The 60,948-nt window shown below is 34.3% G+C and overlaps 5 protein-coding genes across 10 annotated transcripts in view; 3 read left to right on the top strand and 2 right to left on the bottom strand.

The window, feature by feature from the left end:
- The first annotated feature begins 1,809 nt into the window (after positions 1-1,809).
- On the top strand, positions 1,810-9,480 carry mrpl48 (mitochondrial ribosomal protein L48). The gene is given in 8 exon segments (NM_001013281.1): positions 1,810-1,936; positions 2,093-2,145; positions 3,449-3,480; positions 3,571-3,644; positions 5,007-5,176; positions 7,394-7,496; positions 7,588-7,677; positions 9,321-9,480. Coding segments are annotated over 8 exon segments (624 nt in total). The 5' UTR covers positions 1,810-1,915; the 3' UTR covers positions 9,402-9,480.
- A 1,499-nt stretch (positions 9,481-10,979) lies between these two features.
- dnajb13 (DnaJ heat shock protein family (Hsp40) member B13) lies at positions 10,980-20,095 on the top strand. Of its 2 annotated transcripts, NM_001017606.1 has the most exon segments (8): positions 10,983-11,134; positions 11,256-11,359; positions 12,663-12,824; positions 13,580-13,737; positions 13,821-13,934; positions 14,025-14,138; positions 15,877-15,953; positions 19,873-20,084. In NM_001017606.1, coding segments are annotated over 8 exon segments (969 nt in total). In that variant the 5' UTR covers positions 10,983-11,066; the 3' UTR covers positions 20,045-20,084.
- Positions 20,096-20,104: 9 nt separating this feature from the next.
- Positions 20,105-30,782, bottom strand: ucp2 (uncoupling protein 2). The gene is given in 8 exon segments (NM_131176.1): positions 20,105-20,398; positions 23,054-23,234; positions 23,315-23,416; positions 24,445-24,639; positions 24,716-24,929; positions 27,577-27,800; positions 30,412-30,552; positions 30,682-30,782. Coding segments are annotated over 6 exon segments (933 nt in total). The 5' UTR covers positions 27,703-27,800; positions 30,412-30,552; positions 30,682-30,782; the 3' UTR covers positions 20,105-20,283.
- Positions 30,783-36,780: 5,998 nt separating this feature from the next.
- Positions 36,781-43,241, bottom strand: ucp3 (uncoupling protein 3). The gene is given in 8 exon segments (NM_200353.3): positions 36,781-37,332; positions 39,170-39,350; positions 39,426-39,527; positions 41,538-41,735; positions 41,812-42,019; positions 42,545-42,737; positions 42,837-42,958; positions 43,132-43,241. Coding segments are annotated over 6 exon segments (930 nt in total). The 5' UTR covers positions 42,671-42,737; positions 42,837-42,958; positions 43,132-43,241; the 3' UTR covers positions 36,781-37,217.
- A 16,271-nt stretch (positions 43,242-59,512) lies between these two features.
- Positions 59,513-60,948, top strand: part of rsf1b.1 (remodeling and spacing factor 1b, tandem duplicate 1) — a 22,834-nt gene continuing 21,398 nt past the window's right edge. For all 5 annotated transcript variants that reach the window (XM_087271156.1, XM_087271155.1, XM_087271154.1 and 2 more), the window contains exon 1: positions 59,513-59,722. In XM_087271156.1, the coding sequence (XP_087127282.1) occupies positions 59,569-59,722 (154 nt within the window). In that variant the 5' untranslated portion in view covers positions 59,513-59,568. The remainder of the gene's footprint in view (positions 59,723-60,948) is intronic.

Raw genomic sequence — 60,948 nt, 5'->3', positions numbered from 1 at the left:
TTTTTCTATCTATAAATGTACATATATGTAAACCCTTTTTTAGCATATTCAAACAAGAAGTATTAGCCTAAAGGTTGATGTTTAACTCCTAGAATTTATGCTTATTGCTTTGTATTTAATAGACCTGTTCGTTTTTATGTTTATATTAACCTCTCATTTCCTCTTATTTCTCTCATGCATTTGTTATGTCTTTTATTCATAATTCTCTCTTATTGTTTAAAAAGGAACTACAGTTTGTAGAAACTGTATTCTGTTTTATTTGTAAATGTTTTGTTGTTATAAATAAAAATAACAAAAAAATATGATGACGCCATGTAATCGGTCATCATGACTGCAGCAACTTTGAGTCCCGAAGTGTCCAGCTGTCCGTCTTGACGGCTCCGTTTTCAACTCCGCCCCGCCTGCGCTCGGCTAATCTCGTTGATCACCGGCTGCAGCTGAGCTTCATGTCGAACGCACCTTAAGTGTTTCGAATCACTGCACCGAAGCATGATCCGAAGCACCCAAGTCACGTGACTAAAGTGTTTCGAAACACCTAGTCACGTGACTAAAGCGATTCAAAGCATCGATCAGCTTAGAAACGTTTCGAGACCTGGTGAATCCTAATTTGACTGCCAAGGTCTCCAAATTATCTCTGTCTCAAATGGCATAGAGCACTGTGGGTTTGCTTATTGATTCTATGCTTACCATGATGTTTTGGGTTCGAATCCCGACTTCGAAATCATGGTTTTATGTATTTTAATCATGTTTCTGTTTTGTGTAGCCTAAATAGGATACAGCTACAGTTACGCCATCAATTTAGCATCATTTTTGTAACACTGTAAAACAATAATAAATATTTTTACAGTATGGTTGGGTTTAGGGTTTGGGTAGACATTAATAAAATACAATAAATGGGAAATTTAATGAATAATATAAATAATTCTTGATAACTTCAGGCCACCGTTTTTGATCTAGCAACAACCCTGTTTTAAGACAAAAACAAGACATATTTATTCACAAATTGTTTATTCGGATATCAGACCAATGTTGAAACAAAACTATACAAGAGCAAAGCATTACCAACTGGTATTAAAGCATTTCAAAACAACTGCTACTGACTGGCTTCGAAACCTACTACTCCTGCATGGATGTCTGACACTATAACCACTGTACAATGTTACTTGAAGGATTCCATTTTCACAAAGTGGGGTTTAATCCCTCAATCTGTTCAATCGTTCTTTGCTGAAGCTGTTTCAGTGCAATATATATAAAAAATGACCACTAAATGTCACTGTAGAGTGAGGTTTCGAAACGTTTCGAAGCTTCGACACATTTGCTTCGACTGTTTCAGTGTTTCACGAAGCCTCGCTTTGCCCACCACTAGCGACAGCACTTCCTACTACGCCACCGCTTCGCCCCATAACAGTACACATTAAGTATCAGCAAGTGACATTGTCGAAAAGTACAGTACAGTATGAAACAATAGAGAAAATAATACCAATATAAGAAATAAAGAGAAGAGAGAGAGGGGGAAGAAAAAACATTAAAGGTTATTGCAAATACAAGGGTCAAATTAAGATTACGTATATAAATATCTTAAAAGCAGAGCATATTTTTTAAAGCTTTCTTATTAGTCGATCTTGAAATCAACTTTATATAATTCTCCATATCTTTAATGAAGACCACAAAGGCAGGTTTACTATTTGAGATTAAGATTGTGAATGCAAATGGATTTGTTTTTCAGTCTTTCGTGTAATTCTAAAAGTATTATCTGTCGCCTCCAACAGGGGGAAACAGTTTGCTGAATGATCGTAAAATCACCTCCTCGCATCAGCGAAGAAGATCAGGAGCTGTACATGCGCTTCTCGGACTGATATTTACAGATTCTGGCTGCTTATTTGAAGTTTTACTGCAGCATTGTCGACACGAAACCATGAACTCTTTATTGAATAAGGTGCAGTATTACAGTTTGGCGTTTTAGTCTTGGTGGTTTTCAGTAGTATGTGTTGTTAATATGTCCCAAGGTCAAAGTGTAAGAGCTGTACGTTTTAATTATTGTTTGCAATATTACAAAATCATAATTGTTTGTGTGTGTTATTGTTTTCATAAGGTGTTGCGGCTTCAGAACGCGCGGGCGCTAGTGTGTGTCGCTTCATCCGTACAGTAAGTGTCAGTTTATATTGTATTGTTATAATTTTTTTAATAAATGTATTAGATTATTTTATGAAATATTATTATTAAGTGATAATATTTTAAAACGTAATCTTTGCAGTCTTTCTTTAAACATTATTATGCTGATTTCCTGCTCTATTGTTATTATTAATGTTCATCTGTCAGTAGTAATCGTTATAGTATAATAGTCATTAAAAACATTCATTCATTATAAATTAATTGATTAATGAAATGTGTTAATTATTTTAATTTAATGGTAATATATCAAAACTGATACAGAAATATGAAAAGTTTCCAACATTAATGCTTTTCCAAAATATTTTGAGCAACAAATCAGCATATTTGCTTGATTAAAAGGAATAAAATACACCTGTAATACATTAAAGTGGAAAACAGTTACTCTAAATTGAGCTAATGCTTACAGTACACCCCCTGACAAAAGTCTTGTCACCTATCCAAGTTTCAAGAACTACAAATAATAACTTGACTTCTAGTTGATCAATTGGTATCAGAAGTGGCTTATATGAAAGGCAAACGCCTCAAGATTACACTTATTTTACCACAATAAAATATGATCATGCCTTAATTTTTAATTATTTATTTGGACGGTAAGGTCTGACTTTGCTTAGACAAACGTCTCGTCACCTAATAGAAATAATGTACAGTATAGAATATAAAGTCATGGCAGGACTCCAAGATCTCATCAAGATTCTTTGGATTCATCTTCAATGCCTCCTCCTTCATCTTACCTCAGACTTGCTCAATAATGTTCATATCTGGTGACTGGGCTGGCCAATCCTGGAGCACCTTGACCTTCTTTGCTGTCAGGAACTTTGATGTGGAGGCTGAAGTATGAGAAGGAGCACTATCCCGCTGAAGAATTTGTCCTTTCCTGTGGTTTGTAATGTAATGGGCAGCACAAATGTCTTGATAACTATTGATAAGGCTATTGATGTTACCATTCACTCTGCAGATCTCTTGCATGCCTCCATACTGAAAGTAATCCCAAACAATGATTTTTCCTTCACCAAACTTGACTGATTTCTATGAGAATCTTGGGTCCGTGTGGGATCCAATAGGTCTTCTGCAGTATTTATGATGAGTGGGATGCAGTTCAACAGATGATTCATCAGAAAAATCTATCTTTTGCCACTTTTCATATGATCAACTAGAAGTCAAGTTATTATTTGTTGCTCTTACAACTGGGATTAATGACAAGACTTTTGTCAGGAAGTGTATAGTAAACATAAAATGAATCACCAAACTTGATCAATGTTTTTTTCCAATATCACAGAAGTCAAGTGTTGACTCCACAAATGCCTTTGGGTAAGAGCAACGATACTGTATATTCTGTAATTTCACATATATGTGTGCGTTCATATATAATTAACTGAATGGTGTTTTTGTGTCTAACAGGTCTTCTACACAGACAGTATAGGTCAATGCCCACACATGGTATCGGAAGATATAAGCGATTTCTTCCAAAACTAGTAAGACGAAAGTTTTATACACACACAAACACACAGACTATGCAGTTGGGTTGTCATGACAATGGAATTCGGTACCAATCATACCTGTCAACATTGGGATGTGCAAATACGGAATATGCCCACCATAATAAGGTTATTATCAAAAAATTCCTACTAATTACTAAATATGTTAATTTGGAGCTGTTTTATTGTAAATAAACAGTTAAATGGTCAGAAATATGTTTTATTATTAATATTTACAAAAGAAAAAATAAATAGTGTACATTAGCAGCAAATACATTAGCAAACAGTTCAGTTTATTAAAATTAATAGCTGTTATAATTAAATAGAATCAAGCTATCAAATCTCATTAGCCGTATCCTTACTCCATAACTTACACATTCTGATTAAAGAGCAATAAATGAATCTCTTATTTATTTAGATTGTTTTTTCGTTTGATTACATTAAATAACAGGCGTCACTTTAAAAATGCACACATCTAACATTATAATGAAAGCATTCGATTGCTTTCCTAACTTGATGCTCATTTAGGATGAAATTAGTTGTTTTTGAAAAAAAAAACCACCAAGATCGACATCTTTAGATGTTATTATTATTAATTATGTGTACATGTCTGTTTAAACAATCACCCAAAACTCAGACTGTCGCTCCGTGTCAAATCGCACATACAGAATTCGTTTGGGAAACAGCATCTATTTATCACTATGGAGCGCGTCAGCTGACAGTCACACACTGCTATATTACTGTTTTGCATATGAAGTGGAGACGGCACCTGTAATGAAAAGGAAAGGGATTCCTGAGGTTTTAATTTTTATTTCAAAGTGTTTTCATGCCTAAACAAAGTGAAAGAACAGAACAGACTCACGTTTAAGAGCAAGGAGCAGCCCCTGATGGTTCAGGGTATGGGTTGCGTAAAGGGAGGATCAGCTCTTTAATGTTTATTGCCACCCTGAACACCCTGAGAAATATGGGAAAATAACTTTACGGGATGATAACGGGATAGAACTGTAAAATATGAGAGAGTCCCGGAAAAAACAGGAGGGTTGAAAGGTATGGTACCAATCGATACTGAAATTTTAAAAACTTCCATTTCCCGCTAACATTTGAGCGCTGTTGAGCACGTTCTTAAACGGCACTGATTTGCCATTGTGTTCACGTGCTCAACAGAAATGACTGTGCTCGGCCATGAAGGTCATCAGTTCACCCAACTCACCGCTGTTCACTGCGTGTAACCGCAGACAGATAGTAAACTGATGAGCTTTTCAGTATCAATTGGTAACAAATTCCAGTATCGTGACAACCCTACTATGCAGTGTTTTTTTACAGCCTGTCAATTATATATGCTGAATTACATTTATCCAGCAAAAGAAGAAGAAGGAAAAAGTGCAGATGAAGGAGATCATAGAAGCAACAAGCACAAAGTTTGGTGTGATTAATGTGTGTGTTTCTGGATATGACATGACCCTAGTGGAACATTATTCCCAATACATACACAATCTCTGCAAACGTTTGGACATCAAGGTCGACGAAAGGTGGGAGACATTTTTTTCCATTCGAATTTCTATTCAAAATTCAATTATAAGGTTAAAACTGTTGTCATAACATTATTTATTAATATGTGGACCTTTTCAGATTTTCGAATGCTTTGGAAATTAAAAATGTAAATTGTTTGCATTCCTCAATACAGTCTATAATGCATGAATCAGTCGTCAAATGCTGTGAGTTTGTGTCAGAAAGAATAACGGCTGGTAAAACCTATACTTTTGGGGGTTTTTATGTTTAAACTTCAATCCAAACTTACGATTTTAAGCTGTGTTTCAACAGATTTTCTGCTGTACCATTTCAAAAGGTTTAAATCCCATCTGCCATAAGACATTTGTTAGTAAATCATAGTTGATATTTTGTGGCTTTTTGTAGACGTCATAATTTTGAGCGTTTATAGACCTTTTTCTTGGAACGCAAAATTACCCATTATGCTTTGCGTGTATGCGCAAGGAGAATGCGAAGAACTTCCGGTCGGCAGCTGATGCGTGTAAACAGTCACAATTGGACAGCTTTGAAACGATAGTTTTAATCTATTTTACCTGCTTTTATCCTCTTTGAACTAATACTGTTGTCCATCAGCACCATCTCCTGGACTGATCATTTAAAGAAATGCGATCTAATAGGATGGAAAACTGCTGCTGTGAGGCATTTCCCCCTCGTTGTCAGAGGGCATCTTCTGCAGTTTAAATGAAGCCTTGTCATCGCTAAAGTCAACATTTTCTCTTTATTTCAAATATATAACCAGCCCAGACAAATGTAATTCACCAAAATGTTTGACACACACACGTAGCCTGTACTGTGCCACTGACACACTGATTTAATAACTGTGACAAGGTGAAAATATAGGTGTGTCATTTCAAAATGACAGAAAAACACAAATCGTGGTAAAAGCAACACACGAAATAAAACACAAACGGCTCGCGATTAGAATGAACAGCAAATCAGCCAGCAGAGGATCAATAACAGACTTTTATTGGTCATTTTTGTAAATTGCACGACTTTCATACCTGTTAAGTTTCATGCCAGTACTCTGGTTTGCTCTCTTTCTCTCTGTGTCTCTGTGTGTGAGTGTTAAAGAGCCGCTGAGCTAACAGCTGACAGGCCGGGAACGCATACACACACTGTATTTCTGACGGCAGACACATGAACTAGGAGAATGTTTTTCTCGTATTTCTGACGCGCTTGAACCACATGTGACAGATTAAAACGGCTTTAACAGACATATTTCTAAGTTGTGTGTCACAAAAACACTCTGTTATCCATTAAAAACGTTATTAAAACCCATTTTCGGAGCGCAAATTACCAGTTGTACACGCTGTAAACGGAAGTTTTTAGCATTCTACCGGAAGACGCTGGTCGCTATGGCGCCCTCCATGCAGCAGCCATGAAAAAGGTCTATACCAGAAAGCAATTCAGACAAATGTGTTTTCGACTACCTCTGGTTGAATGTGGACAAAATCAAAACATCTCAAAAGCTTCATTTACAGCATCCTCCGCTTGTGATCAGATTGATAAAATCCTTATTAAGTTATAGTTCACCCACAAATGAAAATGTACAAACTATTTACTCTCCCTCAAGTGGATCCAAACTTTGAGTTTATTTTTCAGTGGAACACAAAAGAAGATATTTTGAAGAATGTTGCGAACCTGTAACCATCGATAGTAGGAAAAACAAGTCAGTGGTTACCCGTTTTCCAACATTTTACAAAATATCTTCTTTTGTGCTCAACAGAAAGAAACTCAAACAAGCTTGGAACAAGTGAAGGGCTTAGTAAATAATGACAGAATTTTCAATTTGGGATGAACTGTCCCTTTAAGAACAGATACAAACACATCCCAAAATTCAAAACATAATCTCAAAGTCATATTAAAGATGAAGGTGTAGTTATATGCCGATATAAATAACATTTATTCATCACCCTCCTTAAATACTGACCAATAGTGTCAGTTTGGGGCGTGGCTACTGTAACGATCAGGCTGACACTATTGGTCAAGCTGGAAGATGATTGACAGATTTGAGTGGACTATTCTTAATGTTTTGATGGTGTTTTGGAAGCTCAATATTCCTTAAATGAAAAACTGACAACATAATAATGCATGTTTTACTTTTAAAATAAATGTTTGATGATAGTTATGCATCAATTCGAGTCCTATGAATAGTTTGAAGTTACTAATGAAATAAATCTCTGTTTTTTGTTTTAAAGCTATGCCCTGCCTACGAAAAGCACAGAGGTCATGGTGATGCAGGAGCAGGGCATGAAGATGTTTGTTGACGCAGTCCTGAAGACCCATGAGCGTGTTGTTCAGGTGGAGTAAATGCAAAAGTGTGCAATTTTGATATGTCGTGATATAATGTGTCCTGTTGTGTGTGATCGATTTATTGGTGTTGTGTGTTTAGATAAGTGAATTGAAGGCAACACTTTTTCCTATACTTATGGAGGTCATTCTGAAGAACCAGCCTGAGGGGGTGCAACTCTGTCTGAAGGAGGTCAGAAAATTATACCGTATAAAAATATTATTTTTGTATTTTAAAATCTGTCTGACTTAGGGCTGCACAATTTATCGTTTCAGCATCGATCTCGCAATAATAAATAAATTTTATTAAATAAATTTTATTTTTACCATTTAGTTACTATACATGAAAATCATTACACTCGGGACATGATGATTGTAAAATGATTTTAGAAACATTCAGGTACAAGAAATTGTACCGTTTTTGAACTTAACTACAATTAATTTTATTGAATTATTTTTATCATTCAGTCACTGTACTTGAATATCATTACGCTCGGGACATGATAAAACACTTCATTTTAATTGTATATTTTTCTTGATTTTATTTATAGATTGTTATGCATGAAAATACTGACAACACATGGAAATAGAGAAATACACTGCAAATAGCACATACCACATGACCGAATGGACCCCAAAAAGTTTATAGATTGTTTATTAGATATTATGAAGATGCACTCCCACTGCAGAATCATCCTAATCGATTGAACATTATAAATCTTTCCAAATAGAGATATTAAGTCAAATGATGAAATTGTATTCATATCAGAGGTCGCTTTAGACTTTGTCATTGTCCGTCATTTTGACGGAGAGGGATGTAAAAATTCCATCATAACCTATTATTGATCGTTATTTAATTTGCAGACTTTTTAATCACTTTTTTTCATTCATATTTTAATATTCATTTATTTATTTGACAAACAAACAAAAACTCCTATCTGCCTTAACTCATATCTTCCTCCTGCGTCGACCTGAACTGGATGCTTGCCTGTGTGTAATCAAACGCATCAAGGGAGACTGATGCAGAGGCAGTTGTCATTAAATTCTGTGTCTTTGCCTCGGAAAGTTGACTTCTCGTGACCAAAGACCGGATTTACTAGCGCCACTTCAGCCAGTGTTTTGTAGTTAGGATACAATTCTCCTAAGGCTGTGATCAGAACTAAGTTTGCTGGATTTTCTGAATGTGGGATTTCCCGATCCTGCAAGCACTCGTTTCACCGGGAAAAAATACTACAGCACGCGCTCCTTCTGCACCAGGGGCGCAGCTGCTGCTGCACCCCTCTGCGTTCGGCAGTGCTCACAACGCACTCCAAAGCACCTGACCTTCTTGGTTGGCTCTTAACCGCTGTCGGCGACTGAGAAGTTTTATCTGGTTGTTCTTCATCGTCCACCGCATCACTTCCTCTTTTTTTCCCTTTATTATTAATATTACAACTATTTGGCCGTTTAAAGAAACTTCTCACACTCAGCTGCTGTCACATTTTTGCAACTGTACGCATACACTGACTGAAGAGGAGACAAAAGAAGGACATGCGCCATCTGCTGGAAAAAAAGTGGGAATTACAATTAGCTACAAATTACAATAGATCGCCCTCAGCATAATCTGTCAAAATGACAGATCACCTTCAGATATTTCCGTCACTGCTGAAAAAAATCTGTCAATGACAGAAAATATTCGCTTAACGCGACCTCTGATTCATATATATCGCAAACTAAAGAAATATTGCAATGTTCGATTTTTTCCAAAATCGTGTAGCCCTAGTCTGACTGCATTTGTGGCAATCCTGTCGAATGTCATGGGTTTAATTTATTTTCTTGTGTTTTTTTTTATTCTAGCACACAAAAGAAGATTACCTGGCCCGTTTCAAGTCAAGACCTGAGCTCGAGCAACTTCTTGCAAAAATTCATAATTATTAATTTAAAGAAAATGTCTCCTTTTTTACTCAAAGCATGTGTATTGTAATTATTAAATCAAAAAATAAAAAATAAATAAACTTCATGCTTGTCTTTTTTATATACTGTATACTTAATCATTTTTGTGTTGATCTGTCATTATCAGTTTATTTAATAATGTAATATTGGGAGCAGTACAATTTTTTATTTGCATGGCAGTGGCAGTTCAATTCATGTTTATTTCTATAGCGCTTTTACATTGTAGATTGTGTCAAAGCAGCTTAACATAGAAGTTAGTAAATTGAAACAGTGTCAGTCCAGTTTTCAGAGTTGAAGTTTAGTTTAGTTCAGTTCAGTGTGGTTTAAAGTGCTGAAAATCCAAACACTGAAGAGCAAATCTATCAATCCACATCTCCACAAGTCCCAAAATAAGCAAGCCAGTGGCGAGAAACAAACTTCACCAATTGACGAAAGTAAAGGAAAAAACCTAGAGAGAAACTAGGCTCAGTTGGGCATGACTATTTCTCCTCTGGCCAAACGTCTTGTGCAGAGCTGCAGTCTATAGGCACCAGCTGCATGGGCTGCAAGCTGGACGTCCATCTTGGAGAAGCTGCAGGTGTGAGTAGGTCACCAGTGGGTGTTCAGGCTGGCCCACGGAATCAATGCAAAGACTTGTCTGTCACTGGTCTCTTTCAGGAATCAGTCTCATGCTCTCCACTTCTCCATGACCACCACAACATCTGCTCAGGATACGACCTGGTCCAAGATTATGAATACCTCTAGAAGTCCTCTAGAGGGCTCAGGATGAGTATCCCCAGGTGGAAATAGGGCACAAAGAAAACAGTGTAGCTGCTGTCCATAGTGTATTTAAACAAGAGATATTAAATATCAAGGCAAAATGAAGTGCTATGAAAGTAGCAGTTATATGAAAAAAACGGGATAGGTTAATATTTTGGCATCATTTACTCACTTTCAGATTTTCGAATGCTTTAGAAATTAAAAATGTAAATTGTTTGCCTTCCTCAATATAGTCTATAATGCATGAATCAGTCGTCAAATGCTGTGAGTTTGTGTCACTACTTTTTTCAGTCCTTTATTAGATTCTTCTGTTAAACATAAAATTTGATATTTCGAAAGATGTTGGAAACCTGTTCTGACTAGTATTTGGTTTTCCTACTATGGAAGTCAATGGATATGGAATATCTTATATATATATATATATATATATATATATATATATATATATATATATATATAGCTTTCTTATATATTATTAAATGAGCTATCACTTTAACACGTCTTTACAGTTACCTAATCTTTCTTAAAGGTGTCATAAATGTAGTTAAACTATATATTTTAACGAAGTGGATAAGAGCAGGCATAATTTAGTTTGGGTATTATGTGTAGTTTTTACATTGCATTTTTTCAACAGACACAAAGCTTTAAAGTCGGCATATATCAACATTTGATTACTGAGTCTTATATTTACATAGTAGTGCTTGTTATAATTGATGTATCAATTCGTTTCATGGTGATTTATCGCGTTTTTAGCTGTACACTACATTACCCAGAGTTCAAGTCTCCGTGTCCATAGCAACATCCGACAACAATAATCTAACAGGTGGACGCTATTCGTACTGAGTTTTTGTCTCTTGAATCATTTAAAGTGTAGGATTAAATAAACACGCGATGGGCAGAGACTATTACGCTATTTTGGAAATAAACCGCAACGCCATTGATGCAGACATAAAGAAGGCGTAAGTGACGTTCGTTTGGTTTCTTTAAATATAAGTATAACGTTATACTGAAGTAAATGGCAGACGTTTTCTTCAATAGAAGACTAATTTACTAATAGTACGTTGTTATATTTTTCCTCAGGTACCGGCGGCTCGCACTGAAGCATCACCCGCGCAGCAACAGCCACGCGCGCGCCGCCGAGCGCTTCAATCTGCTGGCGGAGGCGTTTGACGTGCTGAGCGACCGTATGTTCACAAGACAGTGACAGGCCACAATTTACATTCACAAAACACACATGCAACCCACAACTGCTGTAGAATATGCTTACTAAAACGTTTTATTACAACGGAACGGATTTATCTATGTATCTTTGTAAACATTATGTCGGTCCCAGAAAGTTCTGAGCCCAAAACGCTGTGTATACAATATGGTTTGCGACTAAATCTGCTTCTAAAAAGAGCGTGCATATGAATGCTTTCCAGTAGGACCAAAATACATGAATATTTGGAGTACATAGTGGGACAGAATTTGTAACATATAGAGCTAAATATTATTAAAATTTATTTATACCTTGCATATACATTTATCCGCCACTTTTTTACACCTTCCAACTAGGTTGGGCCCCCTTGGTCACAAAGCACAATTATAACATCATTTCTGTCATCACCCTCATGTCTGTTCAATCCTTTGAGACCTTTGTTTATCTTCTGGACACAAATAAATACATTGTAGTAAAAAATCTGAGAGCTTCCTCATCCTTTATATACAGCAATGGTTCTGAAATGTTCAGTGCCAAAAACATTGTCAAAACACTCCATGTGATGGCAATATGTTTTAAGGCCCAGTAGGCACACACCTTGACCTGTTGCGGAAAAGAAGACACAGGCAAACAAAGTCTTTTTTTTTTTTTTTTTACAGTTTTTTGTTGTACAAAAGTGAAAAATTATTACAGTTGAGTCACTGAAGATGCAAGGAATATTTTGACAATGTTTTTGGTTTCTTTTCTGGACTTTGAACGCCTCCAGACTATGCTGTCTATGGAGGATGAGGGATTACAACAACATAAAGGTGAATGATTAAAAACTTAATTTTTATTTTTGGTGAACTAACTTTTTAAATTATATTCAGTTGGTTGGGTGCTCACAGTTTCTCAAGAATTTATCTTCATCAAATTTGGATTTGCAATGTTTAACCCACAATAAAACTTGCTACAGTAGCCCTATAGCATAAGTTACTAAGCTAACAAAACCTGATCAAAGTCAACCCACCTTCTTGAGCCTGAAAACTCAGTTTGCTTAAACTAAGCTCAAACTTACCTGGATAAAAACCCAAACTGGATTTGTGCAATTTTCCTTCATCTTGAGCATGTTTATATGCCCAAACAATAAAAAAATGGCTAAAAACTATTTGTGGAAATGAGAAGTTGTACATGTATACCTAATAAAGTGGCAGTAGGTGTAAACTTGGGTCAAATTAGCATGGTATAGAATTCTGTCACAGTTAACTTTGGATGATTGTTCATGATGTTTCTGTTTCTCATCCAATCAGCACGTAAAAAGGCCACTTATGATAAGTTTGGGGAGGAGGGTTTGAAAGGAGGAATCCCATCTGAGCTGGGAGTGAACAGCGCCTGGTCATCGGGATACGTCTACCATGGAAATGCAGATGAAACATTTCGACAGTTTTTCGGAGGAGATAATCCTTTTGCAGGTTATTTTTTAAGGGATGAAAACACTCTCAAATGACTGATCATCTACGTCAGGGGTGTCCAAACTCGGTCCTGGAGGGCTGGTGTCCTTCATAGTTTAGCTCCAGCTTCCTTCAACACACTTGCTTGGAAGTTTTAGTTTACCTAGAAACAGCTTGATTAGCTGGTTCAGGTGTGGGGTTGGAACTAAAAAAGGCAGGACACTGGCCCTCCAGATCCGAGTTTGGGCACTCTGATCTATGTTGTGTGAACTAGTTCAAAGTTCTAGTGCAACTGTCTCAAACTCAATTCCTGGAGGGCCAACACAATCTCATGGCAATTCGTAACTTTTTCATTTAGTGGCTAATTCGTACAAATTCGTACGATCTAATTCGTACATTTTAGTACGATTTGCGTATCCCCCAATGACGGTTGGGTTTAGGGGTGGGGTTAGGTGCCACGCCTCCTTTTTAAAATCGTACATTTTCTTACGACTGAACTCGTACGAATTCGTACGAATTAGCCACTAAACTGCCAAAACGTTAAATACTTACGTTTTCTCGTGAGATCAGGCTGGGAGGGCCACAGCTCTGCATAATTAATCTCCAACCACCTCCAACTCACACCTGCTTAATAGTCTAGTAGTCTTGAACAACTTGATCAGCTCTGGTTGATTAGGGTTGGAGCGAAACTGTGCAGAGCTGCGGCCCTGCAGAAATCCAGTTTGAGACCTAAGTAATAGTGTATTTTGATTAGTTTTATCCTCTAATTTTTATAGATTTCTTCACTGGTGATGGCAATGAGGTCAACACGGCTTTTGAGAGCTTGCGTGGACGGAAAGAAAAGCTTCAGGATCCACCAATAGAAAGAGATCTTCATCTCGCATTGGAGGACCTTTATTATGGATGCACTAAAAAGATTAAGATATCCCGCAGGGTGCGTTCTGTCCACAGTGGCACAAATAAAATGTATATATGGATGATATATTCAGTTTCAGTGAAGACTTGTGTTTGCTACAGGTCATGAATGAAGACGGACACACATCCAGCATCAGGGACAAAATTTTAACCTTCACTGTAAAAGCAGGATGGAACGAAGGGACACGGATCACGTTTCCTAAAGAGGGAGATCAGGCATGGCTAAACACATGATCACTGTTTTATCGGGCTATGTTTGTATCTTAATCCCAGCCATCGCAGTACTAAATGTATTTTACTTAATAGGGGCCAAACAACATCCCAGCAGATATTGTTTTTGTCATACGGCAAAAGAATCACCCACGCTTTGTCCGCCAAAATGACGATCTGTTCTATACAGAGCATATCTCACTTGAGAAGGTGAAAAAATGTGTTTGTTTTGATTTCAGGCAAGCATAAATGTAACTAACATAGCATTTCAGAACATTTCAATGTACAGTTTAAGGCAAGTTTATTAGCCCTCCTGTGAAATTTGATGATTAACAGAGCAAGTGCATTTGCTAGTATTTTCTATTATACTTTTTCCTCTGAAGAAAGTCATATTTATTTTGGTTAAGCTGTAATAAAATATGTTATCAAATATTTTTTAGGGTCAATAGTGTTAGCCCCCTTTTGATCGCCTGCAGAACAAAGCACTGTTGTCCAATGACTTGCCTAAATAACTTAGTCAAGCCTTTAAATAACACTTTTAGCTGAAACTAGTATGTTACGAAATAACTAGTTAAATATTGTATATATTTAACTAAAATAATAATAATACATTTTATTTATAATGCGCTTTTCTCAGACCCAAAGCGCTACAAGGCATATAAGGCAAACAGTAACAAAGCATAACATTAATAAACAGTAAAAAAAAACAAAACAATAAAAGACCATAAACAATAAAAACATTAAAATTTAATGATTAAATTGACAAAAAAAAAAATCTAAGTTAAAAGCAACGCTAAAAAGATGAGTCTTGAGAGTCTTGAGTTCCTTAAGAGTTCAGAGAAGCGGCATTCCTGATGCTGATAGGTAGACTATTTCATTCCCACATAGCAAAGTATCTCTGGCCCAGCTCTGCCCCTCACAATCAGGTTTTGCTTGGCCCACATGCCGCAGTGAATTACGATACATGGCTGGACCAAGTCTGGCTTTCAGACACAAGGGACAAACATGGGCCATATCTGGGCCCAGCCATAGCCAATTTAATATCCCATAAATGAGCCTGAACTGGTCCAGATATGTTGGTGTGTCACCACTGCAATGAAATTGATAAACCCATTAGGCATTGTGCTGTAGGCATGTTTTGGGTGTGCTTTTTCTCAAAGCGACCTGAATGGTAGAATTAGTTTTTTCTTTATTTGAAAATAATAAAAATGTATTTTAAATGTGGGTCAAGATAGGCCAAACTTAAATGGCCCACATATCAATTATTATCATCTGTGCCAAATACTACATTTGACATCTGGCCCAAGTATTGTGTGCCGCATTAAAGATGGTGCCACCTCTGCCAAACCAGGGCCATGTTTGGCCCACAGGCTGTATGCCAGTGCCAGATGAATGTCTGCTGTGCCAGATTTATGCCAAATCTGGGCCAGAATCCTTTGCTACCTAGGTAGCTTAGGCGCACTGTCGAAAAAGCTCGGCCACCCATGGTCTTTAGGTTACAACGTGGCTGATACAGCGTAAGTCCAGTTGAAGAACGAAGACTGCTGGTGGGAGTGGTGAGAGTAACCAGGTCACAAATGTAGTCAGGTGCTAACCCACGCGCAGCTTTATATGTTAAAATCAAGGTCTTAAAATCAATACCTGACTTAACAGTGAAGTTGCTGAAGTACAAGGGGGATATAGTAACTATATATAAATATATGTACTGTCATGGCAAAGACAAAAGAAATGTGTTATTATAATTTAGTTATTAAAAATTAATAAACAGCACTTATTAGGAAATATATTAGGAAAAAGTATTAAAATTTCACAGGAGTGCTAAAAAGTTTGTCTTCAACTCTACATTCAGACGTTTTTCTGTCTAATTTATGTACTGAAATTTATGGAAAATTATTTTTTAAATGCATATATTAGGTCTGATTCTAATATTTTTGTGGTAAATCTACAGGCTTTGACCGGTTTCTCAGTAGAAGTTGAGACACTAGATGGCAGGCTTCTCAACATCCCCATTAATGACATTGTGCAGTGAGTAATCCATTTCCTAAATCTCTTTAACCCTTTAACTGCCTGCTCTACCAAATGGTTGACCATATTTTGACGGTTTTAAATAATGACTGTAGAAATCATATAAAGAATGACGGTTTTAGATAATGGTTTGCAAACACAGCATTGTTGGTTTACAAAATAAATCAAACAAACAATCCTGTTGCACTGCTACACTTGATTTTGGTTTTATGGTAAAAAAAAAAAAAACAAGACAACATGTTAAATGAGAATCTGAAATATTGTGTGGCATACTTCAAAAAATAAAATGATTTAGTATTCAAAAATGTTTATTTTGAGTATTTGTGTAAATATTTTCAGATTTTTCATAGTATATATATTAATTTCAGTATTTTTTAACCATAAACTAACATATCAAGAATTTGGTAGAGGCTGATATTTTAGAAATTGTGGGATGTTTTGGAAAAAAAAAGCAATCCCAATTTTTTTTTTCTTGGTGGGACAGTTAAAATTACAGTTAAAATGCCCTTTATTATGTTTTTTTTTTTTTTTTTTACATATTTCCTTTTACTTACTCTGTAATGTAACAGTTTGTGAAAGTAAATGTTTTAAGAGATGGTTGTAAACACAGCTCTGTAGTTTATAAATCCAGCCTTACTTCATTTCAAACCTAAACAGGTTTGTAACAAAATTGCAGCAAGCCAGTCAGCAGTCTTCATTTGCTGCCTGTGAACAACGTCTACTTTGACTCTCAAACACTGTAGTCATAGTGGAGGCTAGATAAGTTTGGATTATCTTGTTTTTTTCTGCATTGTAAAAGCAAATACACTTTGCATGTGCTGTTAAAACATGAGGACTCGTACAGTAATTAAAACTCTTAAACTGACTCTGCTAAGGAAAAGCTCAAATTCAGATGTGGCCATGATGGGTTTTCAACATGTTTCATGCGCAGTAGACAAATCAGAATCCAAGCATTTTATATTTCAAGAGTTCACACTTAGATATTGTTTGACAACTGTTAGCAGGTTAGGCATGCTGTCCCAGGAGAGAACCCTGAGCTTGGATATAGCTGAGCCCAGGGCTCCCGCCTGGTCCATAGAACATGTGAGGGGAATACGAGATCAAGTGGTTTATCGAGAGCTCCCCGTGGTAAAGGAGGAAAGGAGGAGAAGGGGTAGATGGGGGGTTTCTTTGGAAAACGAAGTTAAAGGAGTAGTTCTAGCCAGGCTACTTATAGTGAGTTTGGATTGATCTGATTGGCTAACTAATGAATGTAGATGAGTGGCCTGCTGCAGTCAATAATAACACATGCTGCTCTCGAAAGTAGTTTGTGAAACTTCACTTAATAGACGTCAAATAGGCTAAAACTAGGCAAAATTTGGGCTCTCAGCGTCTAACAATAGTCCAAAAATAGACTCCAGCAACCCACTAAAAGCATATGTTTTACACAGCAAATGCCCTTCCAGCTGAAACCCATCACTGGGAAACACACATACACATTCATTCACACTCATACGGACAATTTAGTTTATTCACTTCACCTATAGCGCATGTCTTTGGGCTGTAGAAGAAAATGGAGCACCCAGAGAAAACAACACTGAGAACTTGCAAACTCCACACAGGAATGCCAACTGACTCACCTCGCACTCGAACCAGTGACCTTCTTGCTGTGAGGTGACAGTGCTAACCACTAAGCCACCATGTCACCATTATTAATATTATAGGATTTTAAAAAGCATGTCACTTAAAGCTGAGTGATAAGTTTCTTGTTTGACTGGACTGGGTTAATCATGCAGATTATCTCACATTACACTCAACATGCATAACAAACAATGTGCGTCATTTTCCAAAGTGGTTCTGTCCCTTATTTAAAGTCACTATGAAAAACAGGTCGAGCATGCAGAAGGTTTTAAAATGCAAAGTTTAAACAGGCTCTCTATTCAAACACTGTCACGCACATATCAGGATTATTAAACAACACATGCCATGCACTATAGACCATCCGCACCCGTATATTTTGTCATAGACATCAAGATAACCGAAATCTTTGCTATCATTCTGATTGGTTTATCACAGGTTACAATTAAAACACGCGCAAGAGGACAAGTATGATCCCTCTTTACATATATTTGTGGGTCAATAATTGTCACAATCATTTTGAATCCTTGTTTACTTTCCTTCTCTCTCTCTCTCTGTGTCAAAATGTACAATAATATTGTAAAATCTATTATATTTGTACATTTTTGGAAAAAAAAGTATAAAAGTTATTAAATTATAGCCTTATGTCTCACAGGTGCAAACATACATAATCGAAAACTGCAGATAATGTTTTTTTGCTATTGATTACAACCCCCTGACCACCTAAATACCCCCTTTCAATAAACTTTTATCCAGTGCCCCAATGCTCTTTGAACACCACAATTGAGAACTAGTCTATTTTTTGGACTATTGTCAGATGACTATTAGATTTTAACCGACAGTCCAAATTTTGACTTGTTTTAGCCTAGATATCTACTGTTTAGATGTCTATTAAACACATAAAAAATGCTTACTGGGAACAAAATAAACTCACCGGCCACTTTATTAGGTACACCATGCTAGTACTGGGTTGGACACACTTTTGCTTTCAGAACTGCCTTAATCCTTTATGGCATAGATAAAAACAAGGTACTGGAAATACGCCTCAGAGATTCTGGTGCATATTGACAATGGCGTCACGCAGTTGCTGCCGATTTGTCAGCTGAACATCCATGATGCGAATCTCTAATTCGACCACATTCCAAAGGTGCTCTTTTGGATTGAGGTCTGGTGACTGTGGAGGCCATTTGAGTACAATGAACTCATCGTCATGTTCAAGAAACTAGTCTAAGATTATTCGTGCCTTATGACATGGTGAACACCATACTGGAAGTAACCATCAGAAGATAGGTGCACTGAGGTCATAAATTAACGGACATGGTCAGCAACGATACTCAGGTAGGCTGTGGTGTTGACACGAAGCACAATTGGGACTGATGGGCCCATAGTGTGCCAAGAAAATATCCTTCAACACCATTATCACCAGCATGAACCGTTGATACAAGACAGGATGGATCCATGCTTTCATGTTGTTGAGGCCAAATTCTGGGCCGAGCATTTGAATGTGGCAGGGAGACTCATCAGACCGAGCAACATTCTTTCAATCTTATATTGTCCAATTTCGGTGAGCCTATGTAAATTGTAGGCTTTTTCCTGTGCTTAGCTGACAGGAGTAGCACCTGGTGTGGTCTTCTGCTGCTGTAGCCCATCTCCCTTAAGGTTGCATGTGTTACATGTTCAGAGATGCTCTTCTGCAGACCTCAGTTGTAATGAGTGGTTATTTGAGTTGCTGTTGTCTTTCTATCAGCTTGACCAGTCTGGCCATTCTCCTACAATCTACAAGGCATTAGCTCCCACAGAACTGTCGCTCACTGGATATTTTCTTTTTCTGACCATTCTCTGTAAACCTTAGAGATGGTTGTGTGTGAAAATCCCAGTAGATCAGCAGTTTCTGAAATATTCAGACCAGCCCGTCTGGCACCAACAACCATGCCACATTAAATCACTTAAATCACTTTTCTTCCCGATTCTGATACTCAGTTTGATCTTGACTGTGTCTACATGCCTAAATGCATTGAGTTGCTGCCATGTAATTGGCTGATTAGAAATTTGCGTTTAAGGAGCAGTTGGACAGGTGTACCTAATAAAATGACCAGTCTTTAGAGAAGGGGTTATATAGATCATACTATTTCAGTGAATGAGAATTTTTTTGGGGGGGGTGCCTTTGAATGGATACTTATTGTAGGAATCTTTTAAAAAGAATTGAAGGAGCACTTTAATATAAAAACATGAGCAAACATGTACAAATGAAATATAAATTTGAATTATACTAACGGCAAATTGAAATTTCTTTATATTACAGCCCTCAGTACACCAAGGTTGTGAGTGGAGAGGGAATGCCGTTATCCAACAGCCCATCCAAGAGAGGAGACCTGATCATTCGCTTCATTACACATTTCCCAGAGAAACTCTCAGCTGAAAAGAAAAAACTCCTAAGAGGAGCGCTCTCAACGAAAGTCATCCACTCTTCCTAAAGGGCAGTCATTCATGAATTAAACACTTTCACTCAAGAAACAAGCAAACAATGTCTGAAATTCTTAAAAACACCAATTTCATTTTATTGGCAGATTGTTGGAAAGACTCTAGAATTGTGCAAATCCAAAAAAAAAAAAGGAAAAAAAAAAAATCAAGTTTAAAAATGTAAACAAAATGAAGAAAATGGAGAATCCAGAACCACGTCAGCATGAAGCTCAACTGGAACTGCATGCTCTGCTTAAAGAGGAGTGTGCCAGTTTTGGCGTGCTGCCATCATGGCCCGTTTCAGCTGCTCGTAAGTGACGAACATAACCACATTCCAGGAGCCCAGCCTCAGAAAGGATGGCATGAACCTAAAGAGAAGAACAAACACACAAGTAAATAAACTCGACATTTAATAAATCGTGACATGCACAGTATTGATATCATTGACACTTCAATATACAGTTAATGATCATTTAAACTTTGAGTGCATTTAAGAAGAACATTCAGATTCAGAAGTGATTTATGCTCAAACATTCATATTTTTCAGATGTTAACCTGGCCCATGACGTTGAAGATTCGGTGACTATTAATAGGCTTTTTTGTTGTCGTTAACTTTGTAGAGTCTCTATTTGTTAACACCGGTTTAACTGTATTCAAATGTAACGACAACTACAAAAGAATTATTATAGTTTTAGCTGATAATAAAAGCATCATTGCAGTAATTTTATAAAATTAATAAATAATAATAAAAAAAAATACTAATTTGGTTTAAAATTAACAAATAGAACACGGCTCTCAGTATTGATTTTAATGGATTAAGTCATATTTACTAAATGAGACTTAATTGTGAAGCGTTATCTACTTTAATTTATCATACTTTTGCAATTTAATATACGTTTAAAAAAATTTACGATTTACTCTAAACACATACAATAAAGCACAATCAGTATTTTTTAGCTATTAAACTTGTTAAAAAGGTAAAATTTTGCATTTTAAGTCAATATTTTCATAGACTCATTCATATATTCTGATTAATCTTTTACTGCTGTGATGAACAACTGTTAATTCATCAAATATTAAATAAGTGATATGACATTCATTTTCCTTCAGCTGAGTTCCACAGCGGAATGAACCACTAATTTATCCAGCACATGTTTTACACAGCGAATACCCTTCCAGCTTTATTAAGAAGAATTTTTGATAACTATTAATAAGAATATTTAGTTTACTCTGTACATGAGGCTGCATTTGTGAACTGATGTTCATTTAACTAAAGTCAATGTTAAGACAACTAGAAAAGCATTTATTCATTTTAGCTGAAGTAAATTTCTTAGTTAATTAATAAAGCATTAAAACCAAAAGGTGCTTTTATTTTAGTAAATTAATAAATCAATAATAAAAATTACTAAGTTTTATTTAATTAACAAGTATAATGTGGCTCTCTCACTATTGATTTTAATGCATTAATTAATGTTTACTAATGAGACTTTGTTGTGAAGAGTTATCTACTCTAATTTATCATCCTTTTAAATTTAATTTGTTAATTATTTAGCACTTCCAAGTATTTTTTTTTTTGGCTATTAAACTTTAATTTTTTCCAATTTTGCAGCTTAAGTCAATAATTTCCTAAACCCATTCGTTTATTTAGATTGATGCTGTGATTATACAACCATTAATTCATCAAACCCTTGAATATTTAATAAAATGTTATAAAATAAAAAATTACAAGCATTATATATTAAAAACATTAAAATCCAAAGATTAATTCATTTTTGTAAATATATAATAATAAAGGTTTGGTTTTTTCTTCAGATTTTAACAATAATATGGCTCTCTCACGGTTGATTTTAATGCAATAATTAAGGTTTACTACACTGTTAAAAATGTATATGAGCACTTCGTCATGACAACCTGTTTTAGGACAGGCGTGACCAACCCTGTTCCTGGAGATCGACCTACCTGCAGATTTCAGTTGCAACCCATATCAAATACACCTGCCTGTAATTAATTAGTTCAGGTGTGTTTGATCAGGGTTGGAGCTGAACTTTGCAGGAAGGTCAATCTCCAGGAACAGGGTTGAGCACCACTGTTTTAGGTCATTGTAACTTAAAAAATTAAAGTTAGAACATAACTAACTTGGTTTAATAGGTTATGCAAGCTGTTTTAAGTCAGTTTAATGTAACGGAAGTTCAAATGACTCATAGGGTTAATTTGATTCAGTTTTTAAAAAAGGCAGCCAGTATTTTGTTTACGGTGTAATGAGACTTAATTCTGAAGCGTTATCTACTTTAATTTAATCATACTTTTGCCATTTAATTTGTTGTACTCTGAACAAACACAATAAAGCACTTCAAGTATTTTTTGGCTATTAAAAAAAAAAAAAAAAAAATTTAATTAAAAAAGAAAAAGGAATATTTTTGCAGCTTAAGTCAATAATATACTATCAATACTAATAATATTCATACTCATTCATTCTGTTGTGACAAGCAACCATTAGTTCAAAGATTTAATAAGTGATTTGTTAAAGCATTTAATATTTTTAAAAGTTAATCTGGCCTACAACTTTGAAGACTATTAATAATAATATTTAGAATAAAGCAGTAGAAGTATTTTTTTTTATTATACTCTATAAAGTCATAATTTTGCAGCTTGCATTGAAAAAAGTGGTATAAACTAATAAAAAAAAAAAGAAGTTGGAAACACAAATTAAGCGTTTTGGGGGGACAACATAATTATTTCATGTTCAATCCACTTAAATTTGTAAAAAATTTGTACTTAAATTTTTTTGTAAAAAATTTGTATCTTAAATTTTTTAAGATAACTTAATTTGTGTTGGGCCAACATGAAAATTGTGTAACCCTGCATTTTGAGCGTAGGTCAATCATTCCATATATCATATAATTTCGCAAATAAATGGACCAAGAAATTCTGATTTAGAAGCTTGCAATAGGACAGAAGCCTATCAGTTCCACATTAATCTTCAAAGCAATACTGTAAAAGTACAGATGGTAGAGGAAACTGACCCCTTGTAAAAAGCCTTTGGCCCCTCTTTAGTCAGCATGGCTACAGCACAGTTGAGGGCGCTGCTGTACTGGCCCTGGGCAGAGTTCATGTATCTTGTCTTCACAACATCGACAGGGGAAGCAATGATCGTAGTGCAGAAACCAGCTCCAAATGCAGATGTGAAATGGCAGGGAAGATCATCTGTGAAGAGAAACTGCTATAAATAACACGGTCACAGTTTACACTTAGGTTTGCTGTACTTTTCTGCAGCCTCTTCTTACCAGTCATCAGAGATGATTTGAGAAGTGCATCTTTGATGAGGTCGTATGTCACTAGCTCAGTGCAGTTTACTATGGCATTGCGGGTGATGTTTGGGCCAGTTCCTTTAAAAGCAAAGAATTAAAAATGTATACAAGGAGAGAATAAGTTGCTATTAAAAATAAATATTTATCTTTTAAATTACAATAAATAATTTTGGTAGTTTGTTATAATAAATTAAACATTAAATAACATTAGTCAATTGACTTACAGTACTTGTACAAATTGAATAAATATTTAATGCACAATAAATATAAAAAAAAAAATTCAAGTACACAACTATGCATTTGTTATCAACATATATTTAAGTTATTACTACAATATTAACAAATGCACTCAGTTAATTTGCATTTTAAAGAAAATGTTTATTGGCAATTTATGCACTTATGTATATTAAATACATAAATATGCATCACTATAAACTACAGATATTATACTGTGACGTAACATTCATGCCAATTTAGTATGCAATTTATTAGACTAGGTTATTCTAGTAATTATTATGATTCAAATAAATGTATAAACGTAATCACAAATTTAATATAGCAAATTATTGTATTATAAAAACAACAACAACAACAATAAAATAAAAATAATTATTATTTTAATAATTATTTAAAAAATTGTTCTTATTAATAATTATTATTCTTATTAATAATAAAATAAAAAACAATAATTTTTCAACTATAATTATTTATTATTATTATTATTATTAACAATTTATTATTAAAATACTTAAAAAATAATAGTTGTTTTTATTATTTTAATAAAATAATAATAATAATAATAATATTATTAAATTGTTGTTAATAATAATAATAATAATAATAATATTCTTATTATAATAATAATAATAATAATAATAATATTATAAATAACGATAAATAATATAAATAATAATAATTAAACGTATAACTAAAATGTTACAACTTGTTATTATTATAAAAAAATAATGATTCAACTTTATTATTATTATTATTATTATCATCATCATCAATATTAATAATTATAAAACTATTATTATTATTATTATTATTATTATTATGTATTTATTTGTTATAAACTGTAAAAGGTTATGTTTTGTAATGCCCACCTTTCCACAAACCACGAAACCCCTCTTCCTTTGCAATGGTCCGATATGCGTCCATAGTACTATGGTAACGTTTACTGCTCCCAGCGCTGACCTGAGCCTGAAACCGGACCTTCACTACATCAGTGGGTTGAGCCACAGCCACGGCCATGGCTCCAGTCGTACAACCAGCCATCAGTCGACTGCCAATCCCAGCATCTAAAAAAGAAAACCCATCCATTGAATAGTCCTAAAGGGTGAAGGAGTATATATATAAAAAGTTTTATAAACTTACGATCAGAGCCTTTGGTGTAAAACTGCTTGACCGAATCGTAGAGGCCGATGCGTACAGAAGCAAAGCTCATCTGACGCTGCAGTCCCGCCACCAGGCCGCTGTAGAGACTGCGTGGCCCCTCCACTCGCACCATGGTGCTGATCGTACCAAAGACCCCTCGATATTTCACCGGACCACGGCCCATGTTGGTGGAGGCTTTGTTCTCCCCCTGAATCTGTACAGAACAAAAGGTGGATGGAAAAACTTTACAGAATCACAGTGGAGGGGAAGCTGCATCTTCAGGTTATCCCGGGTCAGTCATGGAGGCCTGGACCTGCTTACGTTGCTAGTGTAAAAGAGAAATAAATAAAAGTTGACGTCAGTATGGGTGCAACTGCAAACGGTCCTCCTGAAAAGAAAAGGATGATCTGTTTTTTGCTGCTGCATGTTGATTCTGGTCCACGTCATGCCTTTTTGATTCCTCCAGATGACTCAGCTGACACTCAAATTAGGAGGTGGCATTTAAAGCAGGAGTTCACCCAAAAATTAAAGTTACCTCGCTTATTTTTCCCAAATGTGGGTTTTAAACGTTTATAAAAGTTATGTGACATTGTGGAATGCTGGTTTACTGTATGAAAAAATAAGTAAAGAAAAAATAAGAAAAAGTTGACAACTTTGAGTTCAACTTAAATCTAGCCAAGTGCAGTATGAGGGTTGAAAGTGGTCAACTCAAAAAAAAAGCTCAGCAGCAATATCCTTAAAATTAAGTTTAGTCAACTTTTATGTTTTTTTTTTGTGTTAATGGCACTTCTTAGTAATTCTTTCCTACTATGGAAGTCAATAGGTGCCAGTTACCAGCATTCTTCAACATATATCTGTGGAAAGAAACTCAAATAAGTAGAAAGAAAATCAAATAAGATTAACAAAAAGATTTGGTGAACTTTTTTTTTGGCAATTTGTGCAAATTTAGTTAAAAACATGCTTTGATCTTAAAAAAAAATATTGCAGACTGATTTTGTATAGATTCATATAACAAATTAATATAGCAGCTAAAAAAAAAAATTATTATTATTATTTTTTTTTTAAATGTAATATATTTTTTATTTGAGGTTGGTAATTCAATTAATTATTTTGGTCGAGTATAGTCGAAAGAAACTCAAACAGGTTTTGAACAAATTAAAGATTTGACGAACTTTTGCCATTTGTGCCATTTTTTTTTTTTTTGCAAAATGGTTGAGAATATAGCAGCTGAATTGTTTTTTAAAAATTATTTGAAGATTTGGAGGTTTAAAATTGGCAAATTTCAATCAATTAAAACCACTTGTTTGGTAAACAAAGCTAGAGTAGGTCTCATTACACATCCACTAAAAACAAAAAATATGTACATAAATTTACTAAATATTCATTCATTCATTTTCTTTTTGGCTTGATCCCTTTATTAATCAGGGCTCGCCACAGCGCAAATAACCGCCAACTTATTCAGCATCTGTTTTACGCAGCGAATGCCCTTCCAGCTTCAACCCAGTACTGGGAAACGCCCACACACACTCATTCACACACATGCACTATGGCCAATTTAGCTTATTTAATTCCCCAATAGCGCATGTCTTTGGACTGTGGGGATAACGAAGCACCCGGAGGAAAGTCACGCCAAAATAGGGAGAACCTGCAGACTACACAGAAATGCCAACTGACCCAGCTGGGACTCGAACCAGCAACCTTTTTGCTGTTGGGTGACCTAACCACTGAGCCACCATGTCACCTTTACAAAACATAAATATTGATGTAACTCAACAAATAATTATAAAAACTAATAAATATATACATTCACAGAAGTAAATTCATTAAATGACGGGATCGACAACACTCAGGGTTCAACAATAAGGACTGCCCTCTGGCCCGGGGCCAGTGTGAGACGCTCAGGGGAGTAGACAGGATCATTACTGGCCCAATCAAGACAGTGCTGCCTCGTCACTAATGTTTAGTTTGCCTGCGACTATTTACAGTATACAGTCTTCAAATCGAGAAACAGTTTGTGCTCTTAAGCCGTTAAATGCTACTTTCTCTGTGATGCCATAAACACCATATTGCTTTTCGGTTTCTTTTATCAGATTGGATGTTGCGAGCATGTTTTCTTTTCCCATAACCTGGTAACAACTACTACAGAGGCAGCAACTTCAAGTTATGAGGCTTTAAGAAAACATTGGTTTCTAACATCTTAAAAGCAGACATTTGCATGGGTACAACAAGACAAAAAAAAAGTGATGTTTTGCACAGTTTGACATCACCTTGGCAAGTCAGCCTCCTTTTGTTAAATCATTTAGAACTGCAATAAAATGCCTGCACATTTTCCATACTGCTCTTTTTGTTAATAACTCCTCTTTGAATTTAGATCATGCCTTTATTAACTTTTTAAAAAACATTTAAATTCTAGATTTAAAGACGTTGTTTTTGACACTTTATTTAAAATATGTGGCTAAGAAATGGCTATTAACTTGTTTTTTTTTTTTTTGGTGGGGCCAGTGGAAATCCTTAGCACTGAATCCTGACACTGTAAAATATTTAAATGACAAAGTCAAGACAACAAATATTTTGTTACTTTTACTTTAATACGTTAATCAGGTTTCAACTTAATATTTTTCAAGTTTTGCAAAGGTTAACAATATTTTAGTCAGTTTGACTGATGCAAGTTGAGATGACTAGAAAAGTTCCTTTAATTGAACTAAATAATTTAAGGCAGCAATATTGTAAATGTACAGTGAATCTGTGGAAATCTTCTGTGGGGGCAGATTTTGTCTAGGCCTAATGTTGAGGTAATTTAATGTTTTGAGTGAACTATGCCTTTAAAAAAAGCATTTAAACTCAATGCAGCGAAGACTCACCTGAAGTCTAACTTTTGCGGTGTCCAGTGGAAAGGTGAAGAGATCTGCAATGCATGCTGCAGTTCCTGCACCGATAAACTTCACGGTGGCAGTAGGAGGAACGTCACCAGCTCTGAATCCAACCATGTTTACAGTTGCAGCCGAAATCACAGGAACGTAAGGGTGATGCAGAATGTGTCGAAAGACAATGAAGTGAACACAAGATAGGTGAACTCCACCCTAACCTGTATTAGAAAAAAAGATGAGGATTACTTTCTTTTGAGACTTACTGAATGCATTTAATGCTTCCTTTTGTGCTCGTTTAAAGGGATAGTTCAGCCAAAAATGAAAAAATTACCTCACTATTCAATCTTCCTCAAGTGGTTTATGAGTTTCATTCTTATGTTGAACACAAAAGATGATATTTTGAAGAACGCTTGTTGCTGCCACCCATTGAATTATTAGTATTTCCTTCTGCTATTGAAGTCAATGGGTTCCAGTAACCAGCATTCTTCAAAATATCATCTTTTGTGCTCAACAAGTAACTCAAGCATGTTTTGAAAAAGAGAGAGTAAATCACAATTAAAATTTTTGGGTGAACTACCCCTTTAAAATATTTCAGGGTGGCATAAAGTCAGTTTTAACAGTACAATTCACAAAAAAACAAAAATGAAATTAATAAAAAAGGCAAAAATTATTATTCTGACAATACAGTGATTAAAGATTAACAAGATTAAAACACTGCCTGTTCATACATCATAATGTGATCATTAATATAAAGGTTTAGGTTTTTTAATAATAAAATGTTCAGTTCCTTTTTTTTTTGGCCTGTAAAACTCCCCAAATTAGGCACTTGCTTGTGATTCAGCATCACAGTTACAGCTAAACATTTTTAAAGGGGCAGTTCTCCCAAAACTGAAAGTCATCCTTTTACACACTCCACACGACTAAACCGGTTTGAGCTTCTTTTTTCTGTCGAAACACAAAAAGATCTACTCAAGAATGTTCAGTCGTTTGGTTTCATTTTTAGTTCCAACTACGGATGTCAAAGGCTGTTTGTTTTTTTATTTAGCTCATAAAAGTTTAGAATTACTTGACTGTGACTAAATGTAGATTAAAAAAAAAAAAAAAAGTAGTTATATATATATATATATATATATCTTTTAAATCTCGTCTCCATACCCATCTTTTAAAGCAGGCTTGACGTTCTCATATATATATATATATATATAGCTTTTAAATCTCGTCTCAAGACCCATCTTTTAAAGCAGGCTTTCTATTGACTATTTTTATGTTATTTTTACTCACAATGTGCATTTACCTGCAACACATTTAAAATCTTGTTTAGCAATTAAGGTTTTATTAATGGTTTAAATTTGTTCTGTTATGGCTGTTGATGCTTGTTGTAAGGCGACCTTGGGTGTCCAGAAAGGCACTATTCAGAAAGGCACCATTTACAAATAAAAATTTATTATTATAATGCTAATAATAATTATTATTAAATTAACTGAAAGAGAGTAAATAAAGAACCATTTTCTATTTGTGGTTGAACTGTCCCAGGCCTTTAAACAGGGGGGATTTGAGTGATTCGAAAGACCCAACCCCCACTGACAAAGACCAGAGTTTTGCTCCTATGAACTCATTTGTCCCATTTGCCATATAAATTGTGGAAATAACCAATAGAAGAAAGCTTTAGGACGCATGTAATTTTTAATTATTTAGATGGACAAATTTTGACTGAGGAAATGAGCTGACCAGTTTGTATTTTACCAATAGGCTTTTAATAGTTTTTTTTTTAGCCGGTTAAAGCCAATGATAAACTTTCGGCGAGAGCTTAATGTGACCATTTTCAATTTCACAAGGTTGTTTATACAGCATCGATGTTGTAATACAATTACAATACATTTAGTTAAATAGACTTAAGCATTCATTAAGTTGTTAAAGCGTAAAACTAGATGAAAGACTGGGGTAAAATAAATATCATATTTTAAAGACATGACGGGGGATAATGTTATTTAATGCAGTGCTTCTTCTCCGATCAGAGACCCACTTCATATCGTACATCTAACAGGCAGTTTTTAAAGATTTTTTAAAGAAATCAGATCCTAAACGTGACAATTTTGTAATAAAAAGACAGTTCACTGGAAACCCTTGGGCTGCCTGGCTGAAAATTAAAAGTCCATGTGCATATAGCCCATGATGCATGATAATAAATTTGTAATTTTAAATGTGTTTTTTATACTTCTTTATTCAAAGCTCTAATCTCATTTTAACATTTAGCCCAACTTAGTTTAAAGGCATATTTCTAAATAAACACTTTGTAGTGTAATAGTATGGGAGGCACAATAAAATTGTAGGAAATATTTGTTGCATTAAAACAACTTTTATTATGAGTTAAATTATGATCACTATTCAACAAGCTAATGCAGCAAAGATTAAGTGCTTGAAATGTCACTAAAATGGAGTATTTAACCGTCATAATTTAATAGAAAATAGCACATTTCATAGAGAACAACTGCAATAAGGCACACTTTTTGTGCCACTTTCAATGGGCTGGCTAAGAGCATGTCCCTTTAACAAAGGTGTAACTGAAGCCATTTGTTCCTGACAATCAACAGACAAAAAAAGGGAACATCTTGTCCTCTCTGACGTGTTAAACTGTATGCTGACGTCACCATCCTGTTTACATCTGTGTGCGCCTTTGTTGACTTTATATCACACAAAGAAGCCTCAAATACAGGAAGTTCAGAAGCATACAAAGTGAGATTATGTAACTCTGACATGATAATAAATTAACTGTCTTAACTTTACCGATCAGGTAAATGAAAAATGCTTTTGGAAAACTTTTGTACCAACCGGTTTAGCCTAGATGAAAACTTCAGGATTCTCTAAAAGCATCTCTCTGGTTGAAATGACTTTCAACTTGAATTTTGTTTCCGCGTTCTTCCATAGAGAAACGTTGAGAACTCGTGCAAATAAAAAACATGCTCCAAAAGTCTGAAAGATGAAAATAAAACATTTCCGTGTTACACAAAGCATCACTACAAATAATAAAAGAAAATACAGATAAAGTAGCAGAAAATATATATATATATATATTCGTTGAAAGAAATTAAAAATGCTTACCTTAAATTAAAAATGTGTAAAGAGTCTAAGAATAAAAGTGCTTATTGTCGGGGTAAATACACTCCTCGGAAGAGAAATAGTTAAAACCCGCAGGTGATCTGCTGTGCTGTGCTCTGAACGCCGCAGCGACTCTTTTTAAACGCCTTTGAGTCACGTGACACCAGTGACGCGCGCATAAATTACCGCCTCTTTTAACTGATACGTTCCGTTTTCAAATGTCGTCCTTCCGTGTTTTATAAGTTTATTAAACCATATTACTGAATACTATTCGAAGAGGTGCAAAATATGAGGTAATAACCGTTCACATAACCATAGTTTTTTTCAAAACAGCTTTATTTCCGAAAATGTATGTTTTGTGGTGTTCCTGTCGAATACTATTACACTAACGTTAATGTATTTTAGGAAAATAATGTTTTACTACTAATAACACCAACGTTAAATAGTGGCAACAACAAATGAATCATGGTTTTGTCACTCTAATCAGCCATGTTATTTGTATTAAAATGGTGGGTATACAAATGTGACCCTGGACCAGTCATAATTGTAATTTCTTTTTTGTTTTAATATTCTCTTAATTGTATTTTTACATCAGTACAAATGATAAGTTTTACATATGTGTACTTTTTTCCTTTGAAACACAAAGTTGTATTTTACTATTAAATATAAGAGAACTAAAAAAACAGAAAAGTGGGGGGAAGGGGCAAAAAACATAAGAAAAAAAAGTAAATAAATAAAATAAAATAACTAAATAAGGGGGGATATTTGAGGTGTTTTTGGTTCAATTACTGCTCTCTTGTTAAAGTACTCAATAAAGGGATTCCATATTACATGGAAATTCTTTGTTTTATTTTTTAGGGAAAGCCTTAGCTTCTCAAGTTGCAGACAGGACATGACATCCTTTATTAATGTGGAGCAACGTGGAGGATCTTTCCGTTTCCAATTTAGTAAAATCAATCTACGTGCCAAAAGGGTTATAAATCTAATCACTGTACGTTGAATATTAGATAAATCTGCATCATCACTGACACCAAATATAGCTAAAATAGGCCCAGGATATATTTGTGTTCCCACCACTTCTGATATTAATTCAAAAACTGAAATCCAATAATTAACAATAATTGTAATTTCTTTCTGAGTTGAAACGTATACATCATCTGAAAGCCGAATAAATAAGCTTTTCATAAATAAAGGGCTTATCAATGCAAATTTTTAAATAAAAATGGACTTTTAATATATATTTACAACAGGGCTGCATGGTGGCGCAGTGGGTAGCACGTTCGCCTCACAGCAAGAAGGTCGCTGGTTCTAGATAGTTGCTGTTTCTGTGTGGACTTTGCATGCTCTCCCCTTGTTTGTGTGGGTTTCCTTCGGGTGCTCCGGAGGAAATAACATGTGGCATAAGTGAATTGGGTAAGCTAAATTGTCTGTAGTGAATGAGTGTGTATGGATGTTTCCCAGTGATGGGTTGCAGCTGGAAGGGCATTTGCTGCATAAAACGTGCTGGATAATTTGGTTCTGCTGTGACGATCCTAAATAAACAAAGGGACTAAGCCGAAAAGAAAATGAATGAATTAATATTTACAGCACACAACAAACTACTTATTTAAAATAAGCTGAATCAACACTATCCTTGAGATTTCATTGGGACAACTTAATTTTTTGTGTTCAATTCACATAAATTTGTTAAAAGTGTTAAGTTTATCCGATTTGTGTTGGGACAACAGGAATAAATTATGTGGAACCCTGCATTTTTTACAGTGCAGGATGTTTACAACATATCTTCATGGAACATGATCTTGACGTAATATTTTAGTGGTTATTGTCCTAAAAATCTATAATTTTGACCAATACAATGTATTTTTGGTTATTTGCAAAAACATAACTGTGCAACAAAAGACTAGAGTGGTCCAGGGTCACAAATAAACGGCAAAAAACATGGTTATACTTTTTTCTACACTGAAAAACATGCTGGGTTCCACAAAATTTACTCTATGTTGTCCCAACACAAAACTAATAAGTTAACTTAATAATTCTTTTACAAATTTAAGGATTGAACATAATTTGGATTGAACATAAACAATATAGTTGTCACAAAAAACTCAAAAGTATTGTGTTTTTTTCCAACTAATTTTAAATAAGCAGTTTGAACAAGCAGCAAAAGGCGGTTCATTTTTGGATTTTTTTCGTAACTTTTTTTATTTTATTTTACAAAAGGCTGAAATGTTTTGTTATCACATAAACTAACTCAAAAACAACACTTATCTTTTAGAAATATTAATCTAAATGTAAAAAGTGTGATAATTATAGCCCCAGTCTCCCCTATTTGTCTGAAACGCTGAGTCATTCTGATTCATTATGTGAAGTTGCACATATGTTATTCATAAAACAGGACTTTCAGTTCTCCCTCTTTTAGAGACACATCCACTGAGTTAGCTTTTTCGTATAGATTTGCATTAGATGTTGTAAAAGCTGCAAAAAATAATGTCTGGTCAGCTGAATGTTTTTTTCTTAGATACAAAAACCAAAATCAATTGAATGAATAAATAGTACACTCAAGTTTTTTTTCTCTAAGAAACAAAAAAACAAACAAAATCACCTCAACTACACACTTTAACCCTTGTGCATTAATTAAAAAAAAGTTAGATGTTGGTCCATAAGGGACAAAAATATCAGTGTCTAAAGAAATGTTGCTATTTTTGTTACACTTTAACTGAGAGATTTCTATTTTTTTTGGGAAGATAAAACATATTTATAAAGGTAAAATGAGGATGAACATAGTCAAAGCTCATAAAAAAACATACTTTTTAACAGAAATGTTTGCTGTTTGCATTAACATGGCCAAAAATATCACAAAAAAATTTTAAAAAGAAAGACCATATAAAGAGGCACAAGGGTTAAACCTCTTATCACTATTGTTGAAGATCAGGCTGCTATTTGTGTTTCACGACGGTATGTTGAGACAGAACTGATAACGTAGAGCCGCAAGGCAAAGCTACATGAGGCATACGTTTAAAAACAACTGGTATAGCACGTGCTTCATAAGCTACACAATGCAGCTTATTATTGACTGAGGTCAATTTAAGAGTCAGATGTGCACAGTATACTAAAGCACAGGCCACTCTTGTGTTACTTTTCCTGAATATATGTTTTCCATTCACACTTCACAGATTTGCATTAGTCTTTGTATTGTTAATTTCCCTCAAGTGAAACTCCCTGCTCTTTTCTAATAAAGACATTGTTTGCCTGTCTTTTATAGGTCAGCATGAGAGCTGTGAAAGCAGTTTAAAGCCACTTTTCTGATCCTTTGTCACGAGAAAGACATTTGCGTAAGTCTTTTGCCCTGGTGTGTTGGGCTCTCTGTTGATTTGATCATTGATTATATCTGATTAAATGACTCTTTGGTGTAGGGGAGTCAAATGCATGTGACCATGTGGTCAAAGACGAGACGTTCCCACTTTGGTGTTTGCATCTATAAGAGTAATTTTGTATAGAAAGCACATTAAAGTGTATGCTTTAATCTTTCAGCTAATGTTTGTGAAAATTAAATATTTAAAGGATAGTTCAAACCGTAAATGAAAATACTGGCATTATTTACTTCGTTTTAATTAGTTTCTTTCTTCTCTTACTTAAAAATTGTTGGAGTAAAAAAACAGCCATCATTACTTTTTTTGTTCTTATGCTTATTTTTTCCTCCAACTTATTTAGAATACCATGTTTTGTGTCAAAGGGAAAAATAAATTAATAAATGTTTGGAAACCTTTGACTAAATGGTCAGTAAATTATAAATAATAATGTCCCTTTAATGTGAAGTAATCATTGTCATTAACATATACAAAGCAAAAATGTGGTAAAACAAGCTAAATAATCTGCCAGTGGGGTAAGTAAATTATTATTTTTTTATTTTATAATTGTTAGGGCTGCAGAATATATCATTTCAGCACTGATATCACAACGTGTACAGCATCCTCAATAGTTACATCGCTGGATCTGCAATGTTGAGTTATAGTTGAAGAGGAGAAACAGACACATTATTGGAGAGTTGAACTATAATGGAGTAAGAGTTTTTTGTTTGCATGTGATTGCCTAAAATTTGTGATTAACAGAGTTCAAAGTGTTCAGGCACATGAAATTTTACCATTTGTAACTTTGATAAATAATAATTTTATTAAATTATTTATAAAGTAAAGACATTTGCAGTGTTATTTTATATTTGATTATTTAAATTTTCAGCTGAATACTATTTGACTGCCACAAGAACCCTAAAACACTCTTTATTTCCCTTTTATCTTTAATTTTTTTTGACATTTTGTGAATAATTCACTTCCCTACAGAATCAGTCCACTCAATCTTAATGAATAAATTCTTTCTAATTATCAGTTTTCAAATCAGCTGGTGAAATTGTACATATATTGCAATTTTTATCACAGAAAAACAAAATATTGCAATGTCAGATTTTTCCTATATTGTGTAGCCTTAATTATTATGTTTATTGAATGTATTATTATCTACTTTCCTAATAGGCAGGTTATTTTACTTTTTTAAGGGAAAAAAACACTTAATTTTGACTTATTATTTCGGAAAAATACTTTTTAGTAGAAAGTGCTTCTGGATTTAAGCATTTTTAGATATTTGGAGCGAGAGCGAAGACAAAAACTCTTTGCAGTGTATACATCTGAAATAAATGTATATCTTAAATATAAGTCATAACTTTACTTTTAATTGAGTTTTAAGTGGGGCAGCACGGTGGCGTAAGGGGTAACACCTCACAGCAACAAGATCACTGGAACCTCAGCTGGGTCAGTTGGTATTTCTGTGTGGAGTTTGCATGTTCTTCCTCTGTTCGCGTGGGTTCCTTTGGGTGCTCCGGTTTCCCCTACAAGTCCAAAAACATGTAGTATAGGTGAATTGGGTGAGCTAAATTATATGTGTGTGAATTAGTGTGTATGGGTGTTTCCCAGTGATGGGTTGCACCTGGAAGGTCATCCGTTACGTAAAACATGTGCTGGATAAGTTAGTGATTCATTCTGCTGTGGTGACCCCAGATTAATAAAAGGGACTATTCCAAAAAGAAAATGAATGAATGAATGAATTTTAAATGATTAAAAGCATCTTGTGGTTTGAAAGACATAAAGTATAATAATATTGTAATTTTGTAAATTAAATTTTGTATTATACACTCTATTGTTGCACCATGTTATAATTATGTGTTGCTTCTCTTTGGTCATGATTGGTCATTATTTTTTGCTCAGGAAAACAAAATTAAGCAATATGTTAAATAAAAATGCTTTAAATGTTTTGTTTAACCCTTTTTATATTACAACTTTTCATTTTCAGTTGCCGTAATTATTTTAGATAATTGCCAAGCCAACATTTTTTTTACTAATATTTTTGATTTGATCATTGATTAATCTTGATTCTTTAGTTATAGGAGAATGAAACCTGCAAAAACAATAAATATGCAAATGAATAAATAAATTAGTTGATCATTCCTTAAAATTTCTGTATAAATAAAACAATAATTAAATTAATGCACAAATAAATAAATATATTATTCTAGGACAGCACAATGGCTCAGTGGTCAGCACTGTTGAGTCGAGTTTGCATGTTCTCCCTGTGTTGCCGTGGGATTTCTCCAAGTGCTTCAGTTTCTCCACAGTCCAAAGACATGTGCGATAGATGAATTGGATGAACTAAATTGGGCATAGTGTATGGCTGTGTTTGAATGAGTGAGTATGGATGTTTCCCAGCTCTGGGTTGCAGTTGGAAGGGCATCCGCTGTGTAAAACATATGCTGGAGAAGTTGGCGACTCATTCCGATGTGGCAACCTTGATGCATAAAGGGACTAAGCCGAAGAAAAATAAATGAATGAATAAATAAATATATAAATCTACAAATTCCTGCCTAAATAAATATATAAATGGTTAGTAGTGTGGGCAGATAAATAATTAAATAAATTACACAGATGTTGGGGGAATACGAAAACCTTAAACTGAAAGTTGTATATGTTTACATTTATGCATGTGATCTACCTGATACAAAAAAACCTGCTGTATTAACAAAAAGAGAATAATGTATTTCAAATAATGTACAATTTCCAGTTCTTAGTATAAATATACATTTATTGATCAGAATTTATGGACCCGTATTCATGACAGTTTTAGAAACATTTAACATATGTATATATAAAAACATTTACACACTTCAAAATAAAGGTTATTTACTGGCACTGATGATTTACTCAAAATATGTCAAAGAAAAGCCATGTGAAAAGGCATTTTTGTTTTTCCCTGCACTGTTTCTTTAAGAGTGTGCTTTTTCCAACTCCCTAAAACAGACAATATGCACATTTTGCTTCATCGGGCACTTTGCTAACTCATCTTTCATATTTGATGAGCTTGACCTTTGGCCTTACAACACTGCAGCCTTTTTTCAGTGATAAGACTTCAGATGGGGATTCCTCCATTCTCACAACAGGGCGTTTGAGTTATATTTGCTGTCTGTTCAGTCACAGTTAGAAGATACTGATGTTGTGTGTTCAGAAAGGCGATTCCCACGAGTGCTGCATTCGAGTCATACACCTCTTGATTTGCTCATAGGAAACAAACATCACAATATTCCAGGATCCCAAGCGCAGGAAGGAGGGCATGAAGCTGTTGGGAATATGGAAACAGTATTTAATATATATTTCTCAGTAAATAATCATGTTTTTGTAATGGGGTTAAATCAGAGAAACACACCCATGCTTATCTACACCAAAACACATTCACTCAGGAGGGCAAGTGACAGTTTGTTATTATCAATGAGATTTTGTTATTAATGTTTATTTTAATGTATTTATTTATAGTACATTTCTCATCTTTACAATGTAGTTTTTATGGTACTCCTGAAAATCTATGTGCATTGTTTATCGCCTTCAAAACACATTCACTTAGGATTGCAAGTGACAGTTTATTATTATCAGTGAGATTTTGTTATTATTAATGTTTATTTTTTTTAATTTATTTTAAAAATGGTTTTATATCTTTATGTTTTTATATATTCATGTTACTACTGCAAATATGTGTGCATCAGACCTGTGAAAGTTACATTTAAAGAGATATTATGCACTATTTTGTTTTTATTAATGATTATTTTGATATTTCTTGTTTTAATTTAAATGTGAGTTGTTGAATTTAACCCCATCACTGTCACCCCACTTTCTGACGTCACACTTAAACAAATTATTAAACAACAAATTGACTAAGCCGAAAAGAAAATCAATGAATTGAAATTTGGTTAAAATATAAAACAGAAAATATATGTGGGGGATGGGGGGGGGTAATTGTTTTATGTTCAATCCACTTCAATTTGTAAAAACTAATACGTAACATAATTCCAGCTTGTCGTAAAACAAATAAATTGTGTGGAACCCAGCATTTTTTAGTGTTGACAAACTGGAAGCAGTGTTGATGGCGATTTTAATTTTCCATCCTTTTGCTGAACTGACAAATTTTGGACTGATGAATATTGAATTTTACATTTTTTTTTAAGTTTTACTTTTTACATTTTAATGAAAATGTTACAATAGGTTAAATTAAATGATCATATTTAAAGTATGCTGCATGTGGTAAGTGATTCGTTTCTTTACTTATAGTGAGTAAACTTGTTGCCTTAAAATTAGGTAAAGTATGTACACAATTGTACAAATTCAATCAACACAACAGTTTCAAGTTACTTACTTTTTTAAGTAATGTCAACTAATCACGTTTTACATTGTTTATATCAGACTGCAAAAAATGCAGGGTTCCACTTTATTCATTCATGTTGTCCCAACACACATAAATGAAATTTATATGGATTAAACATAAAACAATTAAGTATAGTTAAGTATAGTAAGTGTAGTTCAATATTTACTAAAGCGTTTTTAAAATCCAAATTCATGCTTGCTAACATTAGTTAATGCACTGAGCTAACACCAACAAACAATGAAGTTTCCATTAACTAATGTTAAGTAAGATGAATAAATACTGTAATAAATGTATTGTTTATGATTTGTCCATCACTCAAAAAATGATTTTTCATTATTGTTCAAACTACTTATTTAAAATGAGCTATAACAACATATTACTGAGGGTTTGTTTGCGACAACTTACTTTTTTTTTTTTTTGTTTAACCCACTTAAATTTGGAAAAACTATTATGTTAACTTGATCTGTGTTAGGACAACATATGTTTACTATACATTATTTCACTGAAAGTACACTTAAAAATGATGTTTGCTGTTTGTTTAAAGTACTTATTTAAAATGAGCTGAAACAACACAATTCTTAAGGGTTTTGTTTGCAACAACTTAATTGCTTCATGATCAATCCACTTAAATTTGTAAAAACAGTTCACTTAATTTCTTCATGTTTTCCCAACATGTATTGATTGTGTTTTAGCCAGCATTTGTTAACAGTGTATGTTTGTATTTTACTCTCAATAATAGATTACAGTATGTTTTTCTCACCCCTTGTAGAAAGCGGCTGGTCCCTCTTTGGTCAGCATCATGAGGGCACAGTTCAGTGCGCTGCCGTACTGGCCGGCCGACGAGTTCATGAACCGCGTTTTCACCACGTCTACTGGAGACGCTACAATCGTGGTGCAGAAACCAGCGCCGAATGCAGCCGTGAAGTGACAGGGTAGGTTATCTAAAGAGGACAAATGTGTTAGACAACAGGATCATAAACTTATCTAGAATGGAAAGACTTCCTGTGATGCCATACCTGTCATGAGGTCGTATTTTAATATGAGATCCTTGATGATGTCGTAGGTGACCAGCTCTGCGCAGTTCACGATCGCATTCCTTGTGATGTTTGGCATGCAGCCTAAAATAGAGAAACACACACGTTTATCTCAGCCAGAACACTTAGGATGGCATGTGAAGTTGGATTTAAAGGGATAGTGCAGTGTTTTGTCATCATTTGTTTGCCCTCGTTTTATTACAAACCTTTATTATTATTTTTATTTGTCTTTACGAAATATAAAGGTAACATTTTATTTAAATTAACAAAACTTATTTTAGTTTCATGTGAGGTTTCAGGTAAAACTGTTTGATTTTTAATTAACATTTCTGCAGTAGTTTAGTTATTTTGTTTGCAATTGATGTCATTGGTTTTTATGTCTGTGTAGATTTTATGAATAATTATAGTTTAGTTTTTAGTTTAGCTTGAACTAAATGAAAATTTTAATATGTCTAAAGATTTTATAATTCTTTACTGACATAAAGTATGTATTTTTTATTTTAAGTGCTTGAACTTTTTTTGTTATTTATTTCAGTTAACAAAATTATGTTCAAGCGTTGATGATTGATTATAAATCATGTTTGCCATGTTGTCCCGGGGGAGAGCCCTGTGATCAGAAGATCCTTGAGCCCAATTCATCGAAGTAGAGGGAAGTCTGAGCTCAGGTAGGTCCCGAGAGCTCCCCCAAATTCGTTCGCCTGGCCTAATCCTTGATTATTAGGGGTTGCCACAGAGCAATGAACCGCCAACTACCAGAATATGGTTATGCGGTGAATGCCCTGTAATAAAACACTTATATACTGTGCTAATTTGGTTTATTCAATTCACATACTGAATGTCTTTGGACTGTTGGAGGAAACCAGAGTACCCAAGGAAAACACACATGAACCCCGGGAGAACATGCAAACTCCACTAATCCCGTCTTGGAATAATCTAGAAAAGAGGGGGAGGAGTAGGGGTGGATTGAGGATTTTTTCGAGGCAAAGAGGACTAAGGAAACAATATCTAGTTATTTATTTGCATGTGGATTCATCTGATTGGTAAATCATAGAATAGCTAATGCGGGACCAGCTGTGGTCAATCATAAGCATGTGATCCTGTCGAAATTAGTTTATGAATAAACTTCACTCAGTTTTGTGATTTTATTTCATTAAAAATTATAATTACTATTCAGCAATTGTGATTTTTATGCCTTTTAAATGTTTTTAGTTATTAACTTTAGCTTTAATTCATTTGAGTTTTTGTAACATTATTTTTAAAGTTCAGCATTTTTTCATTTTATTTAAAATGTAATTGTAAAACTATTTTATTTCAGCTTAATTTAATTTACAGAAGTTCATTTAAATAATATGGACCACACTGAATTACATGGCATGTGTGAACAATAGAAACCTTTAACAAGAGAAGGTAAGATATGAGGAAGAAGTTTATAAATGCTTCAACTTTTTCCCCCTTTCCTTTCCTTAAAGAGTTTGAGAGAGTCACCTTGTTTTTATTATTTGATCCCATCTAAAACTGGTTCTTAGAGTTCATGGGTTGGATGTTTTTACTTTTATTTTTCCACTCTTAACTCTTCTTATTGTACTGTAAAAGGCAGCGGTGATAATAAATCATATACAAGTCAAAACTCTGTGTATTTGTGCACTAAGTATACATGATGGCTAATGAAAAATAAGTTTAAAAAACAAAACAAAAATATTTTCATACGGGGTTGGAATTAAAAATATATATATTTTTTAAATATTTTATTTTTTGGAGGGACGAAATATTGTTAGGACTTTAGAACTAAGATTTCTCTCAAGAAAATATATTTACTCAACCTCGAGTGGATCTAAACCTTTATGAGTCTCTTTCTTCCATTAAACACAAAAGAAGATATTTTAAAGAGTGTTATAAAACGGTAACCATTGACTTAATAGAAAAATCAAATAACTATAGAAGTCAATGGTTACAGATTTCCAACATTCTTCAAAATATTTACTTTTGTGCTAACAGCAAAAATAAACTCAAACAGGTTTGGCACAATCAATGAGCAAATGATGACAGTTTTGGGTGAACTATCCCTTTAAGTCTACCCTAGGCACATTTGCTCACCCTTCCAGAGTCCTCGAACACCCTCATCACGGGCAATAGTCCGATAGGCATCCATTGTGCCATTATATCTCTTTCCTCCGTCAGTGTGACGCACTTGAGCCTGAAAGCGCACTTTTACGACGTCTGTGGGCTGAGCGAATGCGACCGCCATGGCCCCTGTGGTGCATCCAGCCAGCAGACGCGTCACAATACTCGCATCTGAGAAGAGCCAAAAACATCAGTGTCACCATTGTCATTTCAGTGCCCATTCAGAAAAGCATTGCAATTTACTCACTCTCAGATCCTCTGGTGTAGAATTGCTTCATTGAGTCGTAAAGGCCGATGCGCACAGAAGCAAAGCTCATTTGACGCTGCAGTCCTGCCACCAGGCCATTGTAGAGGCTCCTGGCCCCCTCCGTGCGAACCATAGTGGTGATGGTGCCAAAAACCCCACGATATTTCAGCACCGCTGATCCTGGTGCTGTTCCAGACTCTCCCTGGATCTGAAATAAGATCAAAAACATAAAATTTTATGTTTGTGGGTGTTATGTGATTGTTTCAGTCACGCTAAGTCAATGCAAACTCATTATATGTAAAAAAAAACAACAACTCTGTGATGATTAAATACATTGCTTATAATATTAATATATTTTACAGCTTTTTTTTATTTTAGTTTTAAAATTATGAAGATTTTAGTAAAGTTAGCTTTATGTTGTTTCAGTTAATTATATAGCATTTTTTCTACAGTTTTAATTATTCTTGGATCTTATAAGATGAAAGCAATATCAGATAGACTTTTAAACATTTTACATTGTTATTTTATAGTTTTAGACACATAAAATCAATGCAAAAGCACTTCAAAAAGTAACTGGGTGAAAATTCTAAATATCTACAATTTATTCTTATAATTAATAACAATTTACAAACATTTTTATTTAATGTTTTTTTTGTTTTGTTTTATTTCACTTAGTTTTTATTTATTTTATTTAGTAATATTGAATTAAAATTGTATCATTTTATTCCCTCACCTGAAGTCTGACTTTTGCTGTGTCCAGGGGGAAAGTCACCAGATCAGCAAAACATGCTGCTGTACCGGCTCCGAAAAACTTGACAGCAGCGGTTGGAGGCAGATCGGTAGGTTTAATTCCAACCATTTTTCACTTCTGACAGAAAACCGCAGCAAGGGAATTATACTTTTACTTTCAACTTGTGTTTTCCCGCCTGAGGGACAACAAGAAACCAAACACTATTTAGATTAATCTCAAATGAAGCAAATCAAGAAGTAAAAACAATAACATAAACATTTAGATTTGGGTTTACCTCCACGTCGGTTCACTTCAAGTTTTTTCCAAAAGGATATTTTCTGTTTTAGATGTTTCAACACTTTTGGCCATAAAAAACTGATCCTTAATGTCCCAAAGCAGCATAACAGCAGCACAACACTACAGAAAACCAGAAAACATGCAAATCACCTGTGGCTTGATCATATCAGAAAAACTAGAAACCACCAATATATTAAATTAGCAAACAATATATAAAACACATTTTGTATATTATATGTAAATACATACATGCAGTACAGTATATATAAAACAACACCATTGCTTTCACTCACCTTGCCGTAATATGAAATTGTTAGTCCAAACTGTACCGACAGAAAGCGAGATGATAATATCCATGCAGGGGTTAATCCAGCGAGTGTGTTTTCCACCTGATTTTGGAGGAACCGGCCTGTCAGACTGGGAATTTATAGGCGCGTGTGCCCGCTGAAGCCTGTCCCATCTATTCCTTTCATCACACATGACTCTAAATTTAACTCTGTGTGGCGGGAGAACGAGTGCACTTGTTTACTAGCTGTCACCAATATAGGGTTGTTGTCTTCTCTCCATATAAAATGTACATAACAAGTAAAAACAATGCATTCAGTAATATAAATTAAATATGTGATTGAGGTTATGTAATGTTATGTCACAATGAAGTGTTTCCAGCTATGTTTTCATATAAATATACCCTGGGAACATGCACAGATGCATACATTTTACAAGAAAACTGCATTAAATGACACAATAACTATAACAGAATTACTGAATATAAATTTTACAATTATTTTATTATGTGTATTTGTGTTGATTTACTTATAAAGCTGTAAACTTATCTAAAGTGCACACATGTAAGTAAAATATATATTCAATTCTATTAATTAAATATCTACAGTATGTTAGGCCCTCTTGACAGAATCTACATTGCAAAAAGCACTGTAGATATAAAGATGAATTGATTATATATATATATATATATATATATATATATATATATATATATATATATATATATATATATATATATATATATATATATATATATTTTATATTCATAAAAACATCAGAATTATTTTATAATTTATTTATTTATTTATTTATTAAATGTAGTTTTGCGTTTTGCATATTTACTTATGTATGTACACTATGTGTGCATGTGTGTGTGTGTATATTTCTAAAAATGCTGGGTTATTTCAGCTGAAATGTAGGTGTAATATGGATAAAACATACTCATGGGTTCATTTAAAAAAGATAGATAGATAGATAGATAGATAGATAGATAGATAGATAGATAGATAGATAGATAGATAGATAGATAGATAGATAGATAGATAGATAGATAGATAGATAGATAGATAGATAGATAGATAGATAGATAGATAGATAGATAGATAGATAGATAGATGGATAGATGAATGGATGGATGGATAGATGAATGGATGGATGGATAGATGGATCGGTAGGTAGGTAGGTAGGTAGGTTGGTAGATAGACTGGTGAATTGATAGATTGATAGATTTACAGACACGTTTAGAACAAGAAACCGATTTTATAAATGTTTACATATCTTTACATTTTTGCGATCATAACAAATAATAGATTAAAAAATACTAAATAATATAGCAGTGAAGACAAAACAAAAATGACTACACTTGGTAACACTTTATTTTGATGGTCCATTTAAGTTTTAGTAGACTGTCTGCTTAATTGTCTGCCTAATATCTGCTGATATGCTCCTTCAACAGACATTTAACTGACTATAAAAAACTTTGCAAGTACATGTCAACTAACACTAACCCTAACCCCAACCTAACAGTTTACTTATAATCTAATGAGAATTAGTCGGCGTGTAGATGCAATGTGACTTAAATTCAACAAAACAGACCATCAAAATAAAGTGTGACCCAAAACTCTTAAGGAAGCTGTGTTTTTGTTCAAACCGTTCCATGAGTAAGCTACTTTTTTACCTTTGAAACAGAATTGGAAAAAGTCATCAATATGCATCAATAACTCAATTCATAATCTAGTTCTCAAATAAACCTTGCTATGCTGAAAACAAATATTGTTGTCCTCTTATCTAACTGTTATTTTTCCTCTCTTGTAAGTCAGTAAAAACTTCTGCTCAATGCATACCTGTGCTTTTTCACTTAATGAACAGTTTTCTCAGAATGTCCTCGCACCCAAGGGGATCTAAACTTTTATGAATTTCTTTCTTTCTTCTGTTGAGCAACAGAACAAATTTTCTGAAAAGCAGCTATTAGCCACAGCTATAGTAAGTACAGACAATACTGAAGAATTCAATGGCTTATTATACCTTTATTCTTCAAAATATAAATATTTTTTGTTCAACAGAAGCAAGAAACTTAAACCGATTTGAAACAAGTGGAAAATGAGCAAATAATTTTTTTTGTTTTGTTTTTATGAATTTTCTTGTTTCTAATTGTTTTCATAAATACACATGTGCCACAGTCACCTTTGCCCTGCTTCCCGAAGCGTCTGAAACGCAGCCAGCAGGGGATTTTAAACTGTAATCTGAGTGTGAGCTCATTGGCTCAGGGCTCTGTATGCTCATCCTATCAAACTAAAGGCTTGTCACTTAATAATTTCGGCTCTCTGTGGAGAAGGGATCAGTGTTTCAATATGTTTCAATCAATTGATCAAAAACACACAACAGTGGTTTTTCTAAACATTTAATCTTTTCTGGAAAAACAAAAACCCACATCTTACATAAGTACACACCTGATGCACTGCTGAGAAAAACAGGATCCTCCTCCACCCCAACGTGAAGTTGTACAAGCTGTTCGGGGAATGCCATTCTTCACAGCCAATCATTAGAGGGAACATGTGAGAATCTCAAACCGCCACAGTCTGGATGAATCCAGATCAGGTCTGGACCAGATTTTAGTGCAAGCTTTTTGATGAGAGTCATTTCATGCTGAGCTTTTGTCCTCATAAATTCATGTTCCATATGAATTTATTTTACATAATTATTGTACAAAAAATACATTATATTTTATGGTCATTACAAAATATATATGTAATTTTGTGCATATTTGTAAACAAATGATAAAAAAACATTAAGTTTTTCTATATAACTTTTTTATTGCAGTTTCCAAATTTACATATAGATGGTAGGGTTTTCCACATTGGGTACACAAAACAACCAAACATAAGAATCCAGAAATTGTAGATATGAAAAAAAAAACATTATAATAATGGTATATATATATAAAATATAATGACATTGTTATGTGTGTGTGTGTGTATGTGTGTGTGTGTGTGTGTGTGTGTATGTGTATGTGTGTGTGTGTGTGTGTGTGTGTGTGTGTGTGTGTTTCCTACAATGAACATTTTGGAAATAAAATTTGGAAACATTTTCCTTATATTTTGCACTTAAAAATAAATATTTAATTGTCATATTTCATGCAAAGAAATAACAAGAAAAAAACTATAATTGTATAATTTGCATCAGAAAATAAGATGTGTTTTAAGGCCATTACACATTTAAAATGTATTAAATATAATTAAAATTTTATAAGATATTAAACTTGTTATTTCTATTAGGCATATTCATTCATTCATTCATTTTCTTTTCGGCTTAGTCCCTTTATTCATCAGAGGTCACCAAAGCAGAACGAACCGCCAACTTATCCAGCATCTGTTTTACACAGCAGATGCTCTTCCAGCTGCAACCCAGTACTGCAAAACATCCATACACACTCATTCACACTACGGCCAATTTAGTCTGTTTAATTCACCAGTAGCGCATGTGTTTGGACTGGGGCAAACCGGAACACCCAGAGGAAACCCACACCAACATGGGGAGAAAACGCAAACTTCACACAGAACTGCCAACTGACCCAGCCGGGACTCAAATCAGCGACTTTTTTGCTGTGGAGTGACAGTGCTAACCATTCAGCCACTGTGTCGCCCTATTAGACATATCATTCAAATAAAATGTTTTCATGTTTCTTGACTCAAAAATACATACATGCTTGTTTATTTATTTTAACAAAAAAATTATAAATATATTTAGATTTTAATTCTTATACACATGTACAGTTGAAGTCAGAATTATTAGTCCCCCTGTTTATTTTTTCCCCAAATTCTGTTCAACGGAGAGAAGATTTTTTTCAGCACATTTCTAAGCATAATAGTTTTAATAACTCATTTCTAATAACTGATTTATTTTATCTTTGCCATGATGACAGTAAATAATATTTGACTAGATATTTTTTAAGACACTTCTATACAGCTTAAAGTGACATTTAAAGGCTTAACTAGGTTAATTAGGTTAACTAGGCAGGTTAGAGTAATAAGGCAAGTTATTGTATAACAATGTTTTGTTCTGTAGATTATTGGAAAAAAAAATCCCTTAAAGGGCCTAATATTTTTGTCCTTAAAATAGTTAAAAAAAAAAAAACTGCTTTTATTCTAGCCTAAATAAAACAAATAAGACTTTCTCTAGAAGAAAAAAATATTATCAGACACAATGCGAAAATTTCCTTGCTCTGTTGAACATCATTTGGGAAATATTTAAAAAAGAAAAAATATTCAAAGGGGGGCTAATAATTCTGACTTCAACTGTATGTGCTTTGATCTGAAAGGAACAGAAGTTTAGAAAGACTGCACTAAAAGAAATCGGAAACTAAACTTAAAATAGTCATTCATTATCAATTGGCTGCCATTTAGTCTTTGAACAAACGTCCAACTGGTTATGTGACTGGCATTATCATATTTCAATAAATGGTGAGCAAACATTTGCCGACTTGGCCTTCAGTCTTAAAGCTGCAGCAGACAGTGTAAAATAATCAATTAAAAAAGCGAAATATCCATCACAGCCCTGTTCGTATGAGTAAATGAGTGCAGGACGTTCAGCTTATGAAAGCCTTATGACATTTTTGACAACAACTATTGCACAATTCAAATAAACAAACCTGCTGTTGTTTGCTGCTGACATTCAAACCAGCATCTGTTTAGCATGATGGAGTGACCAATCATCTCCTAGAATGACCTTACATCACTGTTTGGCCAACAGCAGCATGTGATCTGCATCATGTTCTTTTCTGCAGTTTTTTGCACGCTGAATTTCTGTAATTGTGCTTTTATATCTTATATTTAAATCTTGAATTGTACATTTAAATTCTGATTTCATATCTTGAATTGAATTGGTTTATATTGCAGAGTTCTACATTTATAATCTGAATTCTCAGTTTATATCTTTAATTCCGAATTCTGAATTCTTGTGTTTATTTTTTGAATTCTGTTTATATCAGAATTGTATACTTCGGTTCTGAATTTTGTTTTATATCTTGAGTTTATATCGCAGAATTCAAAAGATGAAAATTGTATTTAAATCTTGAATTCTGTGTTTACATTGTATTTCAGAATTCTACATTTACAATCTGACTTCTACTTTGAGTTCTGTTTATCATAATTGTACATTTAAATTCTGAATATATTGAGTTTATCTCAGAACTCTACATTTAGAACCTGAATTCTGATTCATATCTTGAATTGTGTCTCAGAATTCTACATTTAGATTCAGAATTTTGCGTTTATATCTTGAATACTGTGTTTAAATCTCAGAATTCTACATTTAGATTCTGAAATCTGCGCTCATATCTTAAATAAGAATTTTACATTTTCTTCACTGAATTGCGATTAAATAATGCAGATTTATTTATAATTCTTGGTTTTATTGCAAAATTGTTTATCTTTGAATTGCATTGTGAATTCTGCGTTTATATCTCAGTATTAATTTACATCTTGAATTATGATTTATATCTTGAATTCTGAGTTTATATTGCAGAAATCAACATTTACATTCTGAATACTAATTCATATTGTAAAAACCTAAATTCTTAAAGCAGAGTTCTACATTTAGAATCTGAATTCTGATTTATATCTCGAATTCCAAGTTCAAATCCCAGAATTCTACATTCTGAATTCTGCATTTATGCCTTGAATTCTATTTATATCTCTAGAGATCTATATTTAGAATCTGAATTCTGCACTTATATCTTGAATTAGAATTCTACATTTTCTACACTGAATTCTGATTAAATATTGCAGATTTATTTTGAATTCTTAGGTTTATCGCAGAATTCTACATGTAGATTCTGAATTCTGCATTTAAATCTTGAATTCTGTTTAAATTGCAGAATTTTACATTTAGTTTTTTACATTTGATTTTGAAATCTTAATCTCTAAGATTATATTGCAGAATTTTAAATGTAGATCTTGACCTATATCTTTTCAGAAAATCCTTATATGCTGTCCCATAAATGTGATGCCATGCCTCTACCTCTGCCTTCCACATCCAGCTAAAACCAGTTTCTTCAACGCACCCTGTGATCTTCATAGAGGTAAACAACCCCCTGTGTCCTGCCAAACACACACACCACCCACTACTGAAATCAGATACGTCCACCCCTGACGCAGACGCAGACATGAATTCATGTCTACCATAGACAGCTGCTGCCTTGCGAAGGAATAAATATTTCCTCTGAAAGCATGGGAACATCTATAAATAAACCTCCCTGTACTGAAGTAAAGATCAGTGGGTTACACTTAGGTGATGGAAAGAACAAAAACTCCATATGTGGTCATCATGCAATGACCCACAAAAAGAGTTTAGAAATTTAAAACATACCTAAATTGCTTGAATAAAAGATAAAATGTTAAGTCAAGTGGGATCAAGCTAGATCAGGAATGGGCAACTTTAGTACTATAGCAGGGCACTCAACAGGTGGCCCATCTGGATTCACTCTAGCCCACATCATGCTGAATATATTTGTTTTATTATAACTTGTGCTTAAAAGTACTGCAAAGTAATGGGGGGAGGGGGGGTGTCAGACATCAGGGTCACACCACTACCCCTTATGAGAAATGGCACAGGATTTGTAGAGTCTGGACCTTAAAGATGGTGCTCTCTGACAGCATAGAGTCACCATCACTATACTGGGGCATTAGGACTCACACAGACCGTAGGTTGAGCGCCCCCTGTTGGCCTCACTAACAACACTTCCAACAGCAAACTAGTTTTCCCATGTGGTGTCCCATTCAGGTACTGACCAGGCCCTGATTTCAGTGAGTAACCGGTCTTGGGCTGCAGGGTGATATGACTGTGGCTCCAACCCTAATCAAACAATCCTGCCTGTGGATCTTGATCTTGAAGATTGTGCTTGTTCTGGTGTTTTATTAGTGTTGGAACAAAATTCTGGACGGTGGCCTTTTTAGGGATGAAGTGGCCCATTCCTGTTGTAGATGTTTGTAGATGTAGATGCAATTTCTCTCTCGAGTGCCATTCGCACCTGCTCTTCTTGCGTAAATCCACCAGAGGCTGCGGTCGACTGACTGTTTTACTTACTGAATGACTGACTGGCAGATTGACTGACCCACCATCCTCCTTTCCAAAACCCAGCCAATTGTATTGATTGACCCACCCACCCACTTCCCTAAACCCAACCAAGCAATTCAGAAAAAGTAAAACCCTCTCCTGATTTTTACCACGTTTTCAGATTTTACCACATTCTCACCCTGCTATTTACTTGTTTATTTATTTTTTTGGCTTGTTGTTTTTGTCCTGGAATTGTTCTTCACTGGACTCAAACCCCATCATCACGGTCAACTCCTCTCTGCAATTCAAGTCCGCCGATATTTATGGCGAGCTAACAAGACAATCTGATAAAAGCAGGAAAGCCGTCCATATGAAGGTAAGTGGTCAGCTGGTAAAAGCAACGGTGTCATACTGCCCCCTGGCGTTCAGTTTAAAAATTAAATGCAGCCATACGTACTTCTGGCTACATAATTCACGATTTCCAGAAATGTATAAAGGGCTATGTTTTCAGAATGAGCCTATCTCAAAACAAATACATCATAACCTGTCTTTGTCATGCCAACTTGACTATATCAAGACAACATAACTTCATAAATCTTCATCGTCATAAACCTGTCATAAACATAATTGTCATGATGCCATTATAATAGCCACAAATATATTTTTGCACTTTTTGCAATGCAAAATCAATTTGTACACGACGTAACTGAGCGAATAACAAATGACAGTTATCATAAGCATGCATAAAATCTCATTCATGTGTATTGTCGTGATTATAAAGGTTTCACAACAGTCTTACACCCTCTTCAAGTAAAGTGTTACCAATTAATGCAATATGTCAGAACTTTAACCTGCACACTAAAAAAACAAGCCAAGCAAGTGGTTAAAACTAGCCCAATTTACGTGGACTTGGCAACCCCGGTTGGAACTACTTTATTTTTAGAATATATTTTTAGGAGGTTAACTATGTAACTTTAAGAAAAATATATATATAGTTATTTTGGACAATAATAATAAGGCAAGTTAATAAAATTAGACTTGCCAACCCTGGTTGGAAATGCTTGCATTTTTTGGTTTGTTTTTGTTTTAGAATGGAGGTAAGTTTTAGAATGGAGGTTAAGCAGCCAATCACTGGACAATAATAGAAAACTACGATTTAATACTCTTTTTATAACAGGTGGATCTGTAAAGCACTAGAAATGTTCTTGCGTTTCTCAAAGTCCCAAAAGGTGTTTTAGGGAATTGAGGTCAGTAAGCAGGTGCTGCACATTAACACACTGCTGACTTCAGAAGTACCGTTCTCGATTCCTCCTGTCCTTCTTAATATGGCTTTTCCCATCATGCCTCATCGTTCTGTGCAGCTTTTGCTGTGTCAGCCAACTGACTGCATGGAAATGTCATAAATGTTGAGACAGCATGACCCTCAGTAAAGTTCATTTTTAGATGACAGTTCTACTGACACAGACTAAATATGGTTTTTAAAACGTAAGTTAAGTAGATTCACCCCATGTTTGATTGTCAGAAATTGATTCCCATTTACAAATCTGATACATGTAAATGACAAGTTCATGTTTTTATTTTACAGATATTAAATATAGCTCATAAATTCAGCATCTATTTAAAAAAATTGCAAAGAAAATGGCTTTTTTATATTTTTTTCAACCATTCTAATTTCAAATATGTACATATGTTCAAATATATACATGTGTGAGGCTGGAACGATGGCTCAGTGGTCAGCATTGTTGCCTCACAGCAAGAAGGTCGCTGCTTCGAGCCTCAGTTGTGTCATTTGGCATTTCTGTGTGGAGTTTGCATGTTCTCCCTATGTTGGTGTGGGTTTCCTCCAGGTGCTTCGGTTTCCTCTTCAGTCCAAACCAGCCTGATCTCACAAAGAAAACGTAAGTATTTTATGTTTTGTCAGTTAATTCTAACTAATTCGTACGAATTCGTGTGAGTTCAGTTGTACTAAAAATGTACGATTTTAAAAAGGAGGCGTGGCACCCAACCCCACCATTGGGTGATGAGCAAACTGTACTAAATTGTACGAATTAGACCATACGAATTCATAAGAATTAGCTACTTAATCAAAATGTTACGAATTACCATGAGATTGTGTTGGTCCAAACACAGGAGGATTCACTGTGTAAAACATATGCTGGATAAGTTGGTGGTTCAATCCACTGTGGCGACCTCTGATTAATAAAGGGACTAAGCCGAAAAGAAAATGAATAAAAAAATAGGGAGATGTCAGTCTTTTTTTGCTAATAAATTACAACACCATGATTTTCTCACACATAAAGATTGTAGGCGTAGATGAAGACAGTATGTTTTAATAGACATAGAGCAGAACAAGCAAAATGTCTTATAATAAAACTTCAGCTTGTGTGCCGTGACTCAGCAAACTTTATCATTTGTTTTTTTTTACCTAATTAACCATTAGTTGGATGTGTAAAATTGTATTTTTGTCAGTTCGCAGTTTGTGTTAAATAAAGACTGCGTGTAAACCCACTTTTATGATTTAAATGGCTTACAGAACTACATTTCAAGCTCATAAAGTTATTATATAACACTTGCTTAATGGCAGGCAGCATCTGGAGTGGTTTTGACTTCAGCCAATGAGCTGTTTAAAACACTCTCTGCCCTCTACATTATGCAAACTTCACAGAAAGAAAAAAACCTCAGAAGAACAGAATGTATAGCTGGAGGCTTTTTCTTGGAATGTTACAATCTGAACATCTACAGTACATTACAGCTCCTTTATGAGAGCATAAACATTAGCCCTCCTGTAAAATTTGCTATTATTTTCTAAATATATCTAAAGTGCTTTTAAACAGAGCAAGGACATTTTTCCTATAATGTTTTATGTTCTGGAGAAAGTCTTATTTCTTTAGTTTGGCTGGAATAAAAGCATTTAAATCTTTTTAAAAGATGTCGTTTAACCCCTTAAGTATTATTTTTTGAACATAGACATGAAGTTGACATAAAATTTAAACTGTCATTTTAAGGATCAGACTTGTCAGGTTTTAGCTAAATTTAAAAAACATATTAAAAGTTATATGCCTTTAAATTTATGAAAATAACAAAACAATAAATGTATATTTTAGAATATTATATGAAATATGTATTTCACGAAACCTGTTTTAGCTCGCATTTGACATAAAATCTAAACTAAATATCTAAACAAATTATATTCCACATTTACAGTTGATATCGCAGTACCAAACATGACCACCGGTTGACATTCAGTTTCCATTGGTGAACATGCAAGGGCGCTCCCTATTTCTGTGTATGTTCTGAAGAATATGAAACTTATTTTTTCATACTATTGTAACGTAGACATCAAATTCTAAAGTAGTATGAGCAGTTTAGTTAGATTTGAGTTGAATTTAGCCTCTAAAAAACATCTGAAACATGTTGTACATGTGGATTGCTGTAGCCAAGTAATGCTTTACAACTCATTCATTAATTTTCATTTAGCTTAGTCCCTTATTTATCAGGGGTCAATTTAGTTTATTCAATTCACCTATAGAGCATGTTTTGGACTGTGGGGGATACTGGAGCACCTGGAGGAAACCCATGCGAACATGGGAGAACATGCAAACTCCACACAGAAATGCCAACTGGCCCAGCCAGGACTCGAACCAGCAACCTTCTTGCTGTGAGGCGACTGTGCTGAGCTACCGTGCTGCCCAAAATAATAAATGAGTAAATGTATATTTTAGTTTATTACATAAAAGATGTATTTAAAAAACAGTTTTAACCCAATCTCTAAACAAATTATATTCCAAATTTGAAGTTGATATCTCCAAAAATGAGCTTTAAGTAATATTTTGTTTGGCAGAACCAAACATGACCGCCGCTTGACATTCAGTTTCCATTGGTAAACATGCAAGAGCGCTCCCTATTTCGGTTTGTTTTTAAAGAATATGAACCATATTTTTTCATACTTTTGACAATATTTGTAAAATATACGTCCGTTTTTTAAAGTAGTATGGTGGTATTTCACTTGAATTTAGCCTCTAAAAACATCTGAAACTTGTTTTACATGTGGATTGCTGTAGCAAAGCAATGCTTTACAACTCTGATTGTAGCAAATTAATAAACAACTGTAGCTACATATTTATCAAAATGTTTAGGCTATCAAACACTGTTAAAAAATGCAGGGTTCCACATAATTCCTTCATGTTGTCTCAACCCAAATCGATTAAATTAACTTAATTGTTTGTCCACAAGCTTTTCTACAAAAACCCTAAAGAATTGTGTCAATTCAGCTCATCATAAAAAAGTAATTTGAACAAGCAGACTAATAGGATTTTAAAATGTAACCATGTGACAGTAAATAGATTTTGATCCCTTGCTCTTCCTACATAACAAAACACTAAAAACGATGGTAAAACATGTACTCAGAAGACTCAGAGCTTTCCGACGGTAGGTTGAAGTTTTTTATGAACTCATACAACTTTTTAGAAAGGATTGTGTTACTGTCAGTGAGATGTGATGTTAGTGAAAATACAAATATACACTGTAAAAAATGGCCGTGATTTCACCGGTGAAAAACTGTAAAAATGCTACAGTACAAATCCGTAACAACAGTTTGTTTCCTTAATATATACGGCGAATAACCGTAAATTGACTTTCCCAGAATTCCCTGTATGGAACATCACTTTTTATGCATTTGGTTGACATTAATATGGATCTTTTTAGTTGTTTCCCCATCAGTTATGTACATTAGAGATTTATGTTACATCTAATGTTGATAAACAATGTTTATTTCATGACTTTAATTTTATGCGTGTTACCATACTGGTGTTTAGTAGCTGTGTGAATGACACTGAGCACCTTCTATATGCTGATACACTTTTCTGCTTGTGGGAAAAGTTGATTGTGATGAGCATTGGCTCATTATGAAACTTCCTCATCACCACCTGCATGTGGGTGTGCTAACGTGTCTAACTGTGTAACAAAAGATGTGTAGATAATGATCATTCAAAATACAGACATATTACCTCGATAAATTAATAAAATATGATAATTTACCGTAAAAAAAATTACTTTTACGGTTTGTACCGTGTTTTTAATGGTAAAGTACTGGCAACCACAGCTGCCGGTTTTTTACCGTAAATTTTATGGATTTCTTTTTTACAGTGTAGTACTAGATGGTATGAATTGAACAAAGTGTTAAATTTGGTTATTGTTCTTTAAAGCCATGAGTATCTTGATCCATTTCCCCATCCAAACTGACACTTAATGTTTCAGTAATATACACTCCAAACATTTGTTTTAATGCTTGTTCAAACTACTATTTAAAATGAGTGGAAACAACATTATTCTTGAGACATTTTGGGGGACAACCTTATTGTTTTATGTTCAATCACTTAAATGTGATTTAATCTATTTGTGTCCACATTAATTAATTTTGTGGAACCCTGCATTTTTTTTTTACAGTGAATGCTCATAGCGCTGGTTATCTAACACCATGTTTGCTGCTTCTTGATCATTAAAAGCATTCGTTTCTTGTGCGTCATTGAAAGAAAGAGTGCCTGTCAGGAGGAAATGTCCTTCCTTATATAATTCTCTGTAAAAAAACGTCCTGTCCTTGTTCTTACTAAAAGAAGCGGTTAATAAACATGCATGTCAGGAAAGGTCTTCTTAAGTTTAGTTACAAGTTGTCCAACACTGAAAATTGGCTATAAGCATTTTTACAGCTAGATCCTTTAAGATGAGTTTGTCATTTGTGCTAATCCTTAACTAATTTTGTGAAGTATATTAATGACGGAAAAGCTTTCGTTATGGTTTAGTGTGTTTTATGATTAATAACAAATGTTGTGGCGAGTTAATGAAACGTACAGTGAGGAAATCTGATAATCCTGAACTGCATGTACTGCACTGTACACAGCAGTTACTGAAAGACTGAGCCATGAGTAAATGATTTTGAAATGACAAGTCACACAAACGTTTTGCTGGCTCAGGCTCACTTACAAAAAGTGAACCATGGGTTTTATTAGTTTATAAGTGTTTATAGAGTTATGGTTATATGGTTAGTGTTGCAATGCTGTGGTTAATTTGTGGTTATATGATATTGTTACAAACATCATGTTTATTATTTTTTTCATTCATTCAGTCATTTTCCTTCTGCTCATTTCCTTTATTTAACAAGGGTTGCCACAGCGGAACGAACCACCCTCTTATCCAGCATGTTTTACATGCCCTTTCAGCCGCAACCCAGTACTGGGAAACACTCTCCTTCACACTCATGGCCAATTTAAATCACCTATATTGCATGTCTTTGACTATGGAGCACCTGGAGGAAACCCACGCCAACACGAGGAGAACATGCAAACTCTTCAACTGGTCCAGCCGGGACTCGAACCAGCGACCTTCCTGCTGTGATGTGACAGTTCTAACCACTAAGGCACTGTACCACCCTCTTTTTTTTAATGTCCAGTTAATTGATTTTAGAAACATGCAAATTCAGTCTTCTTCTATATGAATGTGTGTCAGTATTTATTTTTGTATTCATTCATTTTCTTTTTGGCTTAGTTCCTTCATTATTCAGGGGACGCCACAGCGGGATGAACCGCCAACATATCCGACATATGTATTACACAGCGGATGCCCTTCCAGCTGCAACTCATCACTGGGAAATTATTTGTTTGTTTATTTATTTATTACAATTTCAAAGATTAGAAATATTTACATGAATCTGTCTAAAAAATAATTAAATACTAATTAAATATAGATTACTTTAACATTTTAATTATATATGCCTTATTATATCACACTTTTCAGCTGATCTATACTGAAGTCAGAGAATCATATAAAAAAAATAGAAAAAACGAAAAAAAAGTTTACCGTTTGGTACATTTAGCATGTGTGTTACAATCCATAAACAAAACCATTTTATTATGGTAACAAAGTTTTAAAACATTTCACAGATAGAAATATACACTGTAAAAAGTGTCACAAAATGTCATCACAACCAATGTTTTTTATGTTAATTTAACTTATTTTAAGGTAATCAGGTTTCAACTAATTTGTTGTAGTTATATGAAGATTAACTTATATTATTATATTGATATTATTATATTTATATTTTATATATATATATATATATATATATATATATATATATATATATATATATATATATATATATATATATATATATATATATATATTAAATAAATAATAAATATTATCCCCAATATTATATTAAAATATTATTAAAAAGTAAAATATTAAAATATAACCATGCTGAATTTTCTCCCTGTGTTGGCGTGGGTTTTCTCCAGGAGCTCTGGTTTCCCCCATAGTCCACAAACATGTGCTTTAGGTGAATTGAATAAACTAAATTGGCCATAGTATATGAATGTGTGTGTGAATGCAAGAGTTGGTGGGTGTTTTCCAGTATTGGTTTACAGTTGGAAGGGCATCCACTGCAAAAAAACGTGCCTGAATAGTTGGTAGTTTATTCTGCTGTGGTGACCCCTGACAAATAAGGGACTAAGACAAAGAAAAATAAATGAATGAACTAGAAAAGTTAAGTTCTTAGACAAACTTTATGGTGGCCTGAGTCTGAAAGTTTAACTTAGGAAAATGAATGAATAAATGAAAATGTTAGTGGTGTTAAAGACTATCATTAATAGTTAACTGACAGCGCCCCCTGTTGGTAATCGTATTAATTTAAAACTAATCATCAACGCATATTACTGTATATAGAAGTTCACTTTGTTAGTGTACAGTTTTATTTCTCTTCTAATCAGTGCTCTAGTATGTTTTGCTGTTTGTTTTTTCCTTTCACACTCTCTTTTACTTTATTTTTTGTTCTAAAAACTTCTTTTCAAAGAAATAGTCTAAATATATATATATATATATATATATATATATATATATATATATATATATATATATATATATATATATATATATATATATATATATTTGGGATAAAGTACTATCGAGAATCACCTTTACAAAGACAATGTTTGAACTTGATTGGGAAAAGGATCATAATAAATAGTTAACTGATAGAGCCCTCTGTTGGTAATCTTGTTAACTGTTAAATGTTAATTATGAATGCATATTATACAGACGTTCACTTTCTTTGTGAGTGTTTACTGTTTTTTTTTTTTTTAGCAGTGCTCTATTAGTATTTATTAACTTCTTTTTTGCAGTCTGGTTTTGTTTTACACCCCTTTGTACTAGACATTTTATTCCAAAATCTGTCTGTCTCAAATAAAAAGATCATTAAGCCATCTGTTGCAATTACAAATATTTTATTCATTTTATTTAAAGAAACAGCATATTACATTTGAGAATAAACATATCCAGTAGTCAACATTTGAAGTGGATTAACAATGTTTTTCAAAATTGTCCTAAGACAAGAATGGGTGTTGTTCAATAGTTTTGGGACAAATTTGATCAAAGGTGATGAATGATCCACTTTAAACGTTGACTACTGTACATGCTAGGGGGTACGTATAAATAAAATACAAATATACAAAATGTACATATGTAATAAAAACTAAAAAAAACACTATTAAGTGCACACATTTTTTTCACATGCTTTCTTGTCTAGAGAGTATCTAACAATGGTAATACACAAGGATATTTCAGTCACCAATACTTTAAAATGAGGTTTAGTATTAGTAAATTTATATTTATGAAAAAATTAGGTTATATATTATCATATTTATTAGGTTGTATATTTATGTAAAATTTAGTTAACAATATAGACCACTTTCCCATAACAATAAAAGAGGTTTTGATCAATGAATACATGCTATTAATAAATGTTTGTGCCTGAGGATGTACAATGCCCAAATAACTGTAAAGCCGTCCCCTCATTCCTTTTACATCGGCTTAGGCCATTTTTTCATCAGTCGCCACAGCGTAATGAACTGCCAACTTATCCAGCAAGTTTTACATGGCGGATGGTCTTACAGCTGCAACCCAGCACTGGGAAACATCCATACACAACGCCATCAAAGAAATGCCAACTGACCCAACCGGGACTCGAACCAGCGACCTTTTTTGCTGTGAGGCGACAGTGCTAACCACTGAGCCACCGTGTCGCCGCCATATCCTCATATTCAGTACAAAAAAATACAATTTACATCAATTCCACTTTTAAATGTTTGTAAATAATGTTTTGCCGGACAAAATCTGCCGGGAAGCCTTTAGGATATTTCTTTAAATCTAATTTCTAATAGGGTTTACGCGTCTTTGTCTCTTTCCCTCTCTATTTCTCCCGCTTTCTGCCTCTCTGCTGCTGCCGCTGGTTTGTTTACATCAGTTCAATCCCCAGCGCAAGGGCTTGTGGGCCATGTGTCTGCCATAGTCGCGGTGCATTGTGGGAAGGTTGTGGTCCTCCAGCGGCTCGGTTCGGAATAATGTCTGCCTCGGAGGAAGCGGACGGTTCTTCCCCGGGATTGTGCCCGAGCTTTGCCGTGATCTGCTCGTTTCTGGAGCGGTACGGAGCTCTGCTGGACCTGCCGGAGGTGTCGTTCCCGGAGCTGGAGCGCAGCCTGCAGGACAGCAGCGCGGGTGAGCCGCTCCTCCATTGTTGCTCTTCGGCTGCTTTACAAACGATTAAACGGCCCGCTCGGTTCTCTAGTGGCGGGTGTCGTTGCTTTTATCGCAGTTTGCCTCTCTAATGCGCCGTTTCTGCCGTTAATCTAGCCGTTTTGCGGGACAGAAGTCGTTATCCTGCTTTATTTGCTCATCACAGCGTATAGAAATACATGGAGAGTTTATTTGGATTTCCATGCGATGTTTTGGTTTATAAAAACTGTTTGTGTTTAGATTTAGTGGCACGTATGCTTGGAGAAGTGAAATATTCGTGTTTATTCATAGTTAAATAATAATTTGGCATGCATTAGTGCGATGAGCACCGCGCATGCGCAGAATGTGTAAACTTCCTGCTCCCGCTGCTGGGACGGAGAAATGAAAATATTGTATTATTTTGATTGTCAAACTATAGTGAAGTCAGCAATAAACCATTTTATTTTTTTTCCTTTGTCGTCTTTGCAGTCCATGTGTAATCTTAATGGAGAGTTTAATGTAGCTAAAATTATATGTACAATTGTAGCCACAAAATTGCCACAGTTGTTATTTCTAGACTGAGCCTGTAGTAACTTATTACAGATTTTCCATACAACGACATCTATAGCCTATAAGTTGCATTGTATGGGGGTAAAAGTAGTATTTAAAGTAAAATATTCACCTTTGTGTGAACTATTCCTTTACATTACTCCAGTTATGTAGCGATAACTGTATCTGTTATGATATTTGCCAGGTACTGTTGTGTTATAATGTTTTCTTTAGAGTAGAGCTGGGTGATGTGTCAAAAATGCAATGTCAATAATTGTTTTCCACATTGAACGATAACAATTTATATTTTATTATAACTTGTTAATGCTTCCAGATTTAAAAGAGTACCCCAACAGTGACTGAAGTAACATAAATTAGAGGGTCCATAAAATGCCATAACATATTTTGTTTGGCTGAAAATTCTGCACACCTCTAATATCAACACACTTTTGGATTCTAATTGTTGCACATTTCTGCTGTGTGATTGGCTCTTAGATTAATATAGAGTAAAATGACAAAGCTTATCATTGTTATTGACATACATTTTATTGCGATTCGATATAATATCGTTTATGAACACAGCACTATATTAGAGGCATAAATCTTTGTACATGCAATAATGGATAAACACCGGAATTTATGATCCAAATGTTGTGTGATTGTAAAATTGTGTTTTTTCA

This window comes from Danio rerio, chromosome 10 (genome assembly GCF_052040795.2).
Source record: "Danio rerio strain M-AB ecotype USA chromosome 10, GRCz13ab, whole genome shotgun sequence".
Classification (NCBI taxonomy): Eukaryota; Metazoa; Chordata; class Actinopteri; order Cypriniformes; family Danionidae; genus Danio; species Danio rerio.
The sequence above is the reverse complement of the archived record's forward strand: the minus strand, read 5'-3'. Positions and strand labels throughout refer to the sequence as shown.

Excerpts from the sequence above, each read along its gene's own strand:
- dnajb13 (XM_087269706.1), top strand. The coding sequence starts at position 11,067 with ATGGGCAGAGACTATTACGCTATTTTGGAAATAAACCGCAACGCCATT. Across the intron at positions 11,135-11,255 it reads GATGCAGACATAAAGAAGGC|GTACCGGCGGCTCGCACTGA; the intron begins GTAAGTGACGTT and ends ATTTTTCCTCAG. Across the intron at positions 13,935-14,024 it reads TTCCTAAAGAGGGAGATCAG|GGGCCAAACAACATCCCAGC; the intron begins GCATGGCTAAAC and ends TTTACTTAATAG.